The sequence below is a fragment of the Castanea sativa genome, chromosome 4 (assembly GCF_040712315.1).
Source record: "Castanea sativa cultivar Marrone di Chiusa Pesio chromosome 4, ASM4071231v1".
NCBI lineage: Eukaryota > Viridiplantae > Streptophyta > Magnoliopsida > Fagales > Fagaceae > Castanea > Castanea sativa.
The window spans coordinates 41,852,284-41,924,372 of NC_134016.1; the positions used below are offsets into that span (position 1 = coordinate 41,852,284).

A 72,089-nucleotide genomic window follows, 5' to 3' on the forward strand; every position below is an offset into this window, starting at 1 on the left:
CAACACCTGGTCGATGGGCGCATTCAGGGGAGTGAAGTTCGTGTACCTTCCTGTAGGCGGCTTGGGTCGTCGATCATCTCGTCCCTCTCTGGTTCTACACCTATATCGTCCATTATCGGGTTTCGTATCTTCCCCGTCTCTCCCTTTTTCGGGTTTGTAGTCGTCCTCGGCCGGCAAGGCATCCTCCGCGTTCATATACTTCGTCGCGCTGTAGTATACGTCGGACATAGTCTTTGGGTCGTTCTTGCATAGAGAGAACAAGAACTTACCCTCTTGTAACCCGTTCATGAATGCTGCCACAAGTGTCTTGTCGTCTGCCTCGTCTATCGAGAGGGATTCCTTGTTAAAGCGGGCTATATAAGACCTTAATGTCTCACCTTCTCGTTGTTTAATTCCCAGTATACATGCAATAGACCTCTTGCGTCGATGACTTCCAATGAAGTGCGATACAAACTGTGCACCTAATTCCTTAAAAGTGCCGATGGAATTAGGCGTCAACCTGCTGTACCAATCCCTCGAAGGCCCTTTCAAGGTGGTGAGGAAAGCCCTGCACATGATTTCGTCCGGTACACCCTGAAGATGCATTAGTGTTCTGAAAGACTCCAGGTGGTCCAGCGGGTCCTTGGATCCGTCATAGTTTTCCACATGGGGCATTTTAAACTTTGAAGGGACGGGGTATGAGTTCACCAACGCTGTGAATGGTGAATCCGTTCTATGGACTAGGTCGTCTAGATTGCTGGATACCCGTCCCTTAAGGGCGTTCATCATTGCATCCATGCGCTCCCTCATCTCTCGCATCTCGGCGTGATATGAGGTGGCGGGGAGTCCGAGGCGGATGGCGGAGTTTGTCTCCGGCCGCTCCAGCCTTGTCGGTGCGGTACTACCTTCGAGCTCGACGGCATTCCTCCCCTCACGGGCTCGCTACTTCTGGTCCTCCCCGGCGCACTTTGGTGCGCCGTCACCGCCGTAGTTGCTCTTCTAAGTCGTGGTTCGTTTAGTAAGGCGCTCGGCGGCGGCGGCCACGTGTCCGAACTTGCCTTTCTAGCGCTGTAGCATGCGGTTCGTCGCCTTGGTTGTTGACTGTTGCCATCGATCGAGTGAGTACCATACAACTTTTTGTCTCAGGAATAGAGCAAGGCTAAATGCTTGTATCCTTCCCACAGACGGCGCCAACTGATGATGCCCAAAAGATCACCAGTAAGCTGCTAGTATTCCACCGATTTGAAGCAACACCTGCGAAGAAAAAAAAGTAGGTGATTGACAGAGAGCACCGGTGTGGTGCCGGCCAAAGACCCTCCGACGGTCAAGTTAGAGAAATCTCTTGTTCGCAACTCTAGAATACCAGAGCTAGGGTGAATCATGCATACCTTACTTTGTGAGGGTTTTGGGGTATTTATAGTAGCGTAGGGCCGAAATTCATGCCTTGGTCAAGAAGTTCTTTCCTTCTAGGAGAGTAACTCGTGGATTTTGCGTATCTCTTAGAGTTCTTTTCCTTATAGGAGTCTTCTTAATTAGGGTTAGGCGTGTAGCGCAAGAACTCTCCTTATATACGTATGGGTGGAGATCAAGTAAAGTTATGGATGGAGGTTTAATTAACCTCTTCAGCTTATTCCCGTCAGCCTACAGCATCGTCCCTTTTCAGGGTCGTCAGCTCATAATTAAAGTCGTCAGCTCTGTTATGAAGCTATAGACTTCGAGATGCAGTCCCTTGCGACAAGCAAGCCTAACGACATCATTGGGCTCGACGCCAGACTCATCGGAGATTCATGTATCCCCTTCAGCTTACTACCTTTAGCTTACTGTCGTCACCTTAATCTCTTCAGCTTACTGTCGTCACCTTACTATCTTCAGCTTACTACCTTCAGCTTACTACCTTCAGCTTACTGTCGTCAGCTTCCTCTTCGGCTTTCGCTTCGCTTCTTGTCTTCGGCTTGCGTCGCCGGCTTACTCTCTTTAGCTTCGTCATTAGATTACTCTCTTCAGCTTACTACCTTCAGCTTACTACCTTCGAACTTTTCAGCTTACTGTCTTCGGCTTACTGCCTTCAGCTTACTGTCTTCAGCTTACTGTCGCCAGCTTACTCTCTTTAGCTTACTGTCATTAGCTTACTCTCTTTAGCTTACTACCTTCAGCTTACTTTCAGCTTACTGTTGTAAGCTTACTGTGCCCAAGATGCAGCTGTCAGGCATGAGGTGAAGCTGTAGACTTTGCAAGAAGGTGGTTTCATATGAGTGAAGCTGACGACCTTATTATATCCATCGCTCTTTGTTTCGTCATGGGCTAATTACAAAATTATCCTTATCATTAGTCATTATGCTTAATGAGATATAATTTATTTGAAAATCTAAGTTTATGGGAAAATTAAAATTTATTGATTCATTCTTAAGAAGTAAGAAAGATGGTAGCATTATTATTTTAATTTTTGTATATAGAGAGAAAAAAAAATTAATTATCTTTTTTATAATAAATTAAATAAATAAAAATCTTATTTTTTTTGTTCGCCCTCCCAAGTCAAGTTCCTAGAATTACTCCTGCAACTTATCACTTTGGATGAAAGGTATACTTATCAGACCTCTATCTCAACTTAAATTTTAATATGTTCTAATGCATTTCAACCACTTGTGTCTATTTCAATTGTTTTGATTCATATTTATAATTATTATTTATTTCTCCATCGTGCTGCACTTTTCTTGTCTATTTTTTTCCTTCCCTCTGCCACCACTTGTTTGATGCATGTCTTCCCATAAATATCTCTCTCCACCCTGAAAATCACACGACTTTTCTTTTTCTTTCTTTGTCTTCTTCTGTTTTCTTTTTTTCTTTCTTTCTTTCTTTTTTCATTTTGATGATGGTGTTTTTTAATAGATGTTGAGGACTTTGATGTGATGACTATTATCTTTCATTTAAGCAATGTGTTGTGGATTCAAGTATGGAAATTACCCTATTAAAAAGTGGGGTTAAAATTGACTACCAACCACCTCTTTCAAAGTTCAAGCCCTAGAAAAGCATAATTGTGTAATGGAAAACCAACTTTGATGTTTGTTTTTGAATATTTCTATAATTATTTTTGTTAACATGTATAATGTTGTGGGTTTTAGGCCCAACTAGTTTGCTTATTTAGCACTCTTACTTGTATAACACTCTTACTTATACTACACTCATATTTACTTGTACTGTACTCATATGCCTCTTATATAAAGGCACTCATGTATATTCTTTCAGTGAGAAATACAATACTATTGAATTCAGTATTTCTAACATGGTATCAGAGCCACTGCTCTGACATTTTCTTACCAGTTTTGTCTTTATTGGTGTGACTCCATTCTCAATATTGCTTCCACTGTCACAACAACTGCCACAGCCTTTTGCCGTTGAACCTTCGAGTCTTCCAGACATCGTCCTCAGGTTCCGGACCTGTAGCAGCCGCCGTTGAGGAGTTCGAATACTGCAAAGACCATTGCCTTTTTCGGCACCGCTGTGAATATTGCTCTGAAAAATTTTCCGAAGGTACCACGAAGATCGTCTTGCTCCGATCTACCTTTTCGTGAAAACCTCACAGTCATCGGAGGCCCCACGCGCCCTCATGCGCCGCCCAATGTTTCTGCACTGAAGATCACGCGCTAAATCCCTGTCGCCACGCGCCTCCACGCGCCGCCATTCGCCACCACGCGCTCCACGCGCCAGACCTGCTCCTGCTGACGTCAGCCCTAGGTGACGTCATCACACCACGTCATCGCTGACGTCATCCTCCAGTGGTGCTGCTGACGTCACCGCCACGTCACTGTTGACCGTTGACTTTTGACCGGAGTTGACTTTTTGCAGTCCAGGTTCTCCTTACTCAGTTTTTCACATAGATTTCATTTTTGCAATCCATTTTTGCATATTTTGCTTCTAAATGAAGCATAAGGACAAGTCTTCTTCCTTTTGCAACAATCGTCGCCGACAATCCAGCAAACGTTTTTGCAATTTTTGCAAACGTTTTGGCCATAATATTGAGACTTGCTTTCAACGCAATAAATCAGCTGTTTCAATTTCTGCTGCCACTATTGCTAACATTGAGAGTGTCTAACCAATGGCTCCCGTCTCTGCGCAGTCTAAGTCTTCAAGTCGCACTTTCACCATGACCACAGAAGACCTTAAAAATATCATCGCCAATGTCATTCGTATGGTTGGTAATGCATCTTATTCCTCTTCTCTCTCAGCTTTATCTGGTATGTCTCCTTCCTCTTAGCTTATGAATTCTGCTTGTTGCAATCACATGACACCTCACTTGTCCTTATTTTCTGAACTTAAACCTGCACCACACCCTCTCACTATTCGCACAGCAAATGGTTCCACAATGTCTGGTCATAATATAGGTTCCGTTTCAACCTCCAACCTCTCCGTTTCTGGGGTCTTTAATGCTCCTGACCTTTCTTGCGATTTGTTTTCTATGGGACAATTAGCTGAGTTGGGTTATCGAATTATATTTGATTATTCTGGGTGTATTATGCAGGATCCAAGGACGGGACAGGAGCTAGGGACCGGTCCCAGAGTTGGGCGTATGTTTTCCATGGACAACCTTCGTCTTCCACTTGTTGCTCCTGTTTCTATTGCCGCAGTTGCTGCAGTTTCTTCTATTCCTTATCTTGCTTTTTGGCATGCTCGACTTGGTCACGCAACTTCTTCCCATGTACAACAATTGGCTTCTAGAGGTTTGTTAGGTTCAGTGTCTACAGAAAATTTTGATTGTGTTTCATGTCAGTTAGAAAAACAACCAACTTTGCCTTTCAATTCTAGTGAATCTATATCCACTGATATCTTTGACCTTATTCATTCTGATGTTTGGGGACCTTCCTCTGTCTCTAGTATTGGTGGATCTCGATATTTTGTTATCTTTGTTGATAATTACTCTCGATATAACTGGATCTTTAATATGAAACATCGTTCTGAATTATTGCAAGTGTATTTTAATTTTGCAAAAATGGTTGAAACTCAATTTTCTAAATGTATCAAAATTTTTTGATCTGATAATGCTCTTGAGTACACTCAATATGCTTTCCAATCTGTTTTGCATTCCTATGGCACTGTTCATCAACTAACTTGTCTAGGTACCTCTCAGCAAAATGGTAGAGCCGAACGAAAACTTCGTCATATTCTTGACACTGTTCGTGCTCTTCTTCTCTCTGCCAAAGTTCCTGTTCCTTTTTGGGGTGAAGATGCTCTTCATGTTGTTCATACTATTAATCGCATTCCCAATCCTGTCATCCAAAATCAAACTCCATATGAGCGCCTTTTTGGGTCACCTCCAGATTATCACCACCTATGCTCATTCGGCTCTGCATGTTTCGTTCTTCTTTAGCCACATGAGCATAACAAACTTGAGCCTAGGTCAAGACTTTGTTGTTTTCTTGGCTATGACAAAACTCAAAAGGGGTATCGGTGTTATGATCCTATTTCTCATTGTCTTCGTATCTCCTGCAATGTTATCTTTTGGGAACATCGCCTCTTTGTCGAGCTCTCTCATTTCCGTGCTTCTTTATCTTCCTCTTCTGTCTTAGATCTATTTCCAGATGAGACATATATTCCTTCTGTAGCTGCTCCTGACCCTCCTATAGCTAATCCTGATCCTCCTGTAGTTGCTCCTGATTCTCCTATTGACTTCTCTACCCAACCACCAGAAATCATTGATCCCTTTCCTAGTTCCCCCTTTAATGAACAGGTGGAAGATGAACAGGTCGAAGACGAGCTACCCAACCCTGATCTTGGTTCCCCTGCTCCTGCTCCGCCTGAAGATCATGCACAAGACATTCCACCTTGTCACTTAACTCGGGTAAGGTCTATTCCTACACATTTACTTGACTATCATTGTTACACTACCCTTGCTACACTGCACGAGCCTCACACCTATCGTGAGGCTTCCACTGACCCTTTATGGCAGATTGCAATGAAAGAGAAACTTGATGCATTATCTAAAAACCATATTTGGGACTTGGTCACTCTCCCCCCTAGGAAATCTGTGGTTGGTTGTAAGTGGATCTACAAGATTAAGACTCACTCTGATGGGTCCATTGAGCACTACAAAGCTCGTCTTGTTGCAAAAGGTTTTACACAGGAGTATGGGATTGATTATGAAGAGACCTTTGCTCCGGTTGCTCGTATCTCTTTTGTTCGTGCCTTCTTAGCTGTTGCTGCTGCCAGTAAATGGGATCTTTTCCAGATGGATGTCAAAAATGCATTCCTTAATGGGGATTTAAGTGAAGAAGTTTATATGCAACCTCCTCCTGGTCTCTCTGTTGAATCAAACAAGGTTTGTCACCTTCGACGTGCACTTTATGGCCTTAAACAAGCTCCACGTGCTTGGTTTGCCAAATTCAGCTCTACCATCTCTCGTTTGGGTTACATGGCCAGTCATTATGATTCTGCTTTATTTCTTCGTCGCACTGACAAAGACACTATTTTACTTCTCTTGTATGTGGATGATATGATCATAACTGGTGATGACCTTAGTGGCATTCAAGAACTTAAGGATTTTCTCAGTCAGCAGTTTGAGATGAAAGATCTTGGATATCTCAGCTACTTCTTGGGTCTTGAAATCACTCATTCTACAGATGGATTTTACATTACTCAAGCCAAGTATGCCTCTAAACTCTTGTCTAGAGCTGGACTCACTGATAGCAAGACTGTTGACACTCCAGTCGAGCTTAATGCGCATTTGACTCCCTCAGGGGGGAAACCATTGTCTAATCCCTCTCTTTACAGACGCTTAGTTGGCAGCCTAGTTTATCTTATTGTTAGTCGTCCAGACATTTCCTATGCTGTTCACCAGGTGAGCCAATATCTGTCTGCTCCATGATCGACTCACTATGCTGCTGTTCTGCGCATTCTTCGGTACCTAAAGGGCACTCTCTTCCATGATCTTTTCTACTCTGCTCAGTCTCCTCTTGTTCTCTGTGCATTTTCTGATGCCGATTGGGCAGGAGATCCCACTGATCGCAGGTCCACCACTGGTTATTGCTTTCTTCTTGGTTCTTCTCTAATTTCTTGGCGAAGCAAGAAACAAACTCATGTGGCCCGTTCTAGTACTAAAGCAGAATATCGTGCCCTTACTGATACCACATCTGAGCTTCTTTGTCTACGATGGCTTCTCAAAGACTTAGGTGTGTCTACATCCTCTGCTACTCCTCTTTATTGTGACGACAAGAGTGCCATTCATATTGTTCACAATGATGTCTTCCATGAACGGACTAAACACATCAAGATCGATTGTCATTTTATCCGTTATCATCTTGTCCATGGTGCTCTCAAGTTAATCTCAGTCTCCTCTACAGATCAACTTGCAGATATCTTCACCAAGTCACATCCTAAGGGACGCCTTCGTACTTTGGTTGACAACCTCAAGTTGGTCTCACATCCACCTTGAGTTTGAGGGGTGCTATTAACATGTATAATATTGTGGGCTTTAGGCCCAACTAGTTTACTTGTTTAGCACTCTTACTTGTACTACACTCATATTTACTTGTACTACACTCATATGCGTCCTATATAAAGACACTCATGTATATTCTTTCAGTGAGAAATACAATACTATTGAATTTAGTATTTTTAACAATTTTCATTTGGTGTTTTTACTTTTTACCTATGTAATGAAATTTTATGAACCTCTTTGTTATGTAATAGTGCTATCATAAACTTCAATGTTTTGAAATGACGGTATTGAAAATGTTTATTATATGGTTTGGTATAGATAATTTATAACCCTATATATACTTACATGATAAAGCATTTAATTCTTCAAAAAAAAAATGATAAAGTATTTAATATGTTGATATTTGCTATATCTACTTAAAATGTTTGATATAAAAATAGTAGTAATCGTAAAATGATATGTCAAAATATGCACCGATAATACTCAAAAAAATTTGATAGAAGATTATTGAGCAAATTTGTCTTGTGAATGAAAGGTCATTGAATGATTTCTAGACATTAATATATATATAATCAATCAATTGAGGGACAAAACTCTTAGCTAGACATTTAATATAAGGTGTAATGTTTAAAACCAAAATTGGATCAATACATGTTTAATTAATAAGTATTAATAAAGAAGTCACATTAGAAACTTTGTAGAAAATTAAGAACCCAGCTAATCTAATTAGAGTTTGTTTAGAGAAGATTAAACTTTATTTAATAGAATAGTACTTGTTTATTTAATCCAAAAAGATGGTAAGTTTTTGTTAGTTTAAACTAATAAAGTTTAGCATTATTAGGTAGTCCAAAGAAGATTATATAAAAATTAAGAATTATTACATTACAAAGAAAATCAACAACTTCACTCCCTTTATATTGTTAATTTCTTATCAATGCTGTTAGATTTTGAATCTAACAATCAAGCAAGCTTCACTATGATAATCCCTCATTCTCCAACCATTTCCCTATCACGAATCAGGGTACTCTCTCTCTCTCTCTCTGTCTCTCTCTCTCATATAAAAAAAATCCTATCATTTCATAACAAAAGTAAAATTGCTTTACATATCATACTTTATGAATCACCCACAAAAGGGAAAGAGGGTGGAAATTAATTAAGCATGAGATATATCTTTCTCTAGCTAGGCCCTAGCACCATAGTACGTAGAACCTTTTACTTAGTCAAAAGCTGCATTCTTTAAGTTCACAAATCCAATAATTAATTGAAGTAGTAAGTCAAATTGAAACTTGTTCTTCCTGATCAGCTGCAAAATGCAGCTTCCAGGAGAAGAGCCAGGCGTGTGCAAAGTACAAACACGAGTCACATTCAATGCAAGTAGACATATTGCTAAAAAAAGACCATGCAGAAAAAAACTCCTTTACGCGCTGAAAAGGTTTTCCTCCCAGCATGTTTGAATTATTGAAACTTGAAAGTGTTGCGTACATGTATCTGATCATAAAAAAAGTGTGAACGTGTGTGCCTGCTAATTTGACTCTGAAAATATAGCCTACTGATCATTCTTGTCGAAGTTGAATCAGTAGCGGCTTTAGAATTTTTTTCTAGGGAGGTCAGCAGTGGTGAAGTTAGAAATTTTATCATGAGGCAAATAAAAAAATTAAATTTCTTTTTTACATGTGCAACTTCCATATTATATACGTTATACAATAATTTAAAATAGTATTCTAAATATAATTTAGTATAAATATTGGTAAGAAAACAACCATTGAATGCATAAACAAATATAATTAAATAACTAATAATATACATGGTCAGTTTCCTAGAGTCAGGCTAACGGTAAATGTGAAACTAAGAAGAAAAAAAATAGTAATCAATATAAGTTTTAACTTTTGAAGTGTATAACTTCTTAACCATACACGTGATTAATTTCTTGAAATTGGAGCAAACATTAAAAGACTTTTAGGGTTTGGAAATCTATAGAGCATTTATCAAATTACTTGATTAAATAGAGAGAAAAACTAAGCAAACATAGAAAGGAAAAAGAAAGATAGAGAGAATGGGGTAGGAATCACAAATATAAATATAGATCTGTTGGTTTTAATAATAGTGTACTTTTTTGTTGATGAAAAAGAAAAGTGCAAGGAAAAACAACTTTTTCCTGTTGTCTATGGAAAAGTAAGCCAAAGTCTTACGAAAAAAAATGTTTTTTTTTTAACAAATGAGCAAAAATTTGAAACATTTTTTTTCTTTCTTATAAAATTAAATATTTTAAGAGTAATGCTATTGACATAACACTTTCACAACAAAACCTATGTGGCAAGTTGTTAAAGATAGGAAAAAAGTGATGTTATTTGTAGGTCCTGATAAAAATCAGTTACAACTTGTCACTTAACCTTTATTGTTAAATTATCATGAATATATTATGAAAATAGTATTAAAATGATCATATTCAAACTTATATTAATTGGGTTTAAACAAAATTTAGCGTTGGGGGTTCAAAATTTTATTTTAAGGGATAAAAAAAATTTATTAAAATTATATATATATATATATATATATATATATATATATATATATATATATATATATATATTATGGCCTGTTCAGGGGGTTCATTTGAACCCCCTGGCCCTAAGGTAAAGCCGCCCCTGAGTTGAATCAAGCAAGAATTTTATTATATAATTAAGACCACCCAGTCAATTGCTGCAGTCACTTTACCTTAGTTACAACGTACTTATATTACTTTTTTAGTGGCCTATTGGGACCTCCTTAATGGTGTTTTCTAGCTAGGAGGATATATTGTTATTATTAAGGTTTAAATTATACTTTAATACTATTAAATTAATATATAGATTATACTACTCAATAGTCAATAGTCAATAGTCAATAGTCAATAGTCAATATATATATATATATATATATATATATATATATATATATTTGTTGGGTTTTACATTCTCAACATGTGTTTAACATGTATAAATTGGGGGATTCTAATATTTTACCCCAAATATTTTAAAAAATATTTGGCAATATGCATCTATTTCCAAACTATTTAGGTTTACGCTTCTGTTTTGAAACTCGATTTTATTAAAATCGAGTTTCAATAAAATAAAATAAAACTTAATTGGTAGAAAATCGAGTATGGGGCAATAAAACTTTAAAAAAAAATTGCATGGAACTTGAATTCATAGAGCTCGAGTTCCATACCTATAGCGGTGTTCAGTAACACCTATAGTGGCGTTTTCAATAGAACTCAAGTTCATGGAACTCAAGTTCCATGCAATTTTTTTTTAAGTTTGATCAGCCCAAAACTTATTGAGGCATTCGGTAACACCTATAGCGGCATTTTCAATGGAACTCGAGTTCCATGAACTTGAGTTCTATGCAATTTTTTTTATTTTTTTTATTTTTTAAGTTTGATTAGCCCAAAACCTATAGCGGCGTTCAGTAACACCTATAACAACATTTTCAATGGAACTCAAGTTCCATGCATTTTTTTTTTTTAAGTTTGATCGGGCATAACTCGATTTTAAACCAATCGAGTTCTTCATTGAAACTCGATTTCCTCGATTTTGAGGAAATCGAGTTTTAAAACAGGGGCATGAACCTAAATAGTTTAGAAACAGAGGCATATTGCCAAATATTTTTAAAAATAGGGGTAAAATGCTAGAATCCCCGTATAAATCATGCAAACTTCTTATTAATTAAATATTACTTATGTATTATCTTAATTATCCATTTACTCAAGTGTTCTTTTTAATATGTTGTGCAATGGCACAATTTGAATTCAAACTAAAAATAAGACATATTCATAAAACAACATGGACACAATGGATACAAAAATTCATGCGGTTTGAATGATACATGGGTCCATGGACGATGACAAGAAGAAAATTTCACTAAATACAATTAGATTATCATAATGACACAACGATTCATTCAAATACCCGAAATATAAGTCAGTGGTGGCTCCAAGATTTTTTTCTAGGGTGTTCAATAAAAAGATACATCTTGGGTAAAATATGAATCTTACGGTTTACATAATTTCTTTATTACAAATTTGTCTATAGTACATACTAGTAATAGAATAAAAATAAATTACAAGTTCATCTGACATATTTTTTCTTAATATAATGAACATGTTAATTATGTTAAGTGAATTTTAATTATTACTGCTTAAAATACTTTTATTTATTAGTTTATGTAAAGTTGAATTTATTCAACTATGTGTTGACTTTATTCCATGCCAAATTTGCTTGTAATTCAACATTTAGAAACCCTGTATTAGGTGTGAATAACATAAGGGTTGTGTGTGAGAGAGTATGAAGAATTGATCAAGTGTGTGCAACAAGGAGCAACTAGCGACTGGAACTCACGATTGACTCACGAGTGGCGACCCGCCAAAATGTGGCACATGTGTGAAGCATGCAAGAAGTTGAAGGGTCACGACAATTGAATCGCTACAGGACAAAAAGTACAGTCTGGCCTATCTATTAATTGATGACTGGAACTCGTGACTCATCCCAGTTACAAGTGACTCGCCAATGCACCCTGTTTTGCTAATAATTGACTTTTCACATTTCATCTCATACCCTACTATAAATACCCTTATACTCATGAAATGTAGAAAGCTTCAAAAGAAAATTTTGAGAGAGAAACCTTAGAGGTAAACAAGATTGATTCATCCACAATCTTATCCATTTGATTCTCCAAATTTCTCTACTCTCACCTTCTCTATTGTCATACCCATGAGAGGATAATAATCCAAATCCTTACCTCACCAAATTTAGTGTAGTGAGAAGGTTCTTGGTGTTTGGGAAGCAGTTCAAGAGAGAGCTAATTCATATTGGTTGATGCAATGGACTAATTGCAGGATTCGGTAAGCTAGAGAAGGCAAGGTTCGGCGTAACCATATTGGAGCAAGAAGCTTGGAGGGTTTATGTGCATCGGGTAGATTAGGATAGGAGGGTCTATTGCTATTCATGTATCCTAATTGATTTTCTAGTGGATCATTTATCGCTTGGAAGGCGGTGGAGAGGTTTTTCACCAAATTCTTTGGTTTCCTCTTCGATAACACATGTTGATGTTATTAGTGTTTGCATCTCTCTTTCCCTTACTCTTTGCTTTTAATTATTGTTGTGTTGTGTTGTGATTAAAATATGGCTTAGAGTAGTTTGATAATTTGGGTATTGCTTATAGTTCATATTCCGCACATATATTATTTGAATATAAGCTTGCTTTGAAATTTTGTATTTAAGGGTCTAAACATTCACAAGTATTTTACACACTAAGTGAGCTTTCGGTTTAGGACAACTATATATTCACATTGTACTATCAATACAAGATTTACATTGCAGACAATTATACTGTACACGTTTATTTAGAATCAATGTAATTAAGATTTACATTGTAGATAATGATACTATATACATTTGCAAAAAATATACAATATTGTACACAATTGTTTAGAAACAATGAATATTACATTAATAGTACAAGGTAAACTATGTATTTTCTATTAGTTTATTTCAAATTTGTTAAGATCTAAATGGTTTTTTTTTTTTAAGATTTAAGAAAAAAAAATTTACTTTTGTTGTTGGCCTTACTATTTCTCCCAGATTTGAGATAAAATTGATTTATTGTTAGGCATTTTTTTGTGTTTGAAAAGATCAAAATATTTTTAAGAGAATCATAATTAAACTTATTTCAAGTGAGTTAAAAAAAAAATTAGGGTCAAAGTGTTCAAAATTTTTTTTTAAGAGGGTAAAATAATAAAAAATAATTATATATATATGTGTGTGTGTGTATATAATACCTCAGGAGGTTCATTTGAACCCCTAAACTATGCATGGTGCTGCCATGAAAGTTATCTCTCTCTTTCTCTCAATTTACTTAGTTATGGCTCTATACTTTTTTAGCCACAACCCAAGAAATAGGGAGGAACCACCCGAACCCCCCCCCCCCCCCCTTTTATAAATAAAATAGTATGTGTGTATTGTTATGTGGTGATAGTGTGATAAATTTTGTTTAGCATTTTTCTTTTTACTATTTAACTACACCTAATCAATCCATTTTTTTTATTAGGAACAGTATAACATATAATGAAATAATAAAGTCTTTTATTTTTTTTTTAGATTACATGAAAGTCTGCAAGAATGCAACATTTGATTTCAAAAAGGAAAATGTAAATATTTCAAAAGCCGATACCAATAATGCAGCATTGTCGAGCTCTAACACCAGTATCCCCATTTCCGTAAATTCTCAAAGAAAATTTCATAAACAACTCTTAATGTTGGAAGATGATTTTTTAACCAATTCTTTAATTTTGTACATTAAAAGGGAAAATCATTGCTAAATTTAGTACAAAGTTAATTATAGACACTTTTTTTGAATTTATAAAGAAGGGAATAGATGGTTTTGTTCAAATGTATTAAGAAACAATTACTTTGTCTTTCCCTTTGTTGATATTTTGTTAATATTCAATACACACAAGTTTAGATTCACATTAATTTTTTAAAATTCATTTTTAGCCCCCTAAAGTTCAAACTCTGGTTTCGTCTCTGCAATAAAGGGAACATATTAAACATTTAGAATGTGTTAACATGCATTAGAAAAAGTCAGATTTTTTAAGGGTTGCTCTTACAATTCAAATTTGGTTGAGTCATGACAAGTTATATCGTACTTGATATTGACGATGCCAAAAAATCTTCAGTAAGTCGCATAGTCTTCATGTGCTCTAAACAAAACCTACGAAACAAAGAAGAAGAAAACCTTACAGAGAATACCGGTGTGGTACCGGCCAAATACACTTCGAAGGTTAAGTTAGAGAACTTTTACAACTCTAGAGTGCCAAAGCTGGGGTAAATTATGCGTACCTTAGTTTATGAGGGTTTTGGGGTTTTTCTAGTAGCATAGAGCTAACATTCGTTTCTTGGTGGAGGGGGTCTTTCCTTGTAGGGAAGATCCTCATTAATACACATATCTTGCAGGATCTTTTCCTTATAAAGGTTCCCTTGAATAGGGTTAATCGTGGGGTGCAAGACATTTCCTTATACAGATATTCTTGGAGGTCAAGCTAGGCCACGTTGGACCTGTTGACCTCTTTATTCCAGCCAGCTTTTTTATTCTCGTCAGCCTCTTTATTCCGGCCGGCCTCTTTATTCTCGTCGGCCTCTTTATTCCTGTCGGCTTCTTGTCTTGTTTGAAGACGTCTTTATTCCTGTCGACTTCTTGTCTCATTCGAAGGCCTCCCGTCAGCTTCATAAAGACGTGTCATCGGATGTCATGGGGCTATCAGCCAAATGGCACCGCTTTTTTCGATCTCCGTCTGTTGCTATAAAGCCGACGGGTTTGGAGGGACCGTTGGCCTCTCTTTTGTGCATTGACTTGACTCTTATGACGAGAGCATCCTTATCAATTGCCTCCTACTCCATGGCTCTGTCGGCTTTAGCTTACGGGTCGTGGAGTGTAATTATGATCTGTAGCCTTTTTATTGTCATTTTTTGGAAAACAAATGTCATCATTAATGCCTTTGGAGTAGCTTTTATTAAATGTTAGGACACGTGGCACAAGCTAGTTGGCCTTGTTTCTAAAAGCGTCGCTTCATTTCCCGTGCTCCTTCTCCCTATAAATAATTCATCACCTCCTCTCATTTTTCCTTATTTCATCTTTGCAAGCCATAAGGGAGAGAGAGTTGTCGTACCGTCGCCTTCGTCACTGTCATCTCACTGTTGTCAACCTTCGAAGAGGTCATTGCTTTCAACCCGTTCGCTTATTATCGTAAGTTTTCTCCTCCCTATCTTGATTTATATCTTTGCATCTTGTCCCTCCTTCTTACATTTTGAGACCTTGTCAAGATAGGTTCTTATACAATACCTCCGTTGCTATTAGGTGGATAGATGTTAGATAGAGAAGCGATGAGTGAACTGTTGTCGTCAGTCCGTGAGGGTGCAGGCTAAGATGAGGTCTTTCCGTCATGGCATCGTCCTAAGGAAGATTCCCCTAGTTCCCTAGAAAAGGAGCCTTCTACCCTTTCCTTGAGTGATGAGGACGAGGATAAGGATAAGGGAGATGTGGAGATGAATATAACGAGGGAGTAGGGGACGAAGTGGAAGAGGAGGACGAAGAGGAGGGTGAGGAAGAGGATGATGAGGACGGGGGTAAGGACGACAGGGGAACATCCTTTGAGGGAGGTTAAGGAAGTCAAGAGGACGATGGAACCCATCCCTTCATTCTTCTTGCAATTTGGACTGTCAATGACTTTTACCCGAAGATGACGACCAAAATATTCAAGGAACTTCGAGATCGTTATCAAATCCCCGAGAATGTCCCATTCGTCTGCCCAAGAAGTTTGAACGATACTATTCTAGGAAGACTGCCGACATTGGCATGTATGAAGCCAAGTTTGCGGCGGGATTGAGGCTGCCACTAACGAAACTACATTGTCAACTAGCCAATTATTTAGGTTTGTCTGTCAGTCAGATAACTCCCAATTCTTAGAGGATATTTATAGGAGCTGAAGTACTTTGGGGTCGTCTTAGTGGTGGCAACCGTCGGCTTACTCTCGATGAGTTCTTTTATTGCTGTAGACCCCAACACTCTCCTCGTCCCAAGGGATATATCACTTTGTAGCAAGGAAGATGTCATTCAAGCTGGTGTCAAACATGCCTGACTCAAATAGGAATTGGAAGAATAGGTACTTTTTTATTCAAGGGACAAAATGGGTGTGTCGTCAGGAGGAATGGAACACTATACCCCATGGCTTTGACAATACTTGAGGTATTGTAAAAGATTCAGGTTTAGTACCGTTAGCATTCTTACTTTGTATTCATTCATTTTCTATATATTTAACGTCGTCTGTTGCTTTCTCTGTTTCAGCTAGCGTTCGTCCACAAATAACCAACGAGTAGGAGGCTTTCATCCGTCATGTGCTAGAGATCCCTTTTGGTGAACAGAAGTGGAAGGACCTCATTACTCTAGACACACTCTACGCCTACTGTGGTTTTCCTGAGCCAACCTTTGTAGCTTGTAGATTGAACGCTTACTCTCATCGACGTAAGTGCCCACTTCCTTATTCCATTCCTACTTGTACTAACGTCTACCCTTCTAATGTTCGTCCTTTGTCCTTTACAGAAATGGTAGCAAGGAGGCAGAGGGCTTTAGTGAGGCAGTTAGCTGCAGCACACAAACAGCAACAGAAAGAAGGGGCCTCGACATTGGCTACTAAGGTCGTCGTCAAAGGGATGTCTAAGCAAAAGAACGAAGGGAGGGAAGATTGTCCGAATAAGAAAGGATCGGGTACTCTTGTTATTGATAAGTAGCCAAAGTAGTTATCGCCTCCTAAACCAAGCCATGGAGCTAGTAAAAGTTGTTGACGGTGAAGGGTCCTGTCGCTCAGAGAGCCGTTCGTCATCTACTCACGCATAAGGAACATGCCGTCGAGATGGTTGAATCAATCATCAAGGAGACGGATTTAGATCCTTGTGCTGAGCAGACGACTGAAGACTTAAGGGTGTCGGGTCTCTTCGATCTGTCTAGGGTATGCTCATTTCCTCAAACTTTGTTTCACTTTTTCGTTTATTCTTTAGCTTGACGTTTGTTTTGGTCTCAAGCATTGGTGTGCATGAAGGCGCTTCAAGATAGGTGCGTCACCCAAGAGGGGGTGATTTGTCGGTACAGGAAGTGTCAAGAGATTGAGAACAAGGAGCGAGATCAGTACAAGGAGGTCGTACATACCCTTAATGAGGATCTGATGGTTGTTACTAAGAAGCTGAAGGAGGAATCCCGTCTCTGAGAGGAAGCATAGAAAGCTAAGGCAGGTTTGGCAATGGAGTTTACAACCCTTCATGAGTAGACAGAGAAGGCCAAGGCCGACGCCGTGGCAAAGTTCAGGGCTTCTCAATCCTTTATTGATGCATACGTGTCTACTATGGTGATAGGTTTGACGACTGCCTGAAGCAAGTTGGGTCCATCTACTCAGACCTTGACTTGTCCAAGATCTCCATAACTGACCCAGTGCCGACGACTCCTGCTCGTGGTGATACCACTTGTGAAGAGTCTGATGATTCCGCTCATATAGAGGAGCAGGTTCATAAAGACAAAGGTGTGGTTATTGATCAACCCGTTCCTAATGGCACCGTCACTCCCTCGGTCCCGTTTGCTGAAAATCCTCCTACCAAACATGCTGAAAACTCGTCTGCTTTGGATGCTCCTTCTACTTAGTCTCTTACTTTTTGACTTTTATGTACTCCGTCTTATTTTCAAACAATAGTAAGTGCCCTCTTGTTTTCGGGTTTTATTGTAAACAATTTTCCCTTTTTTATGGGCCTTTGTTTAATATTTTTTATTACATCCGTCACTTTTAGTTCCCTCAGAGGATTTGGTTATGCTTTTTGGTTCCTAATGTGTTTATCCGTTTGCCTTAACATACACGTTAGGGCACACTTGTCCCCTTGAGGACTTGGTGATGAAGCCATCTACTTGGATATACCCGTCTACTTGGATATATCTATCTACTTGGACTTAGTATTTTCAAGGTATCCTTGGGATGAACTTGTCCACTTAGAAGTACCTATCCACTTGAATTTAGTGATTTAAAGGTATCCTTCGGGGTGAGTCTGTCTACTTAAGGTATCCTGGGGATGACCCTGTCCTCTTATGGACTTAGTAATGAACCCGTCCACTTAAGGACTCGATAATGTGAAGGCATCCCTTGGGATAAACCCATCCACTTATAGACTTAGTAATGAACCTATCCACTTAAGGACTTGATAATTTGAAGACATCCCTTACGATGAACCCGTCCACTTAAGGACTTGATAATTTGAAGGCATCCTTGGGGATGAACCCGTCCACTTATGGACTTAATAATTTAATGGCATCCCTTGGGATGAACTTGTCCACTTAAGGACTTAATCATTCATGTAGTTTTGTGGAGACGTATACATACACATTATATCTAATAACTCTTCTTATTAAGATAAATACATGCATAAGTAAAGAATTGTTCTTGAAAAGAATAAAAAGCTGCCCTTTGGGCTTAGAAAGTGCTGTAGATAGTAAAAACTAACTAAAAAGAAGTAAACTGAAAATGAGGAGTGGTGTTGTTCGTGCCGTCATCTACTGGTAGTATCTCTTTAGGTGCTCGGTGTTCCATGGATGGGGCAACTTTTATCCGTCTAGCGTCTCTAGGTGGTAGATGCCCTTCCTTTGTCATGACATGATTCTGTAGGGTCCTTTCCAATTAGGTCCTTTCCAATTAGGTCCTAGCTTTCCTTTGGAGGGATCTCTCGTGGCACCCGTCACCTTCCTCAAGACAAGGTATCCAACTTGGAAATCTCTGTATTTGACTCTGGTGTTGTAGTGCTTGGCCATAAGATCCTGGTATCGTGCTAAACTTTGTTTAGTTGTTGCTCTAATCGCGTCTACTAGGTAAAGTTGTAGGCGCATGGCCTCATCATGCCTACTTTCATCATGGTTCTTCACTTTGTAGCTTGTGAGTATGACCTCGGCTGGGATAACGGCTTCGCTCTCATATGCTACTTGAAACGGTGTCTCTCCAATAGATGTTCTAGCCATCGTCCTATATGCCCATAGCACACTTGGCAACTATTTTGGCCATATACCATTTGTCCCTTCGAGCCGAGTCTTGATTATTTTTAGCAAAGATCGGTTCGTGATCTCAACTTGTCTATTGGCTTAAGGGTAGGCAGGTGAGGAGTAGTGATTCTTGATCCCCAACTGTGAGAAAAAAATCCCTGAATAAGTCGTTGTTGAACTGCTTTTCGTTATCTGAGACCAAGACTTTGGGGATCCCGTACCTGTAGATGATGTTTCTTTAGACAAAACTTCGTATGCTTTTCTCTGTGATGGTGGCTAAGGCTTCAATTTCCACCCATTTGGTAAAGTAATCTATGCCGACTACCAACAACTTCTGTTTTCTTATAGCTATTGGGAATGGGCCCACTATGTCCAACTCCTATTGAGCAAAAGGCTATGGGGCCATCATTGGAGCAAACTCTTTTGTTGGCTGTCTAATGACATTGTTGAACCTTTGGTACGTGTCGTTGACTTTGACATAGGCTGGGGCATCCTTCTGCATGGTAAGCCAATAGTATCTTGCCCGAATTAGTTTGTGCACCAATGACCATGACCCTGAATGGTTCCTGTAGATCCCTTCATGGACTTCTCTCATGACATAATCTACTTCCTCGGGGCTTAAGCATTTTAGGTACAGGTGAGAGAAGCCTCTTTTATACAAAACATCCTTTATCAGGACGACCGTGCCGCCTAAACCTTCAACTTCCTTGCGGCCTCCTTACCATCAGGTAGTGTGTTGTCTTTCAAATAAGAAACTATTGGTGTGGTCCAGTTGCTTCCCGAGTTTATTTCCTACACACCGATGCCATCTATCAAAGGTGAAAGCTGAATAAAGGGAAGTACCTTACTGGGAATGAGCATGTGTTTTGCTGATGCGGCTTTAGTAAGACGGTTGACTTACTCATTCTCTTCCCTAGGGATTTAAACAAACTTGGCCTGAAGGTCGCCCACACATTTCCTTACTTGCTCCAGGTATTTCTTCATCCTTTCCCCTTTGCATTTGTAGTCACCATTCACCTGATTTGTGACCATCTGAGATTCGCAATACACAACCACACTTATAGCCCCTGCTGCTTTGGCGAGATCCAAATCTTACCATTAAAGTCTCGTACTCCGGCTCATTGTTGGTCGTAGGGAAGTCGAGACGAACCATGCCTTTAATCTCGTCCCCTTCTAGAGAGTGGAGGACTTCACCTGCTCTGCTGGCCTGCCTATTATACGAATTGTCCATGTGGATACTCCATTAACGATGCTTTTCAACCCCTTGGCCTTCTATATTGGTGAATTCCACAATGAAGTCAACAATCGCCTATCCCTTTATGGCAGTACGCGGGCAGTATTACACGTCAAATTCACTCAACTCGATTGCTCATAGCGCCATCCGTCTAGCGGCTTCAGGATTACTCATTACTCTTTACAGAGGTTTGTTTGTCAGAACGACCATAATGTGGGCCTAAAAATATAGTTTGAGCTTTCGAGCTGCGGTCACTAAAGCGAAGGCTAGCTTTTCCATTAAGGGGTACCTTTCCTCTAAGCCTCGGAGTGCTCGACTAGTGTAGTATACAGGCTTCTACACCTTGTTTTCTTCTCTGATCAAGGCTGCACTGACGACAACCGGGGAGATGGCTAGATAGAGAAATAGCTCCTTCCCAAGTTTGGCGAGACTTAGCAACGGAGGGGAAGAGAGGTGTGCTTTTAGGTTCTCAAATGCTTGTTGACATTCGACTGTCCATTCGAAGGACTTCTTCAGCATGTGAAAGAAAGGTAGGCATTTATCCATTGCCTTTGACAAGAACCTGTTTAACGCGGCTACCTTGCCGTTGAAGCTTTGTACTTCTTTTACGTTTCTTGGTGGCACCAACTCCATTATGGCCTAAATCTTGTCTGGGTTGATTTCAGTACCTCTCTAAGACACCATAAACCCTAAGAATTTTTCAGCCATTACCCCAAATGTGCATTTGCTCGGATTGAGCTTCATGTTATAAGAGCAGAGGGTATTAAAGGTCTCTTTGAGGTCGTCTAAATGCTTGTCTTCCCTTCGGCTCTTTACTAGCATGTCACCCATGTAAACTTGGACATTTCTTCCAATCTGATGCTCAAACATTTTGTTCATGAGCCTCTGATACGTTGCGCCCGCGTTCTTGAAACCAAACGGCATTACTTTGTAATAAAAGAGGCCTTAGCTGGTGAGGGACGAAGTTTTCTCCTGATCAGCTTCATCCAATTTGATCTGGTTGTAACGAGAAAATGCATCCATGAAGCTCAATAACTAGTATCTTGCTGTCAAATCTACCAGGATGTCAACTCACAGGAAGGGGTAGCTATCTTTGGGGCACGCCTTGTTTAAGTCCGTGAAGTCTACACACATCCTCCATTTTCCGTTGGCTTTCTTGACCATCACTACATTGGTCAGCCAGTCAGGATAGTACACATCTCCGATGAATTATGCATCTTACAATTTGTAGACTTCTTTCGCTATAGCCTTGTCTCACTCCTAGGCAAATACTCACTTCTTCTGATGAATGGGGGGGGGGGGGAAAGAGGATAATACATTCAACCTGTGCACCATGACTGAAGTGTCGATTCCGGGCATGTCTTCGTGGCTCCAGGGAAAGACATCCTAGTTTTCTCTTAGGAATGTTGTGAGTGCTTGGCGGATTGGGGGGTTGGCGAGGGTGCTGATTCTAGTTGTTTGCTCAGGCCTAGAGTTATCAAGGAGTATCTCCTCTAACCCCTTAACAGGCTCTGCAACCATCTGTCGTTCTTCTATGGTCATGGTTTGTAAGTGGTCATCCATCTCCAGCATTGCTATATAGCACTCGAGTGCTACTACCTAGTCCTTACGTACTTCTCCTATTATGTACTTAGTGGGAAACTTTAATATCAAATGATAAGTCGAAGTTACGACTTTCCATGAATTGAGGGTAGGTCGACCCACTATAGCATTGTAAGCAAACAAAAAGTCAACAATGAGGAATGTAATGTCTTTAGTGATTTGTTGTGGGTAATCACCAACCGTCACGGGCAATGTGATTGCACTGAGGGGGTATACTCTCGTTCCTCCAAAACCAACGAGCGGTGCGTTGGTCGGCACCAGTCGTTCTCTCTCAATCCCCATCTATTGGAACGACGAGTAGTAGAGGATATCAGTAAAGCTTCCATTGTCAACTAGGACCCAGTAAGTGTTGTAGTGCCCTACCCGTATGCTAACAAGGAGTGCATCATCGTGTGGGTGGTGTAGGCATCGTGCATCTTCCTCTGTGAACCCATTTATGGGGTTGTCAATCCGTGCCATCTTCGAGACAAAACCCATTAGCTGGATGGTCTGAACCATCTTAAGGTAGGTCTTGCGTGCCTTCCTAGATGAAACGGAAATTGTGGTACCCTCTACGATCATCCTTATGTCCCCTATGGGTGGCCTAAGGCGCTCGTTTTCCCTCCGGGTAGCCTGCTCTTGTGGTGGGTCTATCATTTCCTTGCTGACTAACCGTTGTAGTTTTCCCAGTCTAATAAGGGCTTCTATCTGTTGCTTTAAGTCATAGTATTCAGACGTGTCGTGATCATGATCACGATGAAAGTGGCAATACTTGTTTCTAGACCTCTTATTGGGATTTCCCTTCAACTTGCCAGGCCATGTCAATGTCGTATCGTCCTTGATCTGCATTAGGACTTGATCAATCAGGAAGTAATCGAGGTGAAGTTTGCGAACCTTCTAGGGGGGTTTGGAGCACCTATCCTCCTGTCGATCTCCAATCCTTGTTGTCTCCCGCCCCATGTCCTGCCATGCATCTTCTTGCCTTTCCCTCTTCTTGGGCTTCTCCTCTCGGGTTAGTAGCACGTCTTCTGCATTCATATACTTAGTAGCTTGATAAAGGACACCAGCATGGTTTTTGGGTCATTTTCGTATAAGGAAAACAGCAACTTCCCCTTCCTTAATCCATTGGTAAATGCAGCAACAAGTATTTGTCGTCAACTTTGTCAATTGAAAGGGCTTCTTTGTTGAAATTGGTTATGTAAGACTTCAGCGTCTCATCCTCCCGTTGCTTGATGCTCATCAAGCACGCAGTGGACTTTTTGTACCTGTGCCCCCGATGAAGTGCGAGGCAAACTGCACACTCAACTCCTTGAAGTACTAATGGAGTTTGGCGTCAACGTACTGAACCATACCTTTGCGAAGCCCTTTAGCGTGGTTGGGAAAGGTCGCCACATGATCTCATTCGCCCACGCCTTGCAAATGCATAAGGGTTTTGAATGACTCTAGGTGGTCTAAGGGGTCCTTAGACCTGTCGTAGGCTTCTACCTGTGACATGCGGAACTTCGGCGGAAGGGGGAAAGAAGTGACAGGTGCAGTAAAGGCTGAGTCCGTTCGATGGACTAGCTCGTCGAGGTCGCTTAATACCCGTCCTTTGAAGGCATTCATCATGAAGTTCATCCGTTCCTTCATCATCTGCATCTCGGCCACCATGTATGATGGAGCCGTATCTACTATGGATGGTCAGCTGGTATCTTGCTGCTCTTGTCTGCTTGGGGCATTACTGCCTTCGGGTCTTTCTCGGTCCCTTCTCTCAGTGCTGGTACCTTCTTGCTCATCCCCATGATTGTTGAGCTCTATGTTCCTTTGGCATAGTTGTTTCTCTAGGTCGTGGTTTTGCTTGGTGAGGCATTCCGCGGCTGAGGCGAGAGTCTGTACCTGTCTTTCAAGGGCAGTAGTGCGTGGTTCATCTCCTTGGTTATTGGTGGTTGCCATCGAGCGAGTGAGTACCATACAACTCTTTGTCCAGGAAGTGGTAATACAACTTCTACTACAATGAAGTTGTTGCTACGCGTTTCCCACAGACGACGCCAACTGATGATGCCAAAAAATCGTTAGTAAGTTGCACAGTCCTCACGTGCTTTAAACAAAACCTACGAAACAAAGAAGAAGAAAACCTCAAAAAGAGTACCAGTGTGGTACCAGCCAAATACCATCCGAAAGTTAAGTTAGAGAACTTTTACAACTCTAGAGTGCCAGAGCTGGGGTAAATTATGCGTACCTTGGTATGTGAGGATTTTGGGGTTTTTATAGTAGCGTAGAGCTGACATTCGTTTTTTGGTGGAGAAGGTCTTTCCTTGCAGGGAAGATCCTCATTAATACATGTATCTTGCAGGATCTTTTACTTAAAAAGGTTCCTTTGAATAGGGTTAATCGTGAGGTGCAAGACATTTCCTTATACATATATTTTTGGAGGTCAAGCTAGGCCACGCTGGAACAGTTGGCCTCTTTATTCTCGTCGGTCTCTTTATTTCCTTCGGCTTCTTGTCTCATCCGACGGCCTTGTCAACTTCATGGAGATGTATCATCAGATGTCATGGGGTTGTCAACCATATGGCACCACTGCTTTCGATGTCCGTCTGTTGTTATAAAGCCGACGAGTTTGGAGGGACTGTCGGCCTCTCTTTCGTGCATTGACTTGACTCTTATGACGAGAGAATCCTTATCAAGCATTAACAAAAATCCAAAGAGCAATAGAATTGTAGAGTTGGTGAATAATTTTTTAACCAAATTTTATATTAATAAAATATTATTTGCTATATGATAAGGAGTGGTGGAGCCATTTAAGGACCGAGGGGGGCCTTGGCCCCTACAAAATTTTTAAAAATAAACATATATATATATTTAAGAAAGTCTAAAAATAAACATAATTTTCATTTAAATAAAATACAATCCATAAATACTTATGTCCACAAATAGCAATAATTAAACATTCAGCATTTTTAAAATGAACACAGATATTTTAATTATTACCTCAACAAATAAAAGGGAAATTTTTTTAGTTTCATCTCAACACATTTAGGACTTACTTGTACACAGCAGTAGAAAAATTTAAAATTAGAAACTTTGTTGATGTGCCGCACCACCAAGTCTCCCACATAGTTGCAGAAACAATCTCTCTCACATAGGTGACTCTCTTTCTCTCTCTCTCTCTTCGTTGGGGACTTGACCTTTGTGTTCTTCTTCTCTTTCTTCTTTGCCTTCTTCTCACCACTACCTTCGCCTTCTTCTTCTTCTTCTTCCTTTTTTTTTTCTTTTCAAACTTTCAATTCTTTCCTTTTCCTCCCTCCCACTGTTGTTGTAGTTTGTTTAAAAGTAAAAGTTTTGTACTGTGTTCAAACTAGATAAGAAAGAGTGATACAATTTGTCATTATCATTGTCAGTGTCATGGGCCCCTCAATTTTAGAAGCTTGCGTGCCGTGGGCCCCTCATACCTGACTGTGTAGTGCTCTATCTATGCCACTAGTTGAGACCGGTTGACCCATAATCCATTGTTTTTAATTCTTTCCCAGGTTAGGCACTTTGCATTTGCTTTGTTTGGATTTTTTTACTTTACTTTTCATTGCTTTCTTTTTTATATTCCTTATAATATATTAATTATTATTATAATAATCAATATATTATATACAGTATATACTATATACTACTATATTAACGTGTATTTAGTTGTTGTTTATTATATTTTTTTTATGCATTGACATTTGAATGATTGTTTGTCTTTTATTTAGCAATCTTTGGACTATTAGAATTTTTTTAGTATATTTTTTAAATCTCAGTCATTTTATTTAATGAGTGATAATTTAATTTGATAAATCTAGGTTATGGGCAAGTTTAGGACTATTGACTCAGTCTTCAAAAAAAAAAAATGAAGATGGTAATTCAGAGAAAAAAAAAATTATATATGGCCCCCTAAAGATAAATTCTTGGCCCCGCTACTGATGATAAGTAAACTCGTGTTCTATATATAATTTTAAAATACATTAAATTTGAAACTTAGACACTACAAATGAGATTGTTATTAATCTTTAATTATCTTTTTTTTTTTGGTAACATAAAATGTGTAATAAAAAAATGTAATGCAATAATGAATTTGTTAAAAATAATCTAAGGCAAATTTATTAAGTGATATAATATTAATTATCAAGTATAATTTAAACCTTATAATCGTGAAATTAAAAAAAATTAAATTTTAATATTTTATAGATGATATAGATTTTTTTACACATTTTAATGAGAGAAAGAATTCGAGCTTTGAATGTCATAAATATTATTTGCTATTTTGCAAAGAACAAAATTTAGCTATAAAATTGATTGTAGTCTTAAGTTACAACTTTACTCAATATCTTTTTATTAGAGGTGAATTTCAACAAATCCACAAATTGTAAAATTTCTAGAAAATTAAAGATCAATAGTTATATTATCAATAAATTATTTAAATTGCAAATTTTTGTAATTTAAAAATTATGCATAAAATATAAGCTTATAGATCATATAATAAATAATATTCGATTGACACAAAATTTGACAGGTGCATTAAAAACGTAAAAAATATGCAATTCAATTATTAGATTTTTAAAATATATAGTAATTTTTATTTTATAAAGTAAGATTGTAGTTTTAAGCAACAACTAATTTTATAGCTAAATTTTGTTTTTTTACAAATATACGGGATATGATAACAACAATATTATGATTTTGTAAGGATATAAAAAAATAAAAAAAAAAATTATGAATTCAAGCATGTATAAGCATTAAACCCTCAACCAACTCTGGACCATTTCTTTTTGACAATCATACCTACAAAGGACAAAAATTGAATGGAATTTTTTTTTTTACAAACTTAAAAACACAGTACCTTCAGCTTCAGTTTTTCGAGTCAAACCACGCCATGTATATGTTAATGATTAACATATACTACTCTTGACTCATTTATATTTTCTATCTTTCTATTAATATTCTCTATCATCACCTACCTTCAACACGTTCTTTTAAAAGATCTCTAAAATTTTTATTTTCTTTTGATCAATATTTTCTTTAATTAAAAGATCTAGATGTTTTTTAACCCAACCCATTATGTAATGATTGATTTTAATATTTACTTACTTGTCATATGACTATTAAGTTTTTTTTTATATATATATATAGAATTAGAATAATAATATTATTTTTTTTATATACATTATTCTCAAAAATATATATTTGATTCAAGTCAAGAGTCCTATAATAACTTACTGGTATTACTTGATTTTCTTAACAATAAAAACTATGATTCAAAGTTCTCTCTCTCTCACAGCTTGTTGCAACAATTGAAAAAAAAAAAAAAAAACTAACTCATTTCAAAATTGATTTCTTAAAAATATAAATTAAGGGGAAAAAAAACTATATCAAAGCTTGGTCTCATCTTAAGACTTAGAGAGTTAGTTTGTATTTGGATGATTCTTTTTTATTGATTTTTTTTTTTTATACTTGGATGAATTTATTTCAATTGACTACTTATTTGTTTAAAAATAAGTTCTTTTTTTAGAAGAAAATGAAGTATAAAGAAAGTGTGTTTACTCAAATAAATAAAATAAGTTTATGATCTAGTAATGGACTATATGAAATTAATATTAGCTAGAATCCTCAATCATAATTTATAATCTAAATAAATTATGAAAAATGGTGTGAAAAAAAACGGCCTATCTCTATCTGTGAAACTTAGGTTGATACACTAATTTTTCTTTTGTATTTTTCACATTATCAAACCGAAAAAAGTTGATACACTTTCTTTGATATTTCCTACTAAACATTCTTATTGGACCTACGAAAAACACCAAACAAAAAGTAGTCTAAAAACACAATGCAGTCCTTATCATTTATTGGTCAGAAAAAGAAAATTTTGTGAGAACTCTTTGTCAAAACAAAACAAAAAATCACATTAAAAAAAAAAAAAGAAGCATTTGTGGGAACTAGCTAACTATAGGTGGGAAATGGCTCAGCCTTTCAAGACTTCAAGACTTCTTCTTAGGATGTGGACAATGGATTGCTTTACGAATTTAGAGCATTGATTAAGCATGCATTGAAAGCTTCAAACTTATTGGGCATATTACTCAAGAATCTGGTGACCTTATTTTTATATATATATTTAATAATTTTACTTGAATAAGAACTACCAGAAACTATAACAATACATAGAATTAATTAAGCACTCTATGTGTGTTAAATTCATCTAAAAATGCTCATAAAAGAGGTCAAGAACTATTATAGCAAACATGACACAATGTATATTGCTAATAATCAATGGATAAACATGTAGCTGAATGCTGAGGGCAATTCTAGCACAATACATGATACTAAGCTTCAATTCTAAATCTACAACAATATCTAACTTCAAATACAAATCGGCCATACAATACTAAAAATATTTTTTATTTTTATTTTTAACACTTTCACTAATTGAATGAAAAAGAAAGAGTACATAAGCCAGTCATGATGAATATTGACTAATTTCGTTAAATACATTTTTGGGATCATTGTCCCATTGTGATGACCAGCATAGTGGGAATTCAAATATTTAACTCTAGCTCCCATCCTTCTAGCTACTAATGAAGCATTTGTTGGATCAAAATAGCACATTCAGTTTATTAATTCTTGTAGTCTTTGGCACACCCTTGTAGTCTCAACACCAACTCTAGAAATTTTGACCTGGAAATTCATCAAAAAAAAGTGAATTGTATTAGCATATGTATATCAAACTTGATATTCACATATTATTTATCTACAAATTTGGGATTTAACTATTATAAAATATGTACCTGAGCATGAATGGTATGGAAAAGTTTATCACCCACAGTAGAATAACTAGCACTGACAACTTCAGCTCCTTCCTCCTCAAGAATACTAATAATTTCATACACCATGAAGCTCTTTTGCAACCCACTTATCACTATCACTTCGATACTGGAACCCAAGTCTCTTAAATCAAATACAGGCAACCTTGAGCCAAACATCATTGTATCCATTGTATTACTGCCATTTTCTAACCCCATTGCTTGTTCCTTCCGAATCTTTAATTTTTCTATGTTTTCCTTCAGTTGCGTTATATAGGAGGCAGCGTAATCGAGCTGATCTTGTTGTGAAATTATGTCCTGAGAGAGAGAAGAAAGAATTAGTAGTAGTAATTAAAATCCAAATAATTTTCTCCAAATGTCTTATAGCTCAACTAATATTTCATGATATCTTTAACGAACGCATTCGGGATTCAAATCCTCAATTTACCAATTATCAAATTTAAAATTAAAAAAAAATACTATAACTTAAAACTGATCAGTAAAATACAAAAACCATAGCAAGATCTTGTTCAGCTAGACTGGTACACTTGAGTTGAACTAGTAATAGGCTTAACTAGTAATGCCTTTAGTAATATGCTTTTTTAGTTGAACTGTGAAGGTCATTATGTCGTTGTGGTTGAAAAAGCTCAGGCACAGATACTTCACAGTGAAAACTTTGGAGATATTATAGCTACTTCACAGCGAAAACTTTAGAGACATCTGGCTAGCTATGCAATATGCTATAGAACCTTAAGATAGACATAATTCTTCATTTTTAAATTTCTTTTAAAACACATACTGAATTATAAGAGTTTCTGTGAGTCAAAACTGCGGAAAATGACAAAGACCCAGAAGATAGTTCAGCTTGCGGAACTCAAAATGACCACAGTGGTACCTTTCCATTTCGGAGAAAATGAGATATTATGAATTATTGCAGATATCTAGGGGAAAATACCAAAAACATCATTTTCGAAATGAGACAGAGACAAAATTAATTAATTAAATACAGCATATATACCAGACAATGTAACAAAAAGAAAATACTAAAAAATACAGTTTTTTTGGGTACAAATGATTGAGTTGAATTCTGTCCTTCCAAGTAAATTGGAGAAGAAAATTAAGTAGTGAATGAGATTAAAAACAACGAAATTCACCTCAAGAATAATTCCTTATCTGAGTTGGATATTCAAGCAGTGAAGCATCAATAATTTCATAGAAACAGTATGAGCTAGGAAGATGAGGTATTGGCAGATATTTCTTGGTTTCGAGTGGGAGGGAAGGCCTTATGGACCACATGAAAGAAAAACTTCAACCAATTACTACAAAGGTAGCAAAGAGATAAGAGCACTGTAATTACTATGCTATCCGTCGCAATTAATGTTCTTCCATCCAAGAATTAAAAAAAGGTCAGGAACAAGTTGTACCATATGTTTCACAACTACTGAATTCATTTGCTCTCTTTTTTTATTAACCTATTACTTGGACATCTACGTTGGAAACACCACGAAGAAAAAGATTAATTCTGGCAAAACCGCTGAATTTTAGAAACAATTATGATTTTGGATATCTTTCCCTCCAATCAAAGTTACCAATTTATATGATTAAAACAAAAACAAAAAGTTTATAGTATTTTTATTTATTAATTTAGCTTGAGCTTGTACAGATTTATAAAACTCACCCTGGTGGCTCTGAAGTGGTTGGCAGGAATAAGAGAAGAAAGCTTGAGGCATAGGCTTTTCATTTGCATTCTGCGATTTTTCTCCACCATCTTTCTATCAAGCTTGGATTTCTCACTACTGCTACTTGTCTTCATTTTCACTTTCAATCCTACTTCCCTCTCTAAAGCACGAAGCATAAATGCAAGAAATAAAGGTCTGAAACCAGGCAAAGAGAAACAATAGACAGGAAGAGTTTAGAATAAGAGAGGCTTTTTGAGCTCAAGATGTAAGCGTTTATATAGACAGACATGGTCATGGCTTTGAGGGGGTCATGTATAAGTACTATAGACTGTAGTAGCTTTGAATTGTTGGAAATGACGTAGGAAGGCTCCGATGTCAAAGGCCGCACGTTAAGAGAGAAGAGAGCTGGGACCAACACCGGCCCCTTACAACACTACACGGCTAAAGTGACCTTCATTTTCATATTTAATTTCACAACTTATTAATTTGTATCCATACACTACACATTAAATGCATGTCGTTTGTTAAAAAAATGTGACATATTCATATAATTAGTAGCTGGTAAAAAGTGTTGATCACTTACCACTATACAAATTAATAAAATATAAAATTAGATATACAATTAGATACAATCCACAAAAAATAATCCATCTTAACAATAATTATATAAAAAATGTTCACCAACCACAATCGGCATAAATCAATGGGCTGCAAAATTAGAAATGAAATTTATAAATATGTTTCTAAATTTTTCTTGAAATACGACAAAACTGTACTGTGACTAATCTATGTTGGGATTCCCGGTTTTCCTTTACTACGTTAATTAAAGTTTGTTTTGTTTGAACAAGTGGTGGGCTGATATACTACTCGTAGCTGACTCTTGACCATTTGACTCTTCAATTTTTTTTTTTTCTTTTCTAAATACCAAAACCGCGGTTACACCGACCACTTTTCAGTTTTTTCCTTATTTTTTAAACATCTGAGTTTCTGTTGTTTACTTTTTCCTTTACTAGGAGCTCAGACAAATAAAAAATGAAAACAACATAAACTCAGAAAAATCAAATTTGGTGTCAACATGGTTGTAAGTTTAACTATAAAAAAAAAAAAAAAATGGAAGGATGTAAAAAGTTTCTCAACATTAAACATTTTGTTCAATTCTTTTGTTTTTTAAAAGCTACGGTCAGATGCTCAAACTTGAGATTTGGATTTATCATTTATGTTCCCCTTTAAAAGCCTAATCTGTTAAATGGTTAATAAATAGTTAAAATATTATAATGGCATATGTTAGAAATACTGAATTCAATTGTATTGTATTTCTCACTGAAAGAATATACATGAGTGCCTTTATATAGAAGGCATATGAGTGCAGTACAAGTAAATATGAGTGTAATACAAGTAAGAGTGCTATACAAGTAAACTAGTTGGGTCTAAAGCCCACAACATTATACATGTTAACAACCCCCCTCAAACTCAAGGTGGATGTGAGACTAACTTGAGGTTGTCAACCAAAGTACGAAGGCGTCCCGTAGGATGTGACTTGGTGAAGATATCTGCAAGTTGATCTGTAGAAGAGACTGATATTAGCTTGAGAGCATCATGGACAAGATGATAACGGATAAAATGACAATCGATCTCGATGTGTTTAGTCCGTTCATGGAAGACATCATTATGAGCAATGTGAATAACACTCTGATTATCACAATAAAGAGGAGTAGCAGAGGATGTAGAGCATGGTCAAGTTTGGAGAATAAGGACGAGTGAGGTGTCATGTGATTGCAACAGGCAGAATCAAAAAGCTAAGTTTGAGACTTACCGGGTAAAACTGAGAGAGCAGTGGAAAGATATGCATTACCAGCCATACAAACAGCCTGAGCTATGATCTCCTGTAGTTCAGTGGGTGAGAGGTTGATAGTGGATCCAAAAGACCGGGACTCAGCTGAAATGGGAGGCATTGGCAGAGTGGACTCAGTATTAGCAACTGCAGTAGTAGATTTGTTGCGACGGTAACAAGTCTCAATAGTGTGGCCAGGACGCTTGCAATAGTTGCAGAATTTTTTGTTGGTCTATTTGTGACGATTGCTGGAGCTAGAAAGATCACCTGAGTGCTGAGATTGCTCTATGGGTAGAGCAGAAGGAGTAAGGGCCAGAACATTAAACTTATCTTGGGCTTGAAGAGTTGCAAGGCGAGCTTCTTCTCTTACTAACTCGTTCACAGCAGTATCAAGGGAGGGAAGAGGACTACGATTAAGAAGCTGACCTCGAATGGGCTCATAGTCCTTGTGGAGTGACATCAGGAACTCATAGAGACGAAATTCATCTCTAACAGCAGCATATTGTTGAGCATCTTTTGAGCATGCCCAAGTTGGATCAGAAAGGTCAATTTGGTCACAAATGAAGCGAGCTGATCATAGTAGTCATTGATGGACTGCCCCAATTCTTGCTTGAGTTGATGCAATTCAATCACTAACTGATATTTCATGGATCCGTGAGTAGTAGAGTATCTTTTGGCCAGCATATCCCATGCTGATTTCGCATCATCAAAGCTGCCCAGCAGATTGGAGATGGAGGGAATGGAAGTGTTTCGAATCCATGTGAGGATCATGTGATTGTGACTATCCCATTCAATCATGCGACTGAGGAAGACAGTATCTTCTTCACTTGCCCCCTTCACAAGAATAGTGATTGCACCAATACAATAATGCTAGAGTATGCGACCCTTAAGAAAACTGCGCATAGCTTGAGACCAAGATAAGTAATTCCTAGTCCCTTCCAATACAATATTGATGAGGCGAGGAAGAAAAATATCATTTTTATCCATTTAGAGACACAATATGCAAAAATGACTGCAAAAATGAAATCTACGCGAAAAACTGAGTAAGGAGAACCTACGCTGCAAAAAGTCAACTCTGAAAAAAAGTCAATAGTCAATGGCCAGCAGTCAACAGTCAACAGTCAGCGGTCAACGGTCCGAGATGACGTCAGCAAGATGACGTGTCGCTGGCGTCAGCAGGTGACTGGATGCTGAGTCAGCTAGGGCTGATGTGGCACTAATGACGTCGTGGATGACGTTAGCCTGGAAGGGATGACAGCGCGTGAGGCGCGTGTAGCGCGTGAGCTTCAGCGCAGGTTCTTTGAGCTGCACATGGAGGCGCGTGCGGTCTTCGATGGCTGCAAGGCTTCCACGAACGGGTATATCGGTGTAAGACGATCTTCGTGGTACCTTTAGAAAATTTATCGGAGCAAGATTCACGGCGGTGCCGGAAAAGGCAATGGTCTTTGCAGTGTTCGAACTCCTCAACGGTGGCTGCTACAGGTCCGGAACCCAAGGACGATGTCTGGAAGACTCGAAGGTTCAACGGCAAAAGGCTGTGGCAGTTGCTGTGACAGTGGAAGCAATATTAAGAATGAAGTTACACCAATAAAGACAAAACTGCTAAGAAAAGGTTAGAGCAGTAGCTCTGATACCATGTTAGAAATACTGAATTCAATTGTATTGTATTTCTCACTGAAAGAATATACATGAGTGCCTTTATATAGGAAGCATATGAGTGCAATACAAATAAATATGAGTGTAGTACAAGTAAGAGTGCTATACAAGTAAGAGTGCTATACAAATAAACTAGTTGGGGCTAAAGCCCACAACATTATACATGTTAACAGCATAAATCAATAAATCATGGCTTTCAAGGATATTTTTATGTTTACTATTGTACAAATTTATTGAAATATTATAAATGATAAGAAAATATCTATTTAAAATCTATAATAAACGGTAAAAAAAAAATATCATTTTATTTTTAGTAGTCTCCTTATACTTGAATTTCTTTAATTTTTTTTTAATTTTTAGTTAAGATTGTTAATTTTTATGCATTTATTTTTTTTATTTCATATTAATTAATTATTAAATTAATTATGACATCATCAAGATCCAACCTCGATTCAACCTTGATCCAACCTCAAAAACTTTAAACCTATCTCTTTTTTGGTTCTTTAAACAGTTCGGATTTCCAAAAACCATGGTTGTAATATGAATTTCCCTCTTGTTATAAATGCTTTAGATAAATTCAATTTAGCCTTAACTCTATACATTTTTGCAATTTGAGACTATATATATATATATAAACTTACAAATTTCATCCGTTATTCACTTATTTTGGAAAAGAAAATAACATTCTAAGCTTTAGGTGGACTAAGTTGCACATGGGCAAGGAGTGAAATGGGGATGTGTTATCTCAAAGTACCTAAGATGGAGGTTAGGGTCTTCATTTTGAGTTGTGCTTAGCACTAAAATAAATAAAATGTGTTCACTTATCTTGTATATCAAATATATAAAGAGTGCATGCAAATAATGAATCATTCACAAATGTGATTTTCATTTTTTTTTTCAAAAACATATATATTTCAATTTTGACATTCTTGGTATATAACCTTTTAAAAAAATTACAGTAAAATATTGGCCTTCTTAGAGCCAACGAATTGAGATTTTTTTAGTAATAACTCCAATATTCAACAATTAGTTTATTTGATAATATATTAAGAGCTCCATTGTTGCAACATCAGTTGACCGTGTTATCTAGTACCAACACAAGTTTTGTCTTGCCAACAAAGTCTTTGTTTGACAATCGTCAATGAGAAAATTGGCTTAATTTCCCACTAGCTGGTACAACATTTATGAAACTGACTCATAACTATTATTTACACATAGACCCATAATTTTTTTTTATCATTTTTTTTTTATTAATTATATTATGCACGTTACAGTTGTGACAAAAAATTATAAAAAGTTATATGTTGTTAGACTTTTTCAAATTGTTATTCAAACTTCCGTACCAGCCAAATGGATGATGCATTTGAATGCATCATCGCATCAACTTTTTTATATGGGTCCCACCCAGAAGTTCGAGGTCATTTTGCTACAGCTCTCTCTCACTCTAGAATCTATATCTCTAGGTACTAGCTAGGGGCAGAAGATGCTTTTCCGTCCAAGAACTGTAAACCAATGGTAAATTTGCAGGAAACCTCTCTAGTGTAGTAGCTGTATGCAAACATGGTTTTGAAATATGAAGTATAACATAGACAATAGAGAAGCTCTTAGCGTGTGCGGGAGTTTAATTAGACAAAGATTATTTTTGTTAATTTATTTTACTATTTAGTTTATTTTTATTAATATTTATAAGTTTTATTGTATTTTTTGGTATTATTTATGGATTTCATTATACTATTTCAGCTAATTTTTACTTTTAATATCTACAGTACTTTCAACAGAATTTTTTTAATTTTAGTAAAATAAGCAGATTCCAAACAGACACTGAGTAATAAAAAAACTTTAGTAGAAATTATTGGTGAGAGTAGTGAAATTTGTTAACATGAAAGAAAACAAAGTTAGAATCAAAACTCATGGCCAAGACCAAAGTTGTTTTAAATTTCATTGTTTAACCATTGAAATTTGTGTTTTTATCGATTTCAATAATATTTATTTTCTTAATAATTTTTAATTCAAAAGTCAGAATAATGTCTGGTCTACTTTAGAACATTTATTAAAAATGATAGTTTTTAATTCCACAATTATCTCAATTTTGTTGCTTTTGGTAAATTTTAGTATTTTGCCTCCTAATTTGTGATTAGTGCAAATTAGGATTTTGGTGGGTGTTTTCCTAACCGCCCTGGGTTTTCTTTTTATTATTTCAGCATATTGTAGTCTTGAAGGCATTTGGTCATCAGTTAATAAAATATTCAGACTTTTGCTTATTGTTTCTTTTTTATGGATTTTAAAATCCTATCATCTTGTGAATTTAAGAAACATTTCATGGATTTAAGGTTATTTTTTTGAAACAAACATGTTTTTGTTTATTGTAAGTATTTTGCTGCATTAAAACATATATGGGATTTACATGGATAAATCTGACATATATGAGAGAAGAGTTTTGTAGCTAGTATGGAAGCAAGAAAAAATAAAAAGTCAAATTACTCATTTGGTCTTCCGATTATAAGATATGGTTTAATTTGGTCAGTCAACTATACATTGTTGACATATTAAGTTGAAAATCAGTAATAAAAGACTAATGTGAATTTGAGGTGTTTATATCCTTAAGGTGATAATTATCCACACTTTGAAAGAGTAATTTGCCTTTAGATTATAGGGAATTCACCTTCAAGAGACAAAAAGGTCACCAACTGCTTACATCAAATCTGAACTTTACTCCTAAGAGCTAGAATTGTCGAGGAAAATATGCATTTGACTAGAGTAATAAATTAAAAGAAAAAAAAATGTAAATTGTAATGAATCTATTTTAGGTGAAATTATTCAGGACATCCAATGTTCTATACGTTTCCTTACATATAGATGAGGTTCACATGTGAACTAACCTCATACATGTGACCCACATTCATTTGAAAGGAAGAGGTGCTACATTAGGTATACACAATAATTTTTCTGATTTCAAGCGCTTGAAATTGGAAAAATAGTGACTCTTCATTTGAGTGGCCACCTTTCAAAAAATCAAAACTTCAAATAATATTGCACTTTGTTAGCAGAGCATTAGCATCAAATTCCTTAAACTTATCTCCCTATTTAAAGATAAGAACCTGTTTTTCCCATTTTAGCTAATTAGTTCTTAAAACATCCACATCAAATATCGAAGTGTACAACCAAGCAAAATTCACTAATCAAACCCACATGGTTGGAAATGCAATAGCAGGGCCTCTGAGTTCTGACGACCTACTCGCTAAGATTCAAATTATTGAGCTAATGCATCTCTGAACTAGCAAGAGAAGGAAAAGAAGTAGCAAGAGTTGGTGAACAGTTTGGCTTGTAGCGTTGACGACAATGTGAAGGAAGGAGGAGAGAATGATGTGTATCCAAGAAGCCATCACCGTGATTTATGAGAACTCAAAAATTACTAATGTCACTTTAAAGAGTGTATAGAACAATATCGATCCTTAAGGCGATGATTATATACACTTAAAAGAGTTTGCCTTTGTAGGGCTGTTTTTTTTTTTGGGTTTCTTCCTTAAATTGCTCCCTTAAACTATTTCGGGGGTACTGATTCTTACTGTTCTAAAAAAGAAAAAAAGATTTATTATGAGTTTTAATGAGCTTAATTGGAAATTTTCTAGGCCCAGGATACACTTATTTTGGTCTGAAAATGAAGTCGTGGTGGAGAACTGGAGATGACTTCCTTCCTTTGAGATGTGAAACTCTCTCCCAGAAAATTTGAAGGATGTTTGTCAACTTATCAATTATCATCCAATGAAACTAATTAGTTAGTCAAGAAAATCACAATAGTCATTTATCTTTCCTGTATTTGTTCATCTTTTTCAAACTTCCATACTTGCTAGAAGGAAGATGCATTTTCAATTCATTATTGGATCAGCTTCTTTAGTCTTCTAAATAGGGCTACAGACAGTGGAAGATTCATTTCATAAAATATTATTGCTTCAACCTCTAATTCAACATTTCAACGTTAATTCTATATGGGACCCTTCCAGAAAATCAAAGTTAAAGGTCATTTTGCTACGGATCTTCTAGTAGGGCCAGAAGATTCTTTTCCGTCCAATTAAGAAGTGTAGTAAATTTGTAGGAACCCTCTCAAGTAGTAGTGTTTGATCATTGATGTAATGGATGAGGTAATATATGGTTGCTGTGTGCAACATGGTTTTGAAACAGTAGTAGTGATCATTTTGGTCTTTTAAGTTTCATATTTGTCAATTTGGTCCGGTAAGTTCACACTTTTTGATACTGTAAGTTTGCCTATCCTTAACTTCTGTTAATTATTAAAAATAAATTTTTAAGAATAAAAAACTATTAACTTTTCTTTAAGAAAAAAAAGCGAATTGGGCCCATTATATTTGGTCAATTATCATTTTTGTTATGTAAGTTTTATTTTTTGTCATTTTGGTCTCATAAGTTCACATTTATTGTCATCTTTAGACTTTCTAACGGAAAAATATATAAAGAAATGGAGGAAGGATTAATGGTGACAATAAATATGAACTTATAGAATGAAAAAAAAAACTTTTATGACCAAAATGACAATTAGTCAAACTTAGCAGTTGTAATTTTCATTTTTGTCAAATAAAAAAAAATGAAAAAAAAAATCGGTTGAGATTATTCCCTTCTCATTTCTCTCATTGCATGTGGGATATTTGAGGTCCACGCATCTAAGAGAGTAGTCTATTGAAGTACCAATGTACCAGATTACCACCAAAAAAAAAAAAAAAAAAAAAAAGGTACCCATGTACCACGGTACCACAAAAGAGAGACCTCATGATGTAAAAAAAAGGGATGTTAAAAGATAGACCTCATGGTCTTTCAATTATGTATAGGATAGAGTTCAAATTTAGTCCATCAATTTTGTATTGTTGAAGACTTTTACTAAGTAGAAAAACAATGATAAAAAATTAATGCAATTTTTAGGCATGTAAAAAACATTGATATAAAAAATTCAAATACAAGATACAACAAAGTCAAGGTCCATTTAGTAATGTTGTTCTAGTAATATTATTTGTATTTTTTGAAAATATGTGTGGGTGAAAAAGTGTGTGGAAATACGTATAATGTTGTTTAAACACATAAAACTGTTATTTAAAATACACTACCAAACAACTCATCAGTAATTGACTAATTGCAAACAACAATTCTAAAATTTCCTCATAGCATTTTCATTAGGTGTTCCAAATGTCAAATATTTGACTTTTGACACACCAAACACCAAAAAACAAGATTCATGAGGTGTTTCATATGCTAAAATTTGTAGCATTTTTAGCAAACTTGCTACAGTACAATTGTATTGATAGAATTGTATTGTAGCATGTTGTATAATTATATAATAATTTTTTTAATTATCTATTAAATAACAATTGTACTATAGCATGAGGTGTTTCAAATTAAATAACAATTTGCACTAATAGAATTGTACTATAAAATTGCGACGGTACAATTTTTTATTGCTACAATACAAAAGCTGGGTTTTTTTAATTATTATTTTACTGTAGTGTAATGTTAAAATAGAATATCTAATATATAGCTTATTGTAAAATGATGTGCTAAAATTGATAAAACATGTTTTAATGTGGTAAAATGGCATTTAGTATAGCACACCTAATGTGAATGCTCCTATATATTTATTAGAGAAATGAGAGACACGATACTTAGTATCTGTTTGGATAGATTATTTTTTGTTAGCTTATTTTACTATTTAGCTTATTTTTATTACTATTCATGGGCTCCACTGCACTTTCTGGTATTATTTATGAGTCTCACTGTACTATTTCAGCTAACTTTTACATTTATCTACAGTACTTTCAGCAAAAAAATTTCAGTTTCAGTCAAATAAGCGGATTCTAAACAGACCCTTAGTATCTATTTGGTAAAGATTATTTTTGCCAACTTATTTTACTATTTAGCTTATTTTTGCTATTATTCATGGGTCTCACTGCACTTTTTGGTACTATTTCAACTAACTTTTACATTTATCTACAGTACTTTCAGCAAAAAAATTTCAGTTTCAGCAAAATAAGTGCATTTCAAACAGACCCTTAAAATGAATCTATTTTGACCCTTAATTTATAGAGAATGGAGAGATTGAATTGAAATATCATTACTCTTCATTTGAATTGGCGCCTTTATGAAATGATGACTACTCAAATTGCACTTTGTAAATTTATAACTCTTCATGAAACATTGATCTTTCAAAAGTTAATTATATAATTCTAAACCATGAAAGGGTCAAAACGTCATTTAAACTGTGGGATGGACATGAAATTGGTCCTACAATAAACTAGATTTCAAAACAACCAAAATGATAAGTTGGATGCAACGATCAGACCATTTGATCAAAAGATCAAGCCACATCAAGAATTAAAGGTTCATATGCACTTTTACAATCTAGAACTTAAACCATATGATCATGGTAATTCAATTTAGATTGGATTTTAAATAGATTAATTAAAATCAAATCTATGCCAAATCCCACTTGTTTAAATTTTAAGGCAAGAATGTAATTAATAGCATTATATAAATCCTGTGAATAATTATAATTTTTGAATTTTAATTTGATTAGTCCATTAATTTAAATTCAAAACTCCTAAATAATTTAAGGTTTAATTCAATCAATGAAAGGTTCAAAAAGTGGCTTAAATTTTGTAATTATCCTCAAAATAATTTAAAAAATCAATTAAAAATTGCTCAAAATTTGAAATTGGAGCCAAGGAGTTAAATGTTCAAAGTATGATCAATCGTCACTTGGTCACATACGTATAAGTTTTGACTAGCACCTTTGCACATAATAGTAAGCGATGACCAGCACTTTATCCCCGTAACTTTAGCATTCAGAGTTTTAGGGCTCATTTTTCAACTTAAACTTCAATCTAAACGTTCTTGATGGTAATCCCGAGTTCAAAAAAAACCCTAGATAGTTGGATGGGAGGGAAATTGAGACTTCCCACTCCACTATCTTCTATAAATACAAGCATCTATCATAATAATTTTTTTAAAAAAATTTAAAAAGAGCAATTGATTTTGATGCTAGGGGAAACTCTAATTCAAAAAATTCCAAGATAGATTATGCAAAAATTTTGAGAGACACATTAGGTTGCTTCTATGCAACATCACTCTTTACAAAGATATTTAGCATTCATTTTTCCCATTTCTCAAAAACTATTCCTACAATCAGTCATTTTACAAACACTACAATGCTACAATCTCCTACACACCACACAAGATCAACTCCCTCAAAGACCTAAGTGGAATATCCATGGATTGATCCAATGAGACAAGTGCATCAACGAGATCCACATTCTTAAATGGAATTTGCCATCAAATCAGATGAAAGAGTTCATGCATGTAAGTATATCTTTAAAAAATTAATTCTTTTTGTAGTAAATTATATGAAATCATGATTTTTGATGATATGAGTTAATTATCATATTTATGCATATAATATTATTATCATGCACATATTATTAGATTTTAATTTCTTTAAAATCCACATCCTGAACATTTTTTATTCCTTTCATTACATAGCATGATGACATGTTTGAGTGAGTGCATAAAATGATATGGCCATTAATTTCACAAAGATTGATCTTTAAGTTAGATGGATGAGTGCTTAACACCTTCCCATTGCCGTAAGCTAACATCCAAACTTAAGTCTTATGTTCAAAAACCAATTCATTATTTATGAAATTTTGCTTCTTCTTTTGTTTTTTCTCCTATATTGTAACTAGATGACAAAGCATTATGAATTTTCTTTTCTTAGATTGTAACTAGAACCAAAACAATGTACTTTTCCATTCTTAAATGGGTTTAATTTGTTGCATACAAATTATCTTACATACACCCCTAAAAACAACTGAACTACTCTTCTTACATTGTGTCTAAAACCATTCCAACTTGGAAATCGTAACTTCAACTCATGATTTCAATTGCTTTTGGGGATGTATGTAAAACAACTTGTATGTAATAAAAAATACTATTCTTAGATTGTATTAAAAACCAAAGTAATGTACTTCTAGAAATGTAGGACCAATAGTGTTTATTTTTTAAACTTTGGGAATTAAAAGATCTCATTTAAAACTATAAAAACTAGGCATTCTAGTAAACTTTAGTGACCAACTATATATTTTGATTAAAAAAAAAAATTTAATAATTTACAACAATGGGTGGATTTGAACATTGATTATCTTCATAATTGAAAGTAGACATAACCACTTAAATACAAGACTCATGATCCAAAACAAAAAACAAAAACAAAAACAAAACAAAACGAAGGAAAAAAAAAAAGAAAAAAAGAGCGATTTGGGTGGTCTTCGAACCTTCCAAGCAAGTTGTTGAGAAAATCTGGCTTGCACGTTGGATAAAGCAATAAAAAACAAATCTAGAGATGAGATTGATTTAAAATGTTGACACTTTAATTGACCCAAACTCTTGTCATGTACTTAAACCAATAAGAAACAAGTTTAAAACATGGCCAATAATATACGTTGCTTGTGATTTTGTTATTGCAATTAACGATCTATCTAGTCGATTCAAAGAACACAATACAATATGACAACAATTTGAACCACTTTTGCCACATGACCTGATGATGACAATATATACGCATGGATACATCAGGAACTTAAAAAGACGTCCGTAAGTGTCTTTGCTTTCTCAGAATTAGAAACATCTCTATCATAAATTAATTCATAGCCATGCGAGCGAGACAGTAACATGTTTGATGGCTAGCTCTCTTTTTGTATGGTTTCATTGTGTGTGAAAACAAATGGCTAAGTTCATTGCACGACCAGTGCATGAGGTTTAGGAATTCCTAGGACAAATTTTGTGGGGTAAAGAGGTTGAAAAAGGCACGTAAAATCAAAGTGTCCAATAATATTAATACCTTTGTCACCTTGTCGAAGCCTAATGTTTTCATGAACGTGCTAAGAGTCCTGAGAGCACTTTCTATTTTCTACGTAAAACCTTGTTCACAGAAATTTCAATTTTATGAGTAACTTTGGAATCCATTGTTAAAGATCATTGAAAGCCACTCTGTTACGTTTCTTTGGTTTTGAAACAGAGCAAAACTTGTAAATTCTAAAGGAACCAATGAACAACCTCAAGTCTTTTACTATAGCATGCCTTGCACAGAAGTTTAAGTATGTCCCTACAATGAAAGAAGCCCTGAACTGATCAACCCATTCAAGAATGAAGTCTTGCATAACAATGTCAAAAGCAAACCACACACCCATTGGAAAGCTACCACCCATCGTGAAGCTTGATAAACCCCCCTCCCTACTTATTAACTTATAACATATGGACTTTTTCTTTTTCTTCTGTGAAATTTTCTTGTTCATATAGTTAAGAAGCTATCTTCTACATTATATGTTATTATTATTATTATTATTTTTTAAGATAGTCAATGTCTATTATGTTTTCTTTCTTAAAGAAACTTGTCTAGCTATTATGGATTAGAAACCATACAAAAATATAATATGAGGGAGGGAAAAGGAAAAAGAAAAAAAAAAACACTATTGTTAGCTTTAAGATAGTCAAAAAATGAAAATAGGATCTCAATATTTTAAAAGTAATTTGTTCATGAAAATTTGTATACAAGCAAAAAAGTATGAAGATAAATATATAATAAATGTTCGTAGTATAGCTTTAGATATTATAAATTGAACATTTTATGAATTTAAATTAACCAAAATTTTACATAAATTACATATAATATTTATCTAACTATTAAAAATTGTGTCATTCACTACTTGAGTTTTGGCTCTAATAAAATTGAAAAATGGATTATTCACATGAGAAAAAGATGATCAATAGATAAATACAATATAATTAATATGATTTCTTTTTGTGAAGTTTGTTTAATAATTACAATAAAATATTAGTTAGTATTCAAATGAATAGCTTTTAATTTTTCAAATTGGTCTCAAATATTAAACACACGTGATATGCGTAATCCTGACTCCATCTTTGCTTAAAGGCTCTATGAAAAGGGAGCAAAATAAATTGATTTTAGTATAGGCCGTAGAGAATATTTATACAAAACCTAGCTGAACCCTATTCCAATTCTAGTAGGACTATAGGTTGCTTATCCTGCAATTACATATTTGGTCTTTACAACACGTTTAGGCCTATTTAGGTTTAATATATCTAACATCCTCCAAACTCAAGGCGACAAATCAAAGATGAGCTTGAGTTTGGACAAAAACCGACAAAAATGACTAAGAACAAGGGACTTGGTGAAGATGTTAGTAGGCTGGTCCTCAAAAGCAAAATATCAAAGATAAAAGAATCCCATGAAGAAGGTGATGATAAATGAAATGACAGTCAATTTTAGTTTTTTTTTTTTTGTTCATAGAAGACGAGATTGTGAGCAATTTAAATAGCACTCTGATTATCACAATTAAGTAGTGTGACATTTGCAATAGAGACATCCATATCCTTAAGACGAAAAGAAGAAGAGAGCATAAACAAATAATGAGTTCAATGTGTCAAACAAAGCACAATATCTAGCCTCATTACTCAATCCACCAACAATAGTTTACCTTTTACTTCACTAAGAAATCATCGCATCCCTTAAAAAGAAGCAATAAATATACGTTATACAGAATTACCCAATAGAAAATATTTATATAAAACCTAGTTGAACCCTATTCCAATCCTGGAAGGACTATGTTTCTTGCAGGAGGACTATGTTGCTTGCTCTGCAAGTACATATTGGGCTTTACAACACGTTTAGGCCCAAACAAACTCTAATGTATCTAACATTTTTTATGAAAAATCTCACTAATCAAAATAAGATATGCTAAATTAACAATAAGTACCATGGCAGTCAATCTTATACTGAAGACTGTACCAGTTTGACCAGTGGAACAATATATTTCGGTACCCGTCAATACCGGTGAAACATTTCGGGTTTACCATTTATATATATATATATATGTATGTATGTATGTATGTATGTATGTATGTATGTATGTATGTGTGTGTGTGTATATATATTATAATAAATATAAGAGTTTACCGTAAAATATTACCTCAATTCAGAATAAATTATTCAAGGTTTTAGACTTTAGCATCAATTAAAAAAAAACACAATATAAAAAATAGAAAGCTTAATTGTTCATTGCATGCTAAGAAAACAAATAATACTAATAAGCTAATGCAAATAAATTACCATTTTGCCCTTAAAAAAATTCAAAAATTACAACAAAAAAAAACTTTTTTCTGTATCGGCCAGTATTGCCCGAAATTGGCCGGTATATGGCCGGTACGGCCGGTATTTAAATCAGTACAAAACGTTGACGTTTCGATACCGGTATACTTACCGGTATGGCTGGTACCAGTACTGTATCGACTACCTGATAAGTACTCCTTAAACAAATGGAAAAACTTAGGTATACTTACGTAGATTATTTTCATTAAGTTTTTTAATTGAATTAAATTACATGTTAGTATTAACCAATCAAGCAAAATTATTGTTGTTTTTGCCATTGATAATTAAATTCAAATATGTGATTTATTAGTCAATACAATCACATGTTTATATTTAATTAGGATACTTAAGATATAGCACCTAAAGGAATTGTACTTAACTTCTACCCAATCGTTAATATAGAACTACAGATAGCTAAGAGTCTTGTAGTATAATGGCATAGCATGTTGATATTCTTCTTTATTAAAAGAACCAAAGTTCAAATTAATCTCCATTTCTCTATTATTGTAACTAACAAAAATATAATTAAAAAAATAACCAGGGAAGAAAATATGAAATTGGGTGATTTACCAATTCGACGCCAAAAGAATTCTATAGGCCGGGGTCAAATGGAGGTTTAACACCTACCAGGGGGACTAGTGTTGTAGAAACATCACCTTCCTACCTAAATAAACCTCTATTTCAACACTAAAATCACAACTAAAAAATTAGAGATTTTTAGGCTTTTCTTCAATATGCATCGAATTACTCCAAGATAAATTAAAAATAATTTTCTAAAAACATTTCATATATTTTTAATAAATTTTTTGCCTCAACCATAATATTGGACTTTCTGTATGAAAGTAATATCAGTTTGGTGAGCTATTATTAGTCTTGGACTTATATGTTGAAATTGTTTTTGTTTGAACAAGTTAAGGCTATTGGATGGTTTTATTATTAATTGGTGGTATTAATTAATTAATGATAGGGGCAATTTACTTGTTATAAATTAATCTAGGGGTTGATTAGTCCATTTTAGAATTTTGTAAGGACTTTACAATTACAACTTACCCTATAGTTTGGGGACAATGTACACAACGCTTTCTGTTTATTGGGCTAAGCCTCCTGCTCCAACAAGGATAATCAAAGAGTTTAAGAGGTTTTAACCAGGCTTGGACCCCAAGGGATGGGGGCAAGAGGTGGGGGCTATATATAGTGGTGAACTGTGAATCATCTGAGCTGTAAAACCTACTTGAATTGATCTGGTTTTTTTATTTTTCTAATTAAACCACCAGTTTTTAAGTTTTCTAGGGTTTTATTATTATTTGGTTTTAGGTGATAATTAAAGAGATAAATGTTGGTTTTATGGATTTTTTTTTAATATATATATATAAGATAGAATTTCAACCTATGATATTCGTTTTATGATGTAATTCTTTATCATCAGCTTCAAGTCAAACACTAATTTATTTTTGGTATATCTTATTTGACTAATAAGAGATTTTATCTAATTTGGTTTAATTTTTAATGACAATTATAACTACTATGCTTGCAAATAGTAATAGTAATAACTACTAGAATCTCTCTCTCTTTCTGATAGAGATATAAGATACAGTAAAAATTATAGTTTAAGTAAAACAAAAACATGTATAAAGTGTTCTAATTTGATGGAATATTTGACTTTTTATTTTTTAAACATTTTTTTTGTTTGAGATATCATTTTGAGTATGTGACTTTTTTTTATGTGATGTATGCATGAAATCATTTATCATTAGTGGAGGTAAAATTTTGCGGCTAATGTTAAATAATGATAGATCTATATGAAAATGATATTTTGACGATCACATACATGAATCTTCAAGTTATAATAAAATTGGTGATGAAGTGTGGTACTTAAGAAGAATGTTTTACTTTTAAATGATTTATAAGACTCATTACCGAAAACCATGGGGATTAATTTGGAACTTGATTTGACAATATTCATCCACTTTGACTATCAATAGAACTTTCTCAGAGCATTATCAGCACGTGAACCTAAGAAACTCATAGTCATTATCGACACTATCACGGAACTTTGTTCACTGGTCAAGAATGCAGAATGTGACCAAGCATATGTAGAAAGTCCTCAATTTCACGTCAGGTTATAGTATTATACATGTTTTTCTAATATGTATAGCGTGCAATGCATGACATTATAGCTCATAATTATCTTTGCCACCCCAAACCAAAAAAAGTCGAAGTGTAATAATAATCTGCAAGAACCACAGAAATATTAAGACTCAAAATTGAAGAAGAATCATTGAAACTTGAAATTTGGAGGAAAAATTATGGCTGATAAGTTCAATACACAATAAAAATGAGGGATATTAGAAAACTGGACCATTAAATTGGTCAGAATTCACGTAAGTATAGTTGTACTTTTTTGATGAACACATAAGTATAATTGTACTTGGACAAAAAAAGTAGAATTTTAAATAATGGTACATGGATTTGATAAGCTAAGCAAAGAAAAAAGATGCTATACTAATTAAGCAAGCACAACTATGTATAAAACTGCGTATGGAAAAGACAGGTCAAGAGGATGCTATACTGATTAAGCAAGCACACATATGCATAAAAGTGGGTATGGCATTGATAGGTCAGAAGGATTATTATTTTGGAGATTTCTATCTCTCCAGAGATTATGGAAAAGTCCATGGTGATATTGTCACCAACTTTTTCACCTAAACCGAGTGTATTTTTTTGTATCGTTGATCGAGTCTTCGCATCAATTTGCGTCAAGTAACATAAACCTTAAAATATAGTTAATGAAGCTCAAAAATCACTCGCATATTGTGAACCATTTACGCAAAATTGGATTTTGTTATGGTGTTTGTACAAATATATAAGTCACTGTAGCTTATGCAAAATAATTATTTTTTAATTTTTATTTCAATTTTTTGTGTCTCTGTAAATGAAAGAAAATAGTGAATTTGTAGGTGGTGATTGTGGTGTGTAAAAGAGAGGGAAAAAAAGATTAATTTAAAAAAAAAAATTGATCTCTTAATGAAATGGAATATAGAATAGATAATAATGTGAGTGTCAGCTAAAATTTAAAAGAAAAAATTATTTTAAAATAGCCAATAATTTTATATGAGCTAGTGTGAATGTTCTGCAGATTCCCAATTATGTAATTTTTTTATTAAGAAAATTGAGTGTATGTGGTAGAGTTGAAACTTGAGAGAGTATTTACAGCATTGTGGACTGTGGTACTAGAATCTAGAGGACTTTTATTATAAAGGACCCATTGGGTGGGCGTGAGTCCTGACCCTCTTGAGTCTTGTCCCCATTTTTACTTTCTAAGCTACGCCATCAAAGCCCTACAAGACGCAGCACTTTGATGGTGCATTTCTTTAGCTGCACTCAAAGGCAAAGCTGCGCATATGCATGCTGTTTTTGCTTTTGCTTTTGACTGCACAGGCACAATCAGCTCAACCCAACATGCTCATTTTCCAAGTCTCTTTATTATTTACCTGCTTCGATTACCTATAACTTAAGCCTTAAGGAATGATCTAACTGAACTTGTTTTGTTAGGAAATAACTCAGATCTAGTTAGCAAATTTTTTGTTAATTGTAATTTTAACTGGGTTAGGAGAGAGCTTAACATTGCAGTCCATTGTCTAGCTAAATTTGTAGTTGTACAATGGTTTACTGTTTGTTGTAATTTGCATATTCTTCTTGTTGCAGTTTTGAATGCTTGCAGGAAGGATGTTGCTTCTGCTTTGTTTTAATAATCTGCTCGGTTTATTAGTCCCAAAAAAAAAAAAAAAAACTCAAATATAGTTCGTAAGGTTCCTTTTAAATCAAATTCAAATATATAGTTATATTGTTCAATTAAGTATAAATAATATCATTCGTTCCAATAATGATAAAATCCAATGTAATTATACATTTGAATTTAATTATTGAACTTAAAATATAGCATCTAAGAGCATTCACTAGGAATGGCAACGGGTCGGGTTTTTTCATACCCGGACTTGGGTCGGGTTTTTTCATACTCGGACCTGACCCGCGGGTCTACCTTGAAAACCCGGACCCTATCCGTTTAATAAATGGATTTTTTCTCAATCCAAACTCACCCCGTCGAGTCCCCACGGGCCCCGTCCCCTCATGCCTAGCCAAGCCCAAAATCAGAATCACAAATTTTGATTTATGATTTTTCAACCCAAAATCACAAACACAGACACAAATCCAAACACGATCACAAACATAAACACAGAAAACAAACACAAATGTCAGATCTATGATTTTCCCTTTCAAAATCACAAACCAAACACAAATTTTAGATCTATGATTTTCAAAATCACAAACACAAACACAAACTCACATGATTGAGACGAACTGAACCCAAGAAAAAAGAAAAGAGAAAAAAATGGAGAACGAGGTGGAGTGAGATCAGCAACGGCGAGGACGAAACAAAGTTGTGCCTGTGCTTGACTGCTTGTGGTTGTGTGAGTGAGAGAGCTGAGAGATGAAGAGGGAGAGGCGGCCGTGTGAGACAGTGAGTGAAAGAGCTAAGACAGCTTGGGACGACGGTGAGAGCTAGGGCAGTTAGGCTGGCAGTGAGATTGGGAGTGAGTGAGATTGTGAGTTGAAGAAATGAGAGGCGGAGGTTTGAGCTCTGAGCTGAATGCTAAAATGAAATGAGGAATAGGAAATGTTAAGGTTTATAACTATGTATATATATGAGGGTATTTTAGTAACTATATATAACAGGGTCGAGTTAGGTCCGGGTTCAGGGCGGGTTTTGGAAAAAACCCGGACCCGCTTTGGGTTTTTTTTTTTTTAAATCCAAACAGACCCTATTTTTTATCGGACAGGGTAAAATCTGGCCCATTAGGGTCAAGTCGGGCCAGGCAGAGTATTTGCGGGTCGGGCATAAATTGTCATCCCTAGCATTCACATTGAGTGTTGTATATGCCATATGTTGGTAATATTTAGCATCAGTGTCTCAAAACCCCCCTTATTCGGTCTTGCAAAGTCTTGCAATTGCAAAAAAATTTGCAATTGTGCTACAGTGCCATTCTATTTTTATGATGGCATTGTAGCAACTTGTATACATTTTTATATTGTTTTTTTCCTAGTGATGGTGGGTGGGTATTTTTAATTATTTTTTATGAAGAGGAAGAGAGAGAAAGAGTTGGTGAAATTAATATTTTAATGAATAGATGAGATAAATAAGAAATTGGATGTTAAATATGTTGTAAAATGATATGGTATAATTGATAAAGTAATTTTTTAAATGGTAAAATAGAATAATACGAAAATTCCGGATATAAATGCTCTAAAAAATTTTATCTTAATTTTATCATTTGTTAGGTTCTAAAAGTTTAGAACAATTGGCAAATCGTGAACACACAAGAACATACAGGCTGCAGAAAGAAGATTTCAGCAACTGCCTGGTTCGATCGATCGAAAGACAGGCTCGACCGATCGAAAGTCGTATCTACAGAATTTTAATTAAGCCCAAACAGCAGTTCAAGCCCATTAAGGATTAGGGTTTCTAATCTACTTCTCCCACTATATAAAGGAAACCCTAAGCACGTTTTATAAGGTTTTTGTGAGAGAGAGAAGAGTGTGCCTCTTTTGTATTTAGGGTTTTGTTCCTAAAAAGCTCTCTCGTATCTTCTACCGGTGTTATTACTTGAAGAATCTCAAGATCCGGTGTTGTAGAAGTTGCTGCCTTCTCTAGTCATCAAAGGTGCTGATGATTTAAACCTTCAAGGGTGGTCTTGGAGTCATAAACGGGAGAGTTTGTGTTGCTAAACCTTTGGGTGGAATCTCAAAGTCACAAACGTGGGTGTTTGTGGTTTGCAAAGGCCAAAGAAAGAAGGAGTCCGTGGTCTCGGAGCTTGCACGTAGTCGTGTCAGTAAGTTTTCTACTGGTGGGTAGCAATAGAATGTTAGTGACCTAAGTTGCTATTGTACAAACTTCAATTCTTTCATAGTGTATTTGCTGTTTTACCTTGAGGATAGCTAGGTCAAATCCTCCCCAGGTTTTTTACCTGTTTGGTTTTTCTGGGTCATCATATCATTGTGTTCTTTATATTTCCGCTGCTTTACATGATATGATTATTATTGTTTTAACCTAGTTCTGAATAATAAACCTAAGTATTCACTTGGTTAATTAATTAGGTTAAACAATCTAGTTTACAGGGGTCTAAAAACTTTACATCATTGGTTTTTTACATTAACGTAAGAACCGATACCTACTTACCAAAGATTTTGTTCCATCAAAATCAGAATCTTATCACTTTCTATCTTTTGCACTGAATTTTAGCTTTTACTTCTTGTCAATCTAGGCGTTGGTTTGGATAGCGTACTGCGGCAGGTGTTTTGTGTAGGTCCCGTGTACTGTTCACAGGACCCACAAGTACAGTTTTGTGAAAATCTTTCATTAAAGCTGGGTCCCACGATACTATTTACATATTTAAAAATTATTTTACTACAGTATTTTTCAGTTTCAGCAATAAAAGATATCCAAACAGACCCTAGGAGTAATAAATTTGACTGCTGAAAGAAGAGGATTCAAATTTCTATTGACACCCCATTTTACAATTTGCATTTAACCAACCAGTAAATCTTCAGATTTGTGATACAAAAACAAATCTTGATGCTTTAACGATCATAATGGTATGTCATGGGTTTTGATCGAACCACCTGATCAAAAGTTATCATACAATTAATTTTCAATGATCATGGCTCACCTACATGATGAGCCCAATTACGTCCTATCTTAAACACTTAATTTTTATTGGCTTCAACAAGAATTAATTTAAAATTAATTAAGTGTGAATTTTGATTGAATTTCATTTTATTTATTTATTTATTTATTTAAATAAAAAATGTTTTCCTTTATGGCATTTTATCTGCTCTTTTGAAAAACAATTTGGAGAGAGAAAGATATGATCCATGAAAAAAAAAAATTTAAAAGAAGAAGAAGAAGAAAAATGCTCAAAAAAACGTTATTATCTTCAGCAGAAACTTGAATCGCATTTTTGGCTTGGCAAACGTTGAAATTTGATTTTCTCTATTTCTGAAAAAGTTGTAGAGAATTAAATTTCCTTTTAAAAAACACCAATCTCGAATCACTTAGAATTTTGAGAAAAAATTTATGGTCAAAATACGAAACAGGTGCAGAAGATAACACAAATTCCGCATCATCTTCAATTTTTTTTCAAAATTTCAAATGAGGATCAACACCCAATCTGATCAAACTTATCTAATAGGCTTATTCCCTCCCTTAGCTTCAGAAGAAATTTTTTGAAAAACAAGTTGGATAGGAAAACAGATACATTCTTTGAAAATTTTCAAAAAACAGAAAAATGCTAAAAAAACGTTACTATTTTTAGTGGCAACTTTAATCGCATTTTTAGCATGGAAAAAGTTGAAATTTGTTTTTCTCTATTTCTGGAAAAGTTGTAGATAATTGAATTCCCTTTCAGAAAACACTAATTTTGAATCAATTGGAATTTTGAGCAGAAAGTTAGAGCCAAAATACGAAACAGATGCAGAAGATAACACAAGTTTAGCATCATCTTCAACTTCCTTTCAAAATTCAAATGGGGATCAACACCAAATCCATTCCAGCTCATTTAAACAGGTTTATCTCCTCCCTTAGTTTTAGAAGAAAGCTAATAACTTAGCTTTAAAGCTAAGTCATCCCTTCCCCTATAAATAGAGAAGACCTCTTCCATTTTCTGGACCCCGAATTCCCTCTGGAGAGCTAGTGAGAAAGCAGAAAATAAAAGCTATTGTGCGACCATTGTTCTTACTTTGGTTATAGTTGAGTACTTTCCTGCTTTCTCCCTAGCTCTTTAAGTGATCACTTCCCCCTTAATTTATATTCTATGTTGGTAAGTAGTTAATTATGTTCTTAACTTTCTACATATGCTTGAATAAATGTTTAACAAGTCATTTTTTGTTTCTTTCATGATATGCTTGGATGAATATGCCCATTTGTCTCATTGATATTCATTTTAAATGCCTAGATGAACACTTCTAGGCTAATACACAAATTTTCTCTTGAATGCTTAGATGAACACTTCTAGGCTAAAACACAACTTTCTCTTGAATACTTAGATGAACATGTCTAGGTAGTTATTTTACTTTGTTAAATGCTTGAACAAACATGTCTAAGTATTTTGATTTTCTCTAGATGAACATGTCTAAGGGATTTTCCTTTACTTCTTTTCATAATTGCTTGGATGATCAAATATGTTTAAATGTTTTTTTTTTCTTTGCAATTATGTTGATGAAAAATAACATGACAACTTTGTTTTTCTTTTCTTCACATGCTTAGATGAACATGTCTAGGCTAGGAATTCTTTCTTTACATTGATTTCTTGGATGAACATGCCATTACCTTCATGCTTTCTTTACATTAAAATTGTTATCTAACAATTTTTTTTTTTTTTTTTGTTTCTCTTTATGTCAGATTCCCCTAACACATATTTGCTTACAATTCTTGCAAATTAACATGTTTGTATGACATATTGTTTGTACTTGTTTGACATGACATGATGTTGGCCACCTTAACCTAGGAGACTGGTTTTACCGGTTGAGATGGGTGCTTAATCCCTTCCCATCTCGTAAATTAGCCTCCGAACCAAGATCAAGGGTTCTAGACTATGCTATTGTATATGCAATTTCACATTTTTTAGAATGTAACTAGGAAATAAAGCAATGTAATTTATTTTTCTTAGATTGTATCTAGGACAAAAAGCATTGTCAATTTTTGTTACAAAATTGATGTAAATTGTCATATATTAATACAACAGAAGCATTTTTTTTTTTTTTATATTGGAGGTTTCTTATTTTTCCATTTAAATTAAATAAGTGGCGACTCCATGTAAAACCCTCGATCTAGGGGGGGAGTACATTTTACAGTGAATTCGTTCATTTTGAGCATCATGATCCCACCCGTTCACACGGGTTAAGCCCAATTTAAGAAAAAATTAGCGGGCCGGGGTCGGGGTCGCGGTCACTCACAGTGGCAACTCCACTAGGGATGTTGAAGGCTAGACTCCAATTTAGGTTATGGTGGCCAACCATGTCATTTGTTTGTTTTTTGCTTTTAATAATATGTCATAATTGCTTGCCATAGCATTACTTGCATGAATGGAATTGTGATATGAAATGTGTATATCACCTGGAAACCACGGTAATTGTAGCCATGGATCGCGGTCCTCCTGGATTCGTGTACCCAGTGGTGAACCTACCACCCCTTCGCCTAAGACTCACTTCATCTTTCTTGCATTTCGTAAAGGACAAACTCTACTGTTTGGACCAACGCGGCATTCGTACGTCACAAGTTGGGAGGTACAACGTCCTAGCTTTTGGGGAACCTATTAGCCTACCTTTTACCTTCATATAAGAAGCCATAGAACTAATCTTTAGGTCAATCCCATAAAATAAATTGCATCTCATGAATGTTTTTGGCCGTTGTTTGATCCATGATGTGCCTTAGTCCAATGCTTAGGCCCATCATAATTGTTTAAGATTTCTTTTAAAAAAAAAAAAATCTACCTCCTGCATTTTGGTTGAGACCAAAGAATCTCAATCAGAATTCAAGCCCACCTAGTTCAAAGCATAACTAAAAGCTCAAGATCATCAAGCTTAAAGACATCAAGATTAAAGCCACCAGTCTTAAAGTGCAAGGCCCAAGCAAACATCAAAACCAAGGCTTCTAATTAAGAAATGGCCAACAACCAAGAAGATCGACACATGAATGATCATAGGGAACAACCGCCTCTCACCACTTAAGATTTACTCAATACTTTGGTAGCAGGTCAAGCCTAACTCCAAAAGGACATCCAAGCATTGATCCAATAGATGGGGAACAAGAACTCTCATGAATCCTCAAGGGCCCAAAATGATACTGGACCCAAAAATTCTAAAGAAAGCCATGACTTGGTGTTGACTGAAAATGAGAAGAAGATGGTTGAACGAATAGACCAAATGGAAAAGCTCCTAATGAGATCTAGAAGGTTTGAAGAAGGTTTGAAGAAGCTATGGATCTGCATTCACTTTTGCTCTTTCCTCAAGCAAGGGCCCCACCAAATTATAAGATGCCAACATTGGACAAGTTTGATGGCAGAGCTGCCCTAAAGCCCATCTGAAAATGTACATAAGAGCATTGCAACCCTTGGGAGCCAATGAAGAGTTACTGGCCCAAATGTTTCAAAATACACTCACCGGAGCTACCCTACGTTGGTTCCTAAGTTTGGAGGATACTTGAACTTGGACTTGGGAAGATATGTGCCATGAATTTTACAAGCAATACAAGTACAATACTGAGGTGAACATCAGTCGGCTAGACCTTGAGACAACCAAGCAAGGTTCCAGTGAATCTTTTCATGCATTCATCACAAGTTGGAGGACAAAAGCAGCCCAGATGACTGTTAGGCCCAATGAGGAAGAACAATTGAACATGATTGTGAAGAATCTCCTCCCGAGCTCCAACAAGTATCTATTTGCTCGATACTTTCCCAACTTCAAGACCCTAATTGCTACTAGAACCCAAATTGAAGATGCAATCAATAACGGTGGGATTATCCAAGATCTCATGGACCAAAAAATCATTGCTGCACCAACATCTACCAATCAATCCAACTCTACTTCATGAGTTGCCAAGCCATAATGGGTTTTTCAAGAACTTTTTTTTTATTACAAACTTTGTCTGTTCCTTACTTGTTTCCATTTTTTTCTTATCTTAATTTCATTTCTTGTTTGATGCATTTTGTTATTCATGCTTTGTTTGATGCAAAAATAAAAATAAAAATAAAAACTCAAAAAAAAATTAAAGAAAAATTTGGACTAGGAGCATTGGGATCTTTAGTGACATTTCTGACTCCCTTCAAAGCACAATTGAAAATGGTTTCCCTGAGGCCTACAATTTCTATCAAAATGGACTTGTTCATGATAATCCTTCAAAATTTACAAAAATGCTTTTCTTCATAAGGAAAAAATAATAAAATAAAATCAAGGAGAACTTTCATTAAAAAAAAAAAAATCTCCCAACTAGGGGCATTGGCCCTTTAGTGGATTTTCAAAAATCATGTAAGGAAAGAGCGTGAGAGGTCAAAATTTTCAAATGTTATTTTCCTCAAGTACTATGTGAGAATTCCTGTGACAAAGCTTTTGCAAATCATAATGCTTAATGAGCCAACCAATCAATGTCATCAAGAGAGAATTAATTTCATCTGATTCATGTAAGGATCTTTGTTGAACCACTTAGAACATAAGAAGAGAAGGTCCTAAAAGGCAATTAAAGAAACTCCAGTTATTAGAAAATCTCAACAAAGAGAGATTCCACTAATCAGAAATTCTCAAACAATGTACACTCAATCCAAATCTTAGAACATTTTTTGTGTCACAATATTGGAGCATTCATCATTTTTATTCCAAGAGGAAGTTACTAAAAGAGTTCGAGTTACTGTGCCTATAAACAAGCCTTACTAGGGATAGGAGGCCATCATTGGTTTAGCCACATTATTTCTTGACACCCATTACAAATATTATCCATTGCTAGCCCATTTGCGCTATTAAACAGTTAGCCTTTTTTTTATGAACCCATAACAACCTAAACCTAGGGTGGGAAAGTTCGAGGGTGCATACTCAAATTTTATGTTATGGAGGACAATCTCATAGCTTCAATGAAGACATCAAGGAAAGCAGAGTCCATCAAGATTAGAAGAAACAATGGAGATCACATTTGAGAATGCAGATGATAATACTTCATCAAGGTGAGAAGACAAGAGTTTGTTAAGCTGAAACCTAAGAGATTCCATCATACGAAAAGAGATGAGAGCTCATCAAGTCAGAAAGCAAGAAACAACAACAAGAAAATCCCGCTAGATTGAAAACTTGAAAGGACAGTCTAGGCAAAAATTAGGGATACAAAAAAAAAGATAGATTGAAAACCCGAAAGGGCGGTCTATGTAAAAGGAGAGATAAAAATTTGAGTGTGAGAGAGTCTGCTAGGTTGAAAACCCGAAAGGGCAGCCAAGGCAAAAGTTAAGACAAAAAAAAAATTGAACTACGGATAACTTGATCCTTCTTTTAAAAGAGGTACGTAGGCAGCTGTTTCAAGCACGGTTAGATCAAAAAATTCATTCATTCATTTGCTATCAAAGAAAGAGGAATAAAAAAAAAAAGAACAAAAGAAGTCCAATTGGTCGAAAATCAAAGAGGTGGCCTAGTCACAAGAAGAGAAAAAGAAAAGACGACCTTGTCATAGGTTTCAAAAAAAAGAGAAAAAGAAAAACAAAGAAGGTTGAAAACCGAAAAGGCGGCCTAGTCACAAGTTCCAAAAGAAGATGAAAGTTTTGTTAAGATGAAAGTCTAGAGGTTTGAAAAACGAGCAAGAAAGAATAGTCATACAATGGATCAATGAAGAGAAAGTCAGAAGAATTCAATCACTACAAAGACCTCAGCACAAATTCGAATCAAAGAAGAAAATTTGAAAGCTCAAAAAAGAGTTGCCTAAGAAGAATACAAGGCAAACAAGAATGATATAACTTCGATACAAATGATCCATGATGAACAGTGAGCAAATGACAAGAATAATGAGAATTTCAGCACAATGTCAAGAAAGGGAGAAACAAAAAAATCCTTCTAATGCCTAACTTTTTGAGTATTGCACACTTGAGGGGAATATCTACAAGGGATTTTGAGCCTTTTTATATCATTTTCTTTCATAACCTGAACCTAGCCTACATTACAACCCATGCATAAAGACCTTCTTGAAGTTTTGCTAGTCATAGGCACATCCTTAACTCTGACAATATTTTCTCTTGGATCAAAAAGGAAAAATGCTTGAGGTTATCAAGCTCCACTGGCAGGTAATCTCCATGACACAATTTCTTAAATTCTCAAATGACTTGAAAGAATTCTCTAATTGAAGGCACTCCCTTTTGTTTGTTTCCAACAAATGTGACTCCCGAATTTGGGGCACTCCTTTTTGTTTCTATCCCACAAAAAAAAAAAAAAAAAAAAAAAAAAAAAAACATGACTCTCAAACATCTTTACATTTCATTTCTTTGATTGTTTTTGAAGACCTAATCCAACAATGTTTAAAAAGAAGAAGAAAATTTGATTACATGTATTTAATGACTTTGATCCATTTTAATCAAAAAGATTGACTTGACTCTTAAATAGTATGATATGCTAAAATAGTTGTTGAAAGGATTATCTCATGATCATTTAGAAAAGGTAAAGAATTTTCTCAAAAGGCACCACTATGCACTAAATGGTTTTTCAAGAAGAAAATCAATTTCTTTCAAAAGCAAAATTTTTCATGGTCAAGTCCATTTTGAAAATGCCATGCAAGGTTTGAAGCCATGAACATCTTTTGGTTGGACTAGATGTCTTCCCTACAGACTTGAACTATGTCTGACCTTGTCCTCTTAAAGAAAGGTGCATAGGCAACCTATTAAAGGCTTTGTAAATAATAGGCACCAAATCAAGACAATGACCTAAAGTTGTTTGCAAATAGCTTTAAACTAGGGCATTGGCCCATTTGCTTTTTTTATCTGCATTAAGCATGCCTAAATTATGAGCCTTGGCCCATTAGTTTTCATATGCAAGCTTTTCATTTATTTTTCTATGCAAGCATGTTTACACTAGGGGCATTGGTTCAAAAAAATTGGTTTCTAACAAGCTTGAGAAAGGAAATTTTTCATCTTTGCAGGAATTAAGCAAAAATCTCTTATTCATTTCAGCATTCAATAACAACTTCAAGACTAGATCAGCAAATCAGCTAAGAAGTCTCACATCTCACATGGATCAACTAAGAAGTCTCCCAACACAAGGCTCGACTAAGGAGTCTCTTGCATTCATTGAAGTTGACTAGTATTGTCCAACATCTCAGGCTCTAGGGTTTGACAAAGTTTTTTGAAAGTCTCAAAAACATTTTCAGAATGCCCAACATGTTTTCAGAAATACCAATTTTTGATAAGAATATCAAAATTTTCAAAAGAAAATTCAACAAGATTTTCAACAAGTTTCAGGTTCAAAAATTTTCAAAAACAGACAAGTTTTTAGAAAATTTGCCAAGATCTTCATGAGAAAACCCAACAAGGTTTTTATCAAATTTTCAAAAGACATGACAAGATCATTCCAAGAATGCCCAACATGTTTTCACAAATACAAATTTTGATAAGAATATCAAAATTTTCAAGAGAAAATTCAACAAGATTTTCAACAAGTTTCAGGTTCAAAAATTTTCAAAAACAGACAAGTTTTTAGAAAATTTGCCAAGATCTTCATGAGAAAACCCAACAAGGTTTTTATCAAATTTTCAAAAGACATGACAAGATCATTCCAAGAATGCCCAACATGTTTTCACAAATACAAATTTTGATAAGAATATCAAAATTTTCAAGAGAAAATTCAACAAGATTTTCAAAAAGTTTCAAGTTCAAAAATTTTCAAAAAACAGATAAGTTTTTAGAAAATTTGCCAAGATCTTCATGAGAAAATACAACAAGGTTTTTATCAAATTTCCAAAAGACATGACAAGATCTTCCTAAGAAAACCCAACAAGGTTTTTATCAAATTTCCAAAAGACACGACAAGATCATTCCAAGAATGTTCAGCATGTTTTCACAAACACAAATTTTGATAAGAATATCAAAATTTTCAAGAGAAAATTCAACAAGATTTTCAACAAGTTTCAGGTTCAAAAATTTTCAAAAAACAAACAAGTTTTTAGAAAATTTGCCAAGATCTTCCTAAGAAAACCCAACAAGGTTTTTATCAAAGTTCCGAAAGACATGACAAGATCATGTTTTCACAAACACAAATTTTGACAAGAATATCAAAATTTTCAAGAGAAAATTCAACAAGATTTTCAACAAGTTTTAGGTTCAAAAATTTTCAAAAAATAGACAAGTTTTTAGAAAATTTGTCAAGATCTTCATAAGAAAACCCAACAAGGTTTTTATCAAATTTCCAAAAGATATGACAAGATCATTCTAAGAATGCCCAGCATGTTTTCACAAAAACAAATTTTGATAAGAATATCAAAATTTTCAAGAAGAAATTTCACAAGATTTTCAACAAATTTCAGGTTCAAAAATTTTCAAAAAACGGACAAGTTTTTAGAAAATTTGCCAAAGATCTTTACAAGAAAACCCAACAGACTTTTCAAATAAAAAAGCCTGACAATGTTTTTTTTTTTTTTTTTTAATAATTTACAGGTTCAAAATTTTCAAGAAAATTGCCAACACATTTTGGATCAAAATTCTTTTCGGAAACCAACAAGTTTTCAAAACTTTTCATCACACATCAGTTAAATTTCAAGTTGCAAAATTAGGTGTCTTTCTTTTACATTGACATTCGCTTTTCAAAGCTTTGTCAATGAGGGACATTTTGTTGATACCCCATTTTACAATTTGCATTTAATCAACCGGTAGATCTTCATATTTGTGATACAAAAACAAATCTTGATGTTCTAACGATCATAATGGTATGTCATGGGTTTTGATCGGACCACCTAATCAAAAGTTATCATACAATCAATTTTTAATGATCATGGCTCACCTACACGATGAGCACAATTACGTCCTATCTTAAACACTTAATTTTAATTGGTTCCAACAAGAATTAATTTAAAATTAATTAAGTGTGAATTTTGATTGGATTTCATTTTTTTTAAAATAAAAAATGTTTTCCTTTATGGCATCTTATCTGCCCTTTTGAAAAACAATTTGGAGAGAGAAAGATATGATCCATGAAAAATTTAAAAAAAAAAAAAAAAAAAAAAAAGAAGAAGAAAATGCTCAAAAGAACGTTATTATCTTCAGCAGAAACTTGAATCGCATTTTTGGCTTGGCAAACGTTGAAATTTGATTTTCTCTATTTCTGGAAAGGTTGTAGAGAGTTAAATTTCCTTTTAAAAAACATTAATCTCGAATCAATTGAAATTTTGAGAAAAAATTTATGGCCAAAATACGAAACAGGTGCAGAAGATAACACAAATTCAACATTATCTTCAATTTTCTTTCAAAATTTCAAATAAGAATCAACACCCAACCTGATCAAGCTTATCTAACAGGTTTATTCCCTCCCTTAGATTCTGAAGAAAGTTTTTGAAAAACAAGTTGGATAGGAAAACAGATACATTCTTTGAAAAATTTCAAAAAACAGAAAAACGCTCAAAAAAGTTACTATTTTCAGTGGTAACTTAGATTGCATTTTTAGCCTGGAAAACGTTGAAATTTGTTTTTCTCTATTTCTGGAAAAGTTTTAGATAATTGAATTCCCTTTCAGAAAAAACTAATTTTGAATCAATTGAACTTTTGTACAGAAAATTAGAGCCAAAATACGAAACAGGTGCAGAAGATAACACAAGTTCAGCATCATCTTCAACTTCCTTTCAAAATTCAAATGGTAATCAACACCAAATCCGTTCCAGCTCATTTAAATAGGTTTATCTCCTCCCTTAGCTTCGGAAGAAAGCTAATAACTTAGCTTTAAAGCTAAGCCATCCCTTCCCCTATAAATAGAGAATACCTCTTCCATTTTCTGGACCCCAAATTCCATTTGGAGAGCTAGTGAGAAAGCATAAAATAAAAGTTGTTGTGCGACCATTGGTCTTACATTGGTTGTAGTTGAGTACTTCCTTGCTTTCTCCCTAGCTCTTTAAGTGATCACTTCCTCCTTAATTTATGTTTTATGTTGGTAAGTAGTTAATTATGCTCTTAACTTTCTACACATGCTTGAATAAATGTTTAACAAGCCATTATTTATTTCTTTCATGATATACTTGGATGAACATGCCTATATGTCTCATTGATATTCATTTTAAATGCTTAGATGAACACTTCTAGGCTAATACACAAATTTTCTCTTGAATGCTTAGATGAACACTTCTAGGCTAAAACACAACTTTCTCTTGAATACTTAGATGAACATGTCTAGGTAGTTGTTTTACTTTGTTAAATGCTTGAACAAACATGTCTAAGTATTTTGATTTTCTCTAGATGAACATGTCTAAGGGATTTTCCTTTATTTCTTTTCATAATTGCTTGGATGATCAAATATGTTTAAATGTTTTTTTTTTCTTTGCAATTATGTTGATGACAAATAACATGACAACTTTGTTTTTCTTTTCTTCACATGCTTAGATGAACATGTCTAGGCTATGAATTTTTTGTTTACATTGATTTCTTGGATGAACATGCCATTACCTTCATGCTTTCTTTACATTAAAATTGTTATCTAACATTTTTTTTTTCTCTTTATGTCAAATTCCCCTAACACATATTTGCTTACAATTCTTAAATATTAACATGTTTGTATGACATATTGTTTGTACTTGTTTGACATGACATGATGTTGGCCACCTTAACCTAGGAGACAGGTTTTACCGAGCGAGATGGGTGGTTAATCCCTTCCTATCTCCTAAATTAGCCTCCGAACCAAGATCAAGGGTTCTAGACTATGCTATTGTATATGCAATTTCACATTTTTTAGAATGTAACTAGGAAATAAAGCAATGTAATTTATTTTTCTTAGATTGTATCTAGGACAAAAGGCATTGTAAATTTTTGTTACAAAATTGATGTAAATTGTCATATATTAATACAACATAAGCATTTATTTATATTGAAGGTTTTCTTATTTTTTTCATTTAAATTAAATAAGTGGCGACTCCATGTAAAACCTTCGATCTAGGGGAAGTACATTTTAAAGTAAATTCGTTCATTTTGAGCATCACGGTCCCACTCGTTCACACGGGTTAAGCCCAATTTAAGAAAAAATTGGCGGGCCAGGGTCGCAGTGGCTCACAATTTCAAACTTAAATTTTTCTTTCATAAAATAATTTGGACATTACTTAATTTTTCATGGATGGATACTGTCATACTGCTGATTTTCTAATTTCTTGGTGCCTTTAGCCTTTTACTTGGCTGTTCCCATTTAGTTATTTCTAGTCTTTTCAAATTAAACTCACAAAGAAGAAGGACGAAGACAGTTGGGGAGTAAAAGTGTATAAAACCTAACCTTGTACAATAATTCTTGTAAAAAGACCCATTGCAATAATGGCATTGACCTTATTACAATCTTTAAGATATTTATAGCCAATGGTCGGTGGTCTTAATTGTTGAGCATTAAAATTGACAAGGAGTATGAAATTGAAAATTATATAAAAATTGGCATACAAATTTTTTTTTTTAATGGGTAATGGTCAACCAATTGATAAATTAAAGAACATCAAAACAAAACATAAAAAGTGCCAATTCACACCAAGCTAGGCCCAATGAGATTAATGCTATCATCAACTTTTTATAAAAATGTGAAACCCTAATATATTAATCAGCAATGGTCCATGTCATGTCATTCTCAAAGATCCAATGGCACACCTCAATTTGTCCTGGGCTGGACCCCAATTCCACAAAGGCCCCATGCTGACGTGTCAAGATGACAGATGGCAACACCATGGTTGATCTTAGCCTTGCTCTCCACATTAAGAATGTCAGCCTCATAGACTCTAAGGATCCATTTGGTTGGAAGAGTGGAAAAGTAGGAGGATAGAAAATATTTTATTTTATCTTTTGTTTGGTTAGGAGTAAAAAAGTGGAAGGATGGAAAAAATGAGTTTGAATAATTTTACTCATATACCCTTATTAAAGAATGATGCCAAAATAAAAAATAAAAAAAGTGACAAATAACCACACACAAAAGAGCAATCGCCAAAAAAATTTAATAAAAAAAGGTGGGCCCGAAGGGAAAATTTTCCCCCTATTTTCTGTCTCTCTTGTTTTTCTCCTCAACTAAATAGTGAAAAATGTCATTTTCCACCCTATTTAACTCTCCCTATTTTTTATCCTCCCTGTTTTCACCCCAACCAAACATACCCTAACTTTCGGCACAGAGTGACAATAATACAGTAGGTAAGGGTACAGGCTTTAATGGCAAGACACTAATTTGGTCACTTCTCCACCGTTGATTCCTTTGATTGACCCAATCATCACATTTTGCTTTGACCCACTCACATTTTTGGTGCTCCTCACTACCACATTGTGGCCCAAAACCGTGACTGCAAAGTCTATCATGTCCTCCGCCGAGCCCATGCACTGCTTGGTTTCACCCTGGCTCAAACCCCTCTCGCACTTGGCCAACACGCACCCCATAGCCAAGCCCTCCCGTGCGTGGAAAATTCCCATGATCTCAGACAAACGCAAGGTCGAAAATGGTAATTTTGACAAAATACCTCGGGGCAAAAACGACCTTTTGCGAATTTTATCCCTAATGTCGGGCATCACCATGACATTTCCCTACTTCAACATAGACTCCCTCAAAAACTTGCCCAGTTCCACCCATCTATTTACAGAATTGCCACTACCACGTACAGAACCAATAGTACTACTTTGTGTGACAGTGTTGAAATTGTTTTACTCAGAAAATGCGACACCCTTTAACATGTACTCTTTGAATGTGCAGTTCATGCTATAAGATCTGAATCCTATTGACGTACCACGATTAACTGTGCCTTTACCATACGTTTTAAATGTGTCATTTCCATGGTTAAATGATTTTCCGTAGTTTGCGAAATTCATTTTCCCAGAATTTGAATTTCTAGCATAAGATTGAAAAGAATTGTCACCCACATTTGCTTTATATCTATAGCTTTGAAAGCTATCAATTCTTGAGCTCCCACCATTGCCATAACTCTTGAAATTGTTATGGGGGTTATTTCCTGATTGACCATACACTATAAATGAGTCATTTGCACCTTTACCTGTGTTAGAAATACTGAATAAGTGAATTGTATTTCTCATAATAATAGAATATACATGTGTGCCTTTATATAGGAGGCAGATGTGTACAGTACAAGTAAGAGTGCTATACAAGTAAACAAGGTGGGCCTAAAGCCCATAACCCAATACACATTAACAGCCCCCCTCAAACTCAAGGTGGATGTGAGACCAACTTGAGGTTGTCAACCAAAGCACGATGACATCCCTTAGGATGTGACTTGGTGAAGATATCTGTAAGTTGATCTTTAAAGGAGACCAAGAACAGCTTGAGAGCACCATGAATAAGATGATAACGGATAAAATGACAATCGATCTCGATGTGTTTAGTCCGTTCATGGAAAACATCATTGTGAGCAATATGAATGGCACTCTGGTTGTCACAATAAAGAGGAGTAGCAGAGGATGTGAACTCACCTTTAGCAAGGGCACGATATTCTACTTCACTAGAGTGGGCCACATGGGTTTGTTTCTTGCTTCGCCAAGAAATCAGAGAAGAACCAAGAAGAAAGCGATAACCAGTGGTGGACCTACGATCAGTGGGATCTCCCGCCCAATCAACATCAGAGAATGCATGGAGAACAAGAGGAGACTGAGCTGAGTAGAAAAGGTCATGGAAGAGAGTGCCCTTCAAGTATTGAAGAATGCACAAAACAGTAGCATAGTTAGTCGATCGTGGAACAGACAGATACTGGCTCACCTGATGAACAGCATAGAAAATGTCTGGACGAGTAACAGTGAGATAAACTAGGCTGCCAACCAATCGTTTGTAAAGAGATGAATTAGACAATGGTTTCCCCCCCCTGAAGGAGTCAGATGCGCATTAAGTTCAACTAGAGTGTCAACAGTCTTGATATCAGTGAGTCCAGCTCGGGACAAAAGTTCATAAACATATTTTGCCTGAGTAATATAATAACCATCTATGAAATGAGTGATTTCAAGACCCAAGAAGTAGTTGAGCTATCCAAGATCTTTCATCTCAAACTGCTGACTGAGAAAATCTTTGAGTTCTTGAATGTCACTGAGGTCATCACCAGTTATGATCATATCATCCACATATAGGAGAAGCAAAATGGTGCTTTTGTCGGTGCGATGAAGGAATAAGTCAGAATCATAATGACTGGCAATGTAACCCAAGCGAGAAATTGTGAAGCTGAACTTGGCAAACCAAGCTCTTGGAGCTTGTTTAAGGCCATAAAGAGCATGTCGAAGGTGACAAACCTTGTTTGATTCAACAAAGAGACCAGGAGGAGGTTGCATATAAACTTTTTCACTTAAATCCCCATTAAGGAAGGCATTTTTGACATCCATCTGAAAAATGTCTCATTTATTGGCAGCAACAACAACAACAGCTAAGATGGCATGAACAGATGAGATACGAGCAACCGAAGCAAAAGTCTCTTCATAATCAATCTCATACCCATGTGTAGAACCTTTTGCAACAAGACGAGTTTCATATCGCTCAATGGCCCATCAGAGCAAGTGTTGATCTTGTAAACCCATTTACAACCAACCACAGATTTTCCAGGGGGGAAAGTTACCAAATTCCAAGTATGATTTTTAGATAATGCATAAAAGTAGAGGCCTCACGATAGGTGTGAGGCTCGTGCAGTGTTGCAAGGGTAGTATAACAATGATAGTCAAGTAAATGTGCAGGAATGGATCTTGCCCTGGTTGAGTGACGAGGTGGAATGTCTTGTGCAAGATCTTCAAGTGGAGCAGGAGCAGGGGACCCAAGCTCAAGGTTTGGTGGCTCATCTTTGACCTGTTCATCTTCCACATGTTCATTAGAGGGTGATCTAGGAGAGGCATCAAAAATATCTGGTGGTTGGATATAGAAGTCTATAGAAGGATCATGAGGAATATGTGGCTCATCTAGAAAAAGTTCCAAGACAAAGAAGGTAGATAGAGAGGCACGAAAGTGAGAAAGCTCGACAAAGGAGCGATGTTCCCAAAAGACAACATTACAGGAAATGCAAAGATGATGAGAGACAAGATCATAACACCAATACCCCTTTTGAGTTTCACCATAGCCAAGAAAACAACAAAGTCTAGATCGAAGCTCAGGTTTGTTATGCTGATGTGGTTGAAGAAGAACGAAACAAGCAAGACCGAATGAGCGAAGGTGGTGATAGTCTAGAGGTGACCCAAAAAGGTACTCATATGGAGTTTGATTTTGGATAACAAGACTTGGAATGTGATTAATAGCATGAAGAGCAGCTTTGCCCCAAAAAGGAGCAGGGACTTTGGTAGAGAGAAGGAGAGTACGAACAATGTCAAGAATATGACGAAATTTTCATTCGGCTCTATGATTTCGCTAAGAGGTACATGGACAAGTTAGTTGATGAACAGTGCCATAAGAATGCAAAATAGCTTGGAAAGCATATTGAGTGAAAAGTTTTGATACATTTGGAAAATTGAGTTTCAACCATTTTTGTAAAATTAGAATATACTTGCAATAATTCAGAACGATATTTCATATGAAAAATCCAGCTATAGCGGGAATAATTATCAACAAAGACAACAAAATATCGAGATCCACCAATACTAGAGATAGAGGAAGACCCTCAAACATCAGAATGAATTAGATCAAAGATATCAGTGGACATTGATTCCCAGTATTGAAAGGCAATGCTGGTTGTTTTTCTAACTAACATGAAACACAATCAAAATTTTCTATGGATATTGAACCTAACAAACCTCTAAAAGCCAAGTGTTGTACCCAAGAGGAATATGCATGACCAAGTTGGGCATGTTAAAGTGCAAGGGAAGGAATAGAAGAAACTGCGGTAGCTACAACAGCAACAGAAATAGGAGCAACAGGTGGAAGACGAAGGTTGTCCATGGGAAACATACACCCAACTCTGGGACTGGTCCCAAGCTTCTGTCCCGCCCTCGGATCCTGCACAATACACCCAAAATAATCAAAGGTAATGCAATAACCCAACTTAGCTAATTGGCCCATAAAAATAATTTGTAAGAAATGTTAGGAACATTAAAGACCCCAAGAACCGAGAGGTTAGAGGTTGAGATAGAGCCTACATTATGACCGAACATTGTGGAACCATTAGCTGTGCGAATATTAAGAGGGTGTGGTGCAAGATCAAGTTGAGAAAATAAGGATGAGTGAGGTGTCATGTGGTTGCAACAAGAAGAATCCATAAACCAAGGAAGGAGACATACCAGATAAAGCTGAAAGAAAAGAGGAATAAGATGCATTACCAACCATACAAATGGTATTAGCGATGATGTTTTTAAAGTCATCTGTGAAAATGGTGAAAGAGGATCCTGAAGACTTAGTCTGTGCAGAGACGGGAGCCATTGGTTGGACACTCTCAGTGTTAGCAACAGTAGCAGCAGAAATTGAAACAGTTAATTTTTTGCGATGATAACAAGTCTTAATATTGTGGCTAAGACGTTTGCAAAAATTGCAAAAACGTTTGTTGGATTGTCGGTGACAATTATTGCAACAAGAAGAAGACCTATCCTTATTCTGGATAAGGAACACTTGGACTGCAAAAAGTCAACTCTGGCAAAAAATCAACTGTCAAAGTCAATAGTCAAAGGCGCCAAAAAGTCAACAGTGATGACGTCAACAGGATAACATAATCGTTGACTGAGTGCTGACGTAAGCAAGCTGACTAGGTGATGACGTGTTGCTGACCCAAGCAAGATGACGTGGTGCTGACAAGATGGCATGGCCTGATGACGTTACTAGGGCTAACATGGCGTAACCGATGACATTAGCGGATGGAAGTCCGGTGCGTGATGGCGCGTGGCGTCGCGTGAAGAATATATGCGGCGCGTGGAGGCATGTGATTTCACCGCTGAGACTTGTAATGGCACGTGGGGGCGCATAAGAGGTTTGATGAAGACGATTTTTCACGGAAGAGCAAATCAGAGAGATTACTTTCTGATGGTGCAATATGTGGTCTAATCGGAGATGCGGAAGTGGTGGTGGAGGCAATGCAATGGTCTTTGATGTATAGGAGTCGCGGTGGAGGTAGTGGTGTTGCTCACAACAACGGCTGTAGTAGATGACATCCAAGAAGACAAAACTGCTTAAGAGCGGCACACCAGAGGATTAGAGCAATGACTCTAATTCCATGTTAAAAATACTGAATAAGTGTATTGTATTTTTCAGAATAATAGAATATACATGTGTGCCTTAATATAGAAAACAGATGTGTATAGTACAAGTAAGAGTGCTATACAAGTAAACAAGGTGGGCCTAAAGCCCACAACCCAATACACGTTAACAACCTGAATCGTCGTAGCTTGTGAAAGTTGAAGCAATGGTGTTGGAATTGTCGTCGTCATTGTTGAACTCACTAGGTGTGGAGTGTCCATTCTTATTGTAGATGGTGAAAGCTTGAGAGCCCGAGTTGGTGTCATCGCTATAGGTTGAGAAAGTGAGTTTGTGATTGTTCGAATCAGAGTTATACAAACTGAATTGGAGATTGGGCATGTTGACGAGCTTGTCGTAGTTGTTGAACTCGCCGGAGCCACCAGTGGCTGTGGAGGCGTAGCTGGTGAAGTTGGTGTCAGCTACATTGCCGTTGTTTGCGTAGTTTGTGAATGTTTCATTGTGACTCGTTGAGGATCTGCTGCATTTTTTGAACGAGTCATTGAGGTTGTTTAACCCATCTGAGTAGTTCTTGAATGAGTCAATCCCTGTTTGCTTGGAGGAACCATAGTTTTTGAAGTGTTTGTTGGAGTAGGCAGCAAAGTTTGAGTCTTTGGTGGGGTTAGAAACTTGGGTTGTTGCTTGATTTTCGAAAGGACAGTACAAATTGGCTAAGGAACAAAAGGAGTAGAAGTGGGAAGAGAGTGAGTTTTGGGAAGCGAGGTTTGTGAAAAAGGCAAAGTCTTGAGCATTGAGTGGTGAGGCTTTGGAGAGAGGGAATTGTGGTTTTGGGAGAGTGTTTGAGATGTGATTGTTCCAATAGCGGATGAGAGAGGCTTCGGGAGTGAAAGGGTTGGCTTGGACTTAGAGTGAAGAGATTGGTGTGACTGATTCAGGTGTTATTGTTGTCGTTGTTGTTGTTGTTGTTGTCTTGGCATGAGAAACCTGCATATATCAGACAAATTAACACAAGAAGGTTCATGCTATAGATAGCTAGGATGTAGAGTGTAAAGAGATTTTGTGTAATGTAAAGCCAAAAACAAGAAGATACTTGGATATACTTTCATTGAAATGTGAGAGTAATACTAATAAGAACAAGAAGAAGATGAGAAAACTAGTCCTATTGATTTGTCTTTCCATTGTGTGTGTGTGGCTGTAAAGGAAAGAGAGAGAGAGAGGGTTGGTTTATTGAGAGCATATATAGAGATTCCTTCTCTTTTCCGAAACTTGTCTGCTTTTGCTTTTCCAAGCATAGGAAAAGCAATTCGGAAATTTATTTTTGTTTTTGTTTTTTTCCTTTTTTCATATACCATTAATTAATCCATTTGTACAAAGAAAATAAAAATCATCCACTTCATATTTCATTTATAGCATTTTTTTGGATATATAAAGTAACTAAAAAGCCTAAAATTTTTATATATAAAAAAACCAATAAACATGTAACTTATTGTAAGGTTTTTTTTTTTTTTTTTGAGAAGAAGTAACTTATTGTAAGGAATTGTACTTAACTTCTACCCAATCGTTAATATAGAACTAAAGATGGCTAAGAGTCTTGTAGCATAGTGGCATATCATGTTGATATTCTTCTTTATTAAAAGAACCAAAGTTCAAATTAATCTCCATTTCTCTATTATCGTAACTAACAAAAATATAATTAAAAAAATAACCAAGGAAGAAGATATGAAATTGGGTGATTTACCAATTCGACGCCCAAAAAAATTCTATAGGCCGGGGTCAAATGGGGGTTTAACACCTAACAAGCTACCAGAGGGACTAGTGTTGTAGAAACATTACCCTCCTACCTAAATAAACATCTCTTTCAACACTAAAATCACAACTAAAAATTAGAGATTTTTAGGCTTTTCTTCAATATGCATCTAATTACTCCAAGATAAATTAAAAATAATTTTCTAAAAAAATTTCATATATTTTTTATAAATTTTTTGCCTCAACCATAATATTGGACTCTCTATATGAAAGTAATATTAGTTTGGCGAGCTATTATTAGTCTTGGACTTATATGTTGAAATTGTTTTTGTTTGAACAAGTTAAGGCTATTGGGTGATTTTATTATTAATTGGTGGTATTAATTTGTAAAGTTGTGATTTACAACTATGTTTTATGTTGGTTTTATTCCATGACAAAAAGTGTTGTATTTGCTTTAATTTGTTCCTTGTATTTTGTGGGATTTTATTGTATTGAGTTTAGTATTAAGTTGATGAAGAATTGAGCATAAAATGAAGAATCAGTGGATTTTGCCTGTCTCGCTAGAAGCTAACCCGCGAAAGAGCCAAGTGAGAAGCACATGCTGAAAGCTGAAGAGTCGTGCCAGCCTGGAGGATTTCATGAGTGTCTTGTCGATAAGGCCTTCCCGCGAGATACTCGCAAAACTCTCTGCCTGAAAGATTTTTAAGTGTGATTTTCTTACCCTTCACCCATACTATATATACCTTCATTACCCACAAATTTATGAAAGACCATTCAGAGAGAAAAACCTTATATAGGTTTTCTGCAACACACACATCCATCTTTTAGAGAGAGAGCTACCCATCCTAAGTGAGAAATCGTTGTAGCCTCTTCTCCTTCCCTCTCCTATTGTCATATCTTAAGAGGAGATTTCTACCCAAACACAACCTACACCCTTTCAGAGTGTAGAAAGTGTTTTGGAGTTAGGGAAGCTTTGGGGATTTGCCAAAAGAAGCCGGTGAGGCTTGGCGGATGCAATCAGGCGCATTGCGAGATTCGGAAAACTAGACGAGACACGGTTCCGAGAAGCCTTGTTGAATTAGGAGCTTGGAGGGCTTAGGTACATTGGGTAGATTAGGCTTGGAGGGTCTCTTGCTATTCGTGTGTCTAAACTTATTGTCTAGTGGATCGATTTACCGCTTGGAAGGCGGCGGAGAGGTTTTTCGCCGAGTTCTTCGGTTTCCTCTTCGATAACACATCGCAGTGTTATTTTGTGTTTGCATCTCTCTTCCCCTACTCTTTTAGCTTTCACTTTACCGTTGTGTTTTGTTGAATATGACTTAGAGTAGTTGTATTGTTTGTTCGCTCGCATATTTACTCTTCTTTCCGCACTTTGATTAAGTAAGAGTAAAAGCAATCTAACTATAATTTATTTATTAAGGGTCTAAACAGCTCTTGTGTTTTTTAACACAAATCCGAGCT

General features: G+C 35.5%; 3 protein-coding genes and 1 pseudogene across 3 annotated transcripts; all 4 read right to left on the reverse strand.

Moving 5' to 3' along the window:
• Window positions 1–18,619: 18,619 nt before the first annotated feature.
• Window positions 18,620–18,985, reverse strand: LOC142632928 (uncharacterized). The gene has a single exon (XM_075807239.1). It carries the CDS (start codon window positions 18,983–18,985, stop codon window positions 18,620–18,622), a length of 366 nt encoding a protein of 121 aa, XP_075663354.1.
• Window positions 18,986–22,124: 3,139 nt separating this feature from the next.
• Window positions 22,125–23,471, reverse strand: LOC142632929 (uncharacterized). The gene is made up of 2 exons (XM_075807240.1): window positions 23,307–23,471; window positions 22,125–22,664 (listed from the first exon to the last, which is right to left on the reverse strand). Exons 1-2 carry the CDS (start codon window positions 23,469–23,471, stop codon window positions 22,125–22,127), a joined length of 705 nt encoding a protein of 234 aa, XP_075663355.1.
• A 4,703-nt stretch (window positions 23,472–28,174) lies between these two features.
• LOC142631052 (transcription factor bHLH162-like) lies at window positions 28,175–30,587 on the reverse strand. Its single transcript, XM_075805128.1, has 3 exons — window positions 30,306–30,587; window positions 28,613–28,945; window positions 28,175–28,502 (listed from the first exon to the last, which is right to left on the reverse strand). Exons 1-3 carry the CDS (start codon window positions 30,480–30,482, stop codon window positions 28,434–28,436), a joined length of 579 nt encoding a protein of 192 aa, XP_075661243.1. The 5' UTR covers window positions 30,483–30,587; the 3' UTR covers window positions 28,175–28,433.
• A 32,762-nt stretch (window positions 30,588–63,349) lies between these two features.
• LOC142630434 (polygalacturonase 1 beta-like protein 2) lies at window positions 63,350–70,061 on the reverse strand (annotated as a pseudogene).
• Window positions 70,062–72,089: the final 2,028 nt, after the last annotated feature.

Excerpts from the sequence above, each read along its gene's own strand:
- LOC142632928 (XM_075807239.1), bottom strand. The coding sequence starts at position 18,985 with ATGGCTAGAACATCTATTGGAGAGACACCGTTTCAAGTAGCATATGAG.
- LOC142632929 (XM_075807240.1), bottom strand. The coding sequence starts at position 23,471 with ATGGTGGCCGAGATGCAGATGATGAAGGAACGGATGAACTTCATGATG. Across the intron at positions 22,665-23,306 it reads CGAAGTTCCGCATGTCACAG|ATCAAGGACGATACGACATT; the intron begins GTAGAAGCCTAC and ends GTCCTAATGCAG.
- LOC142631052 (XM_075805128.1), bottom strand. The coding sequence starts at position 30,482 with ATGCTTCGTGCTTTAGAGAGGGAAGTAGGATTGAAAGTGAAAATGAAG. Across the intron at positions 28,946-30,305 it reads ACCACTTCAGAGCCACCAGG|GACATAATTTCACAACAAGA; the intron begins GTGAGTTTTATA and ends TCTCTCTCTCAG. Across the intron at positions 28,503-28,612 it reads TCCATACCATTCATGCTCAG|GTCAAAATTTCTAGAGTTGG; the intron begins GTACATATTTTA and ends ATGAATTTCCAG.